Genomic DNA, 70911 nt, shown 5'->3' with positions numbered 1-70911 from the left:
TGTGCTATATGTTATTTGTAATTTCATAAAATGTTGGGATGAGATTGTCCTGGGATCAGCATGTGATTAAACTGATTATATACCTTATATACATGGTATGTTTCTTATTCAGTCATAATCAAAATACAGCCTACTTTTACTAATATAATAATTTAGATGTCATAAATGAAATCTCAGTTAAACATTTTTTAATTTTTATTCATAGCCTTTTATTCACTATTAACAAACTCATTCCTCTCACCTAAAAGAAAGATTCTACTTTCCCCATCACCACGATGCCTGACATCTGCTAGGATGACCCCTTGCCCCTAGCAGCAAAGCACTGCTATGTAGAAATGGACAACAGACAGATGCTCTTCTCCTGATTCTAAAGAACCTTTAAAATATGGATGGGTGCAGAAGAGGGCACCAGATACTAACCATCAAAGCAGACACTGTTTTTCTCTCCTTAACACCCATGCTGAGTATTTTTCTTTTCCTCATTCTCAGCCCCCGTGTATGCATATGTGTCTTCATACTCAAAATAAATCTCATTATTTTATTTTGAATCCAGGAACACATCCAATTTCCTTCAGGCCTGTTGATCTTCCTTTTCTGCTGTGAAAATAAGGGTGTGAGTAGCAGACAAAGAAAGAATATGCTACCTTAACCCATGCTGGCACTCTCTCCTGGCTCCTATCTTTATGGTTTAGCAGCAGAGGTTAAAGTCACTAAGCCCACAAGCCCACATGTCAGCTCCTGCTACACTTGCTGACCCCACCCTGGGTGCTATAAAAAGAGGAATTTAATGCAATGTAAAGATTGTATGGTTAAAGTTACCTCCAGAAATTAACAAATCTGTCACACATGCATTCTGATCCAGTTCTTCAAAGTCAGTTGAAGTCAAAATAGTCAAGGTTTCATCACAGCAGTCCGGGGATAATTGAAGAATTACACACTGATGCTAAGGTGCAAGGAAAGGGCAGAAGACAGAAATAACAACTTTGCCCCATCATGGGAATCCCTGGTGTCCCTGGACCACAGAATCAGACTCCTTCATCATTGTTCTCTTTTCCTGGCCCTGTATATGTTGGTTGCACTTTTTTATACATTGTGGGTGAATATTTACTTATAGCCTGGTGCATACATGACTTCCATGGAAAAAGGAGTTCCAAATTAGAATCCCTTTGAACTTTTGGATTAGTAGAGCACTGAACTATGTGGGAACTGACTGCCTAGCTTGTGATGTAGCAAAGCAAAACTCTTGAGCATGAGCAGAAGAATGCTTTGTTTTGGTGTCTAGGAAACTTCATGGCTGAAAGCAAAGGCGATGGTAGATGCTGGATTTGCGAAGGGCATTTATGCTGTGCTTGTTCAGAGACTCAAGAAACAAGCAGATGTTGGTGTGAAAAAACTGAAAAAGTTATGAATCAGCAAATGAAAAAATGTTATTATGGTAATGCAGGTTACTAACATGGAATATTCTGGACATAAAATATATGTAATGTTTTTTAATATTTTTTCTTTTTGTCTGTCAATCTGTCTGTTTGATAATATATGTCCCCAGAGAGATAAGGAAAAATGTATTCTCACTTTTCTGTACATAGGCTAGGAATCTGTACAATACTCTTTCATCAGATCTGCATGTTGTTATAGGTATGCATAATCATAACTCAAGCTTTGGGAAAGCCTAGGGAACAATATGGGTGCTAGTAGCTCAAAGTCAGAGCCTCTCAAAATCTAGAAAAGGTACATAACATAGACTCCTCTGTAGGTTAATGGTGATGCTCAGAGACCACCAATGCAAAAAAGGTCAATAAGAAGGTATCTGTCTTTGCGTGTTAATTCCAGGTACTTCTCTATCATGTCACTGGGGGATTTCTTAGGATCTCTTCCAGGTTTGATAAGGGAAAGGGTTTTTGGATAATAGTTGTGCAAACATCACGGTCAAATCATGGAAATCTGAGTGCCATTGGAATACATTTTGACTTTTGCTGAAAAAAAAAGAAATTCTTTTAAACTGCAACTTGAATGTATACCTTTGCTTCTCTCTTCTGGTTCTCATCTTGGTTTCTATATTGCAACACATACAAACTGCTTATTTCCATTTTCCTGGATCTTCACTGCTTGTTCCTACTTGACCTATCAGCACTGCCATTATTTTGAGTCTTGCATCTAATTGTCACGAAACCACAGTTACTGCCCACTTATGACTGTTCCAGATACGCACTTTCACCCTTTTGCTCAAGCCTGTGAGAAACTCACAGCAGAGGTCTGTAAAGTTACCTCATTCACTGCTTTGGAAGCATCATGATGCCTGAAACACACACAGCACCAATCAGGCAGCCGGCTCCTGACCGCAATGCTGAACAATATCAGCTCCCTCTTACTTTGTATTTCCCTATCTATGTCTGTGTTCCTACTGATGTCTCTAGTTTCCTGCTTAGACTGTTTCTGTTAGCCAAGAGCATCTTTTGTTATTTGCTGGTGCAGCACCTCATCTAGCAGTACAATGTGGGTTCCATGTGAGAGTATAAGACAACACACCAGGGCTGGATGGTCTTAGGTAATTGCTGTACTCCCCTCTGTGGGAAGACTGCCAATTCCTGTACTGGATCTCCAGGCCGCTGGTAGAGGAGGAGAGGGCTGGTTTGGGTAGCCCTTCTGACCCAAACTGCTGCATGAAGAATTCTCCGGAGCAGATGGGAGTGAAGGCTGAGCAGGGTCAGGTCCCACTTTCTATTATAATGGCCCTTTGGTTTGCAAGAAAAGTTAAAGCTGCCCTCCGCTGCTTTTATTTGGAAGCCGCTGCCTGGCGATCTGCCCCATCTGCTTCATCCAGGCAGTGAATCAAGCCTGTTGTACTTAAACCATTGACCCCTACTCTGAGAAATACCGGAGAAGAATAGACTTCGACTAAATCTGTCAGTAGCACCCTCTCCCCTTATTTTTCCCCCTCCTTCCCATTGTTTTGAAGCCAAGTCACTTTTTGTTTGCTGGAGGAAGATTTAACAAAGGAACCCACCAGCAGCGCCGGGGTTTTCTGATGCACGTGTTGGCTGTATCAGTGGAGCAGCCTTCCAGCAGGTATGCCCCTACAGCTGCAGAGCCATTCACTGCCGAGCCGTAAAACTGCTGGCAGGTCTCACCATCTGTGAGGAAGACTGTGAGAACCTCCCTTTCACTGGATGGCTTTCAAGACAAATGTCACTGCTGACCCCATTAAGATAGCCAATGTTCAAGAAACAGCATCAGGCATTGCAAGGCTGCTCTCTTTTCTGTCCTGCTTGAGTGAATTGCATAGTTTTGTAGATGTTCCTGCACCAAAAATACTTGAATGCCTGTGACATTTTAACATTGTGAAACGCTGATGTGTTTCTCTCTTCACATTGAGTGTCTGAGAGTCTGTGGCAAAGATTAGAGTAGGAAATTGTGGAAGTTTTAAGCTACACAGCTATCATTACAGGAAAGAAAATATAATGGGAGGGGAAGGAAAAGCAAAGCCAACCCAAGAGCTAGCACTGATAATCTTGTTTGGTAGCTTGTCACAGTCTCTGGAGAGATATAACAATGTCCCCTGTACTTACTTCATCACGCATAGATTTTGGTCTTGCTGTTCACAAAATCAAAATGCTTTCTTCCTCAAAGCCCTTGCCAAAAACTCTCACATCCAACAGTGTATGAATTTCATTTGTAGCTGATTCTGAAAGATACTGAATTAAAAATTGTTAAAACAATATCTGAGTGTTGCAATGCAAGCGTCTGTAGCTAAGCCCAGGGCTTCCCTACAAATTATTGTTACAGCTATCTCAATCATATAGAACAAAAAGATGTATTTCTTCTCCATCTGTTCAGTATTCAGGTTACATAGCTCGCCAAATATTGTTATCCAAACATCTTTGCTTTCATGGGAAAAAAGTGCATTTAAGTATGAAAAGCCAAGTCATTTTATCCAAAGAGACAAGTTGTCTTCTCTCTTCTTTTTCTTAACCAGTGTAACTTTCATCTGTGGCCATAACAGATGCAGATAAGAGGAAATAACCACTAGGCCCCTAGTTCAAAGGCCATAGAAAGCAGTGAAACATCTTCCCTTGCCTTCAGTGGATCTTGGATCACATCCCAAAAGCAGACCTCCGACGTGACAAAGATAGTTACTAGCTTTTCGTTCAGTTTAATAATGCTTAATGAACATGTCTAAGGCATGTTTGAGCCATCCTAGGATGGCATGAGCAGGAAATTCACTGAGCAGTAACAGGATTTAAAGAGATAAAAGTTAGCTTGCATTTTTTAAAGATTAGCTCACACCATCCAAACTTTTTAACCCAGACGCAGCTAGCTGTTACGGTTGTGTTAGCCATCTGGTACTATAGTCTTTGGCTGAAAACAGAAGCAGTACATATCACCACTGGCTTTTGTTTCCAGAAAAAAGGAACGCTGTTTTTATGATGATCCATTCATTTGGTATCAAGCACATTTCACACATGAGTTAACTGGAGACCTGCAGTTGATATATTCTGTGGTAAGAAGGGCTTTCTATGGCTGATGGTAGAAGCAGAGATGCAGAGGGAAAAGTTGCATTTTCAATGTGGCTGAATATAATATCATTGGGGTTTTTTTTAGCTTTCCCTTCATAAAAAGAGTCTTTATTTAGTAATGCATTGTCTCATAGAACAAAAGGGTTTGTAGTACTTTCTGGTTTTGCAGTTCAAAGCAGATAACATCTTCAGCCATATTTTGCTAAGCACAAAAACATTTGTAATTGCTTTCCACTAGCCTGCCCAGCAAACTACAAGCATTTTTATATATTTACACACTTGAAAACAACATTTTTTTTTGTTCACGTTACAGATGTATGCAAAAAAATCACCAGCACTAGATAGCAGAAAGGAAACTGTGACGGCAAAGAATGTGGTGGGTGCTTTAAAATGATATTTGTGGTGTGCAACATCACCAAAGCACATCACCAAGGGAACTTCCTGGCTTCTTATTGCAGGAGGCTGAACTAGATGACTTTTAAAGGTCCCTTCCAACCCAAACCATTCTGTGATTCTGTTATTGCCTCCAGGGAGACACAAAGTCTTTTCAAGAAGAAAAGGAATGCTGCTGCCACACCATGCAGTATGGGACACCAAGGTCTCCTGTATACTCAGTGTCCTGGAGATAGGACTAGAGTTTGAGTAAGTTTGTAACCTCAGGTTTCTCTGTGTCTCATGGAAAAAATCTAGCACCCAAAAGAATGGAAGAAGATAACAAATCCTGGGTTCGTAGTTTGGGACTTTGACCAATGCACAGTTAGGAAGTGATACAAGGATGCTCAACTATTGCCTGCCTGGCAGCAGCTGCAACAGCTTTTTGGAGGATAAAGTCCTGCTCCCTCACAGGTTGCCATTAAAAATGCCCCCACCCTCTATTTCAATGAAACAGACCTGAATTTCTGTCCAGCTGGTGTGGGGGTCCCTTCTCTGCTCTCAGTGAAGTTACGTCCAAGCTGACCTGCAGTGCTCTCTGTTGGGAGGCTCACTGCTATGGATCAGCTCCCAGAAAACTGACTAGCATGGAGATTTTCCCTGTGCCATGACTTCTCTATCAGCATAAGAAATGTCATACTCCTGGCTTAAGGGCCCCTGTCAGCACTTACTACCTGACAGTTTTACTCCAGGGATGCTGGTGTCCAGGAGATGCCTAAGAGAGCCACATAGCCTTTTTCCGAGGTCTCACTCAGCTAAGAATGATCCTGCAACCCAAGGTCTTCAAACACCCATTCTTACCTTATGCATGTTATCCAGCAATTGTGGATCTTAGGTACCTGTCACCTTAGTGTCTAAATCCCAAAGAAACAACTTAAGCAACTGAGGGGAAGCTGGAACTGGGGCAGATATCAGTGGAAGCTACTCGTCTAACACACCAAGGAGTCTGAAACACTTCTGCTGAAGTATATAAATCTAAGTAGTTGAACAGCTTAAAGGATCTGGGCTTAAGTGCTGATGTGACTGTTGAAAATGGCTCCTACGTCACTTACTTACGCTGTATTGAAAAAATTAAGTGTTAAATACAGACAAGCTTCAGAAATGCTGAAAATACGTATATAGCTGCACAGGCTTCTCTGAGCAGGTTATACCAGCTAGTAGAGCTGCTCACATGTCTGCAAGAATGAGCAGATCAAGAGACCAAATAATCCAGATTCCAAAAACCCCACTGGAAAAATATTCTAAGTGATAGGAGCTAACATTATGACAATGGGAATTTACTCTTGGGATTAGAAGAGTCCACCATGTTGCAGGTAGATTAGTGGGCAGCTGGACTCACCCTGTCCATTAAGATCTAACAGGACATTTGGTTTTTTAATAGGCCAAACTTGATAATTCTGGTCCTCAGAATGGTCTTGGGAAGTGTTCTGCACAAATAAGCTCTGCTACAGCTGAAATGCAGGGCTGTGCCTGCGCTTCTCAGGGATGGTGAGCTGCAGCACAGAGAAGGGAAATCTCTGCTTTTTCCATTGGCTTGTTGCCCGCTCATGGTCCAGCTGACTGCTGCACAGGCAGGCTCTCCAGCACGCCAGGGCATCCCTGGGAATATGGTTTTCCATACGATCTGAAGCACCAAGTGGCAGCCATGCCTGCAAGCTTGCAGTTGGAGCAGCGGGCAAGGCTGATCTTGAGGGCAGACTTTGACAGGCAGGAGAGACATCCCCTCAAGGGAAACTCCATGTGTTTCATTGAGAAGGGAGCTGGCAAACACGCCTTTTACACGGTCCCGCTATTGCCATCTACAGATTGTGAGCAGTGAGGGTCAGGCTGCCTGCCTGTGGTGTATCTGCTGTTGTAAAACATCAGATCTTCTTTGTTATATTTCTGTCTGTGTCTGTATGCATGTTGTGTGAATCCACTTCATGCCTGAAGAAGAACCCTTGCTAGTGGTATCAGGACTGAAAGGAGTCCCCAGCCTGTCCTCCGTCTTACAGAGCTGAAAACTTCCACTCATAACTGCCTCTGTTTTGCACTGAAGTGAAGCAACAGCTAAATCTTGTGCCTCGTCCTTGGAGTGCTGGCAGTTTTGCTAGCTCTGGAAACGGTGTCACTGATAATTAAAAAAGGGAGAAAGGGGGGAAGAAAAGAATGAGCAAATGAAATGAGCAATGTCCAATGCAAATAAGAAAAGTAATGGTGTAAGGGGAGGCAGCGGGTGAGCTCCCTTGCTCTGCTCTGCTCAGGGCCTCGTCCATCCTCCCACCTCCATGGTGATGTGATGGGGAGAGAGCCACATTTCAGGGCTAATATACATCCTCCATCCTCCCCATCACAGCTGCATCTGGCCCTGCTGTGGGTTATCCTCTCTCTCCAAATGTTCAAGTCATTATCAGTTTGACAAATCCAATATATATAGAAAGATCTCCAGGCAAAATCTGTATTTCCAGAAAACGAGATTCCTATACCATCTGCAGCTAATTGTTTCATACCATATTCGTCTCAGTCCTGCTGAGCCCACTCTAGGCCTGCTGAGCCCATCACTTACCCTGGTTTTACACTGGAGGAGCTCCACTGTCTTCAGCAGATTAATACGATTAAAACTTTTGTGCGCGAGAGCAGAATCCAAGGATGAAGGAGCATCCACTGCTGTCGCTGATCACCCTTGTCATAACCTTAATGCTGATGGGATGCGCTTTGGTGGTGAGCAATGTCTACTTTTTAGGGGAGAGGGAAAGGAGGCTACCAGCCAACACTCAGATTGTGGTGAGGAGGAGAGAGAGGTATCCCTGCCTCTGAAATCAGATACAAACCATGGGACAGAGAGATGCCCACTGCAAAAGGTTGTGGCAGTAGCCCCATGCTTCCCTCTCACCTAGGGTGATTGGCAGCATTTCCCCTCATTCAAAATTAGAGAAAACAACAGAGCTCAGCAGTAATCTTGACTCTAGAGCTTGTTGAAACTCTAGACACACATATCTGACAGATACAACAGAGATTAATGAGCCATGACCAGAAGTTTGATTTTTCTGTCAAGTGCTCCCATCAGTTTTTAATAAACAGGGGAACAACATAAACTCCAGTGCCTGCTCTCCACTGTTTAAACCAGCCAGGTTGCTTTTGGTACCATGTGTGTCTCAGCTCAGTTATGACTCCAAACCACTGAAAAATGCTGGGGTTTTGTTGGGTATTTTTTCCCCTGCTGGCCCTTTTGTGGCTGCTCTTGTGATGAGCTTTGCTTCTTGCATGTTGTTTCTTTTCTCCTCAGCAAGGACTGTCTGGTGTTTTACCACTGGAAACTGTCAAACGTAATACCATGTTTACAGCTAAATGAGTTCAATTTAGTGTCATTGGTGGATTATCTGGAGCACATAAGTGCCTAAAAAACCCACTGCTTTGTTTTAAACAGCACTTTGCTTTATTTTTTTATGGGGTTTTGGAACATGGTTTCCTCATCCCTTCCAAGTACAAAAGGCTGAGCCAGCTAGAGCAGAGCCTGAGGAACGTGTCATAGACTCCTCATGCTTCTGGTTACTTACATTACGATCAGGCATTGCTCTCATGAAAAAATAATCAGTACATAGACATCTGAATGTCAGGGATTCATGGTAAAGCAGTCCCAAAGGATTTTATGCTACAGAAATGTGTTTGAGAATTCCTCTATTTTTATTTCTCACACAGCATAACAGAAGCCACAAACAAAACAAAAGACTATCAGAGGATGGCTTATACCCTGAGGTATTTATGGGAGGGGAAAATAGAGGGAGAGAATGCTGCCATAAATCTAACTGGCCACAGAATGTCACTCTTGCTCCATGCAAATAAAGCTGAAAGGAAATTTACCTGGTAATAGTAAAACCTGAGTCTTAAGGAAGGCAACTTAGGGAAGCTCTTGCCTGTAGAGCGATGAAGAATGGCTATGCAGATATGTACAAGTGGGTACGCACACCTACTCTCACAGGGAACCAAATGACACACTTGAACAAAATACCTTTGCAAACCACTGGAGTTCTGATCAGATGACTCTTCTCCCAAAGGGTCTTGCCAATGGGGGGGGGAGGGGGGGGGGGGGGGGGGCTTTAAGGAGAAAACCCCTGCATCCTAATAAACCTCTCCACACTGACACAGGCATGCACAGCAAGTGCAGCCAGTGCTTAGGGCACTTCAGTCTCCTTGCTTGGAAACACTTCATTTCCAATAGGATTGTGGCTGTGAGTGGGGTCCTTTCTGAGGTGCGGGATCAGGGCCACAGAGAAACTGGCTAGGCTGTATTATTTCAAACTAAAGCTGCTCTTCAACAGAAAGTACTCTCAAGTTTCAAAACATGAAATAAAAGCTGCCCTGAAATTGAAATTGTCCTTGACTTGATGCCGCCTACAACTGAAATTGCCACTAAATTTAACAGACCGATGCTTAGCATTTAATTGCCCCTGAAAAGAAGTCACCGTCAGGAAGGCACAGCATCAAAAACCAGATCTTTTGGGTTTTAGTCAGAGCTTTGTTTTGAGTAGCAGGTACCTGCTTCTCCAAGCTGTGAATTTGACCAGAGGAGGACACAGACGTTGCCCCCCATGCAAGGGAGGGACCCCACCACAGTGCCACCTCTGCGTACAGGGGAAAGGCTAGTGCTGCAGGGCACCTCCACATTGCTCTTTTGGGAAACAAAAGCTTTCCCGGGCCTCCAGAATGAGACTGAGGAAGCAGAGCAGGGATTATCTGCAGGCCACTTCTAGAGAAGATATTAGAGGTTGTGTGGTACATCTCTGGTCTGCTGAAAACATGTTTTTGCAGATCAGCGAAAGTGAAGGAAAATGCTTTTCTGTTCTTAACATATTTTACATAACTGCAGGAACTTTTCTGTCTCAGATTGGTCCCAAAAGTGCAACTTTTTGAAAAAAAAAAAAAAAGAATCTATATAAAGAATACAAAAGTTTAGATTGGATCAAAAATAATTTAGTTCTGAAATGTTGGTCTTTGGTAAACCTTGAAGTGTTCTGACTTTATTTTTTTACCTGTGTTTTTGGTGTATATTTACTTAGATTTCAAAACAGAAGCTTACTCTCAGTCTAAGAATTACATCTTTTATTTGAAAGTATAGAAAAAGGTTATTTTGGTAATTTTAAAAAACACTTTCCAATTGTATTTGAATATGGTGTACTCATTAAAAAAACCCTTCTCCTCCCTAAGGCTTTGATTTTGACAAATCCACATTTTCCAGAAACATTTCCCAGAACACTCCCCAAATTTCTCTGATATTTACATCTGCTCTTCTCTAAGAATGTGTCACAGCTGTAGATCAACAGGAATCACACAGAACGCAGTTGATTTATGGTCAAATATTTCTAAATCAACTTGCATTTAAGAGTAGTGAATAGTACATGTCCATATACCAGCAGTGTATCATAAGGATTTTGTACCTCTTTTACATTTCTCACATTTCTTTTGCATAATTATACACGATTCATGTGTAATTGTAATTTTTACAATTATTTTACATAATTACATGTTATTAGAGCTGAAATTTGGGCAGAGTTAAAGTCTGCGAGCCAGATCCTCAATGTTTCAGGCACCCACCCTAATGGCATCATCTGTCTCCAGAGCTGGGCAAATTGGACCGAAAAGAACTACTGTCCTCAAAATTCAGGACAACCCCATAGCGACACATGGCTGCAAAGTAGCAAGGAAAAGGTAAAACTGTTTGCCTCTGCCACTTTTATCCTTAACTGCAGTTTTGTCCTTGCTAGATATGGAGCTCCCAGCAAGTCAGATGAAATCTGCGGGAAGCTGCATACCACTTGCCTGCGTCTGTCCCCACTCTGCCTTCCTCTCCAGCCCCCAAACCACAGGCACTTGGATGCAAGACAAGCCTACTGAGGGGCTTCCGTTTAGTCCCAGAATATTGATTCCTCTGGCAGAAAAATCAAATTTTCCATGTGCTTGGTAAATAAGGGTAGGAAGGGTCCCACACGCAGCAGCCGTAGGGTGTTTTCTTCACCTTCACTAGGCGGCTCAGGCATACTCTTCATGAGTGGTGGCTTAGTGGGACACACTACCCTCTGTGAAGGTGAATATTAATAACAAACTTAGCTCCTGGGCTTTGCCACTGCCCTGGTTTTGGCAGGCTTTCTGCTCCGGTAAGGCCTTTGTAAGCTGAGGCGTGCAGAGTGTGTGGACGCCTTGCTTCCCTAGCTGGATTATCCCTTGTCCCTTCTGCATTTTAAGAGATTTGGTGGGCCTGTTAACAGCTTCTACCTGTTTTAAGACCTGTGACAGCAGGCTGAATGGCTCGCTTCATGCGGCCCCGTTCACCCGCCACTCCTGCTCGCGGTGTTGACATGATTGATGTAAATCATAAAACGCGGCTGGGTGACCTCACGAGTGTCCAGCTCTCCTCACGCACGTCTCCAGGCAGAAGGGCTCGTATTTATAAACAGTGGTATATTCACGTCTCAGTAACCTGCTTTATTTACACTGCTCGCGCAGGGCCACTACCGCACAAATGAAATATTATTCCCCACCATGTGTGTTTCGGTTCTCTGCTGGCTGTGTGTTTTCTTTCATGCACTGCCCTCACTGTCGGTGAGCTTGTCGGCAGCTCTCCCCAGCATGGGGCTGGGGAATGGGGAGGGGGGTGAATTACCTCCACTGCTGTTTCCAGGGCAAACAAATGTGGGACCCCCCAGCCTGGTTTGGGGCTGCAACCTGCACCCTGGTTTCTGCAGGCTGGAGGGGAGCAAGTCAGTCCCCTCACATTAACACCTGGGAAGGCTGCCATAATACAACCATCATAGTGAAACCCCTGTCCTTGCTCATCACATCCTCCACTTGCTGTGCCATGCTGGTGGGATGCTAGCTCCTGGGAGATGGTGGTTTTGGCTATGCTCTGATGAGGGCAACTGAGAGTTAGTTACGCCATAATCAAGCTTCTCAAGCATCTGGGTATGGCGGAACCAGCTGGTATTCTCTAGCAAAGACATCTTTCCGCAGTCATTTTTAAGATCTTTTTACTACAGCCTCCAAGGAGCTCATTTCTGGCTCATGAATTAAGAGAAAAATGTGTTTTCTCCCAAAATAATCACAGCAATGAACTCAACAATAAAAGTTGGTTATCACCCTTCTGGGCTTTGCTTTGGATTTTTTTAATATTGTCTTTCTACCACTAATTTTAAACAGGGAAGGCAGGTTTAATGCCTTTTAAAAATCTTGTTTAAAAGATATTTTTAAAAGTTGTGTCTGGTTCATTATCTCCCCAGCTTCTGCTTTGAAAATGTCTTTTTTTAATTTTCTCATCAGGATGTTTATGGTAAATATTAACTTATTAACAAGTCAAGAAAGTCAATAGCTGGAACTCCGTCAATCTCGAAAGACTGTGCACGTTTGAAAATGAACTCCACGGCCTGAAGCTCCGGAGGTGAAAGAGCTCTCTATTGCCTTTACTGATGGAAAGAGAAAAGTATCTCATAAAAAAGCTCCGTTTCTGTAAACTGCATATGCATGACTCCTTCAGCAGCACTTCAACAACATCTAAATCATGGGGCCCCAGAGTGCTCACCGGCTTCTGGATCTGGATGCATGCTCTGGACACATCCTGGCAGTGAGCAGGATGGGACCTGTGTTTAAAATGGATCCTCCTTCTCCTGTCCCATACCATGGTTTCCACAGGAAGAAAACAGGGAGCATGAACAGGGAGGGGACAGTCAGTGCTGTGAAATGTGATGGAGACAGGGCGCGTCTCCCTGGTGTTTGTTAGAAACCAGAGCAGGGGCAGAGCTAAGGAAGGATCAGTATTTGGGCAGCCTCTTATTTGCTGAGTACCTCAGGAAAGTTTAGCTGCCAACCTGGGGTCACGGGCTATGGGACGAGGGAGCAGCTCCTCTGGGGCTGGCAGACACATCTGGAAGCAGACATTTGGCTTGCGGCTGCAGCGCATGTGTCGGGTTTGGTGTGTGTCTGGAAAAGTGTGCTGCAAGGACCATCACCCCTGGGACTGGGGCAGGGAGAGCGGGAAGAACCAAATGACTGAAAAAAAACTTGCTCAGGGAAAGTACTTTTCTCTTTGTGTGCTTGTATATCCTTTTACCTGGCCTCACAGGTTCACAGCTGCATTTGCCTTCCCCTCTTGAAGGTTTCCTTTACATTTGCTGTTATTCCCAGAATGCGATGGAGGAATTCCTGTTTGTTAAAGGCATCCGGCAAGGCTATGCTAAACTTCCCTGGTTTGCTTGTTGGGATCACAAGGCGGTTCAGTTATTTGTCAAAGTGCACTTGTTGAAACCTGGGCCCTTTTGCGTTTCCCCATCTTTCAGAAGCTTTTAGGAAGGGTCTGATTCTGCCCACCCTCCCTTATAGCAAATAGCACATTTTTTCCGAGCAGCAGTGGGATTGCCTGTGCACAGCCTATATAAATAGAGGTAGCAGAATCTGGCTTCAGGAAATTTTCAATATTCTTGAAGTATCTAATAAATTATTTCAGAAATCTAAATGACACTGAAATGAAAAACTGCCCCATTGAACCATAGGGAAATTTGGCTGGGGAACCCCCACATTTAGTGTTTGATATTTGTAAATATATCAATATTCTCTTCAGCTTCTAGTTGAGGAACTGAGACCACATTGTAATTCTTACAAGATGGATTTCCTGCTCTCACTCAAGGGGTTTTCCCCACAAAGTTTGGTAGGAAGTGTGTTGAGCCTCATTAACTTTCATCTTGTTGCTGAAACAGTGCTGGAAACTGTTGGAGGCGCATATTAGGCAAATCTAGATTGGCTGTGTGGACAGCAGTGAAGAGCTGCTGCAAGGCAAGGTGAACCAAGGTATGGTCAAAAGCAAAAGCAAATCAAATATGATTGCAGAAGGAAGTTTGTCTCCAGCAACAGTTACTATATCCCACCATTCTTATGTGTCAGTACCTAATACCAGATTTCCTGTCCAAAATCAAGCAGGACTGAGTTAGGAGCTAAGGAGGCCATTTCAGAGCACTACCCTTCAAGACAGCTCCACCTTTATTCCTGTTATATTTAATTGGTTTTCTACAAAATCTCCATAATGTCTCTTTATCTCAGAAAAAAATACTTTGCTTTTGCTCTCTCTGTGATCTGTTTTACCCTGGCACTGTTCTGTCAGCTTCTGTGGAGCTGCTTCTTATTTACAGAGGGGTCCAGAAGAAGAGAGCTAGGGACTTTGCATCTAAACTTTTTACACACTGTTCCTAGTCTTCCTTTACCCCTATCCCAGTCTATCTCTCTGAAAAAAAGTGGAAAGTCGCCTTGAGGATGGCTCTGGAAGCACTTCAACACCTCCTAAATAGAAGACAACAGGAGCCAGCAGTGCTCAGGATACTGAGTCCCACAGGACTAGACTGTGATCTTTGTGCACATTCTGTCTGTTCTACTCTCTGGCTCAGGGCTGGGATAGCCCACGTACATGACTCCAGATGCTAGCAGTATAGAGTACATTAGAAACAGAGTTGAGCCAAAATGCTCTCTTTGGACTTCTTAGGGAGTATGTGGAAGTACAGATTGAGATTTGAGCTGTAAACTCCCCCAAAACAAAGACTGATACAGTCAGTGTGATTTTTGTACGGAGGGAGAAGGCTGGGGAAATCCTGTTCGCCTCCAGCGTATCTGATGTGAACAGCAATGTTTTCCAACGCAGCATCAGAAATTCTGCCTAGGATGCCGGGTACGTTGTATCGCTGAAAAGAGAGTAACACAGTATTGATGTCCTACTATGTGGGCCTTAACCTTTTAGCCCCAAGGGACCTCTGGGAGTTTTGTCTGAAGAGCACCCGAAAGGTCAGGGCACAAATTTGCAGGTGCAAAATAGAGTTTGCAAACACAGATCACAAAGGTGCAAATGTCATGTTCTGGTCTTTTGCTCTGCCATCTGCCAGGCTGTAGGCAGAAAGCTGGATGCTGTGCAGAGCTCCAGGAAAACCCATGATCTTAATTGTTTAATATAGTGTGCCAGTCAAAGGATGAATGTTCTCCTGCTTCTGTGATGTGCTTTTTCATTTTCTATCTCGGCTTGGACACTGCCTCCTTCTGACAGTTTTTCGAGTCATGACCTTCAGAGTCTGCCTGTGGCTTCTCCTTCTTTCTGCACCCAGCCTAGAGATTTTACAAACTTCCCACCAAGAGGGATGGATTATTTTAGATCACATGGACACCTGATTTCTTTTACCTTTCTGTATTCCCAAACAGCTGTAATATTTGCTAACAAGAATCTCTTCTCAACCTAATCCAGTTCACATGAATATCACATGAGGCTACCTCCTGCAAGAGGCAGCCTTAAGATGTAATGCATGTTTTGTGTTCACTGTCTTCCTTCCCTTGTCCTTATTTTGCTTTCAAAGGGTCTGTCTGTGTGAGAAGGGCAAAAAGACATGAGCCTTGAAGTGCATACCTATCTGAATTAACGGTGAGTGCAGCTGAATATTTGCTATCTGGAGAGCATGCAGTACGATGATTGCATTTATTAAACATGTCAGGGTAATTTCCAAACTCCAGCACTGCCACAGTGCTGTGAGAGAAGGCTTGTATTGCTGTTATGAGCCCAGCTTGTCTGCCAACATGTCTACCCGTTCTGCAGGTGTATGAGTTACAGCCCAAGGCAAAAATATCCATGCCTTCCCCAAAGATCTCATGGTGCTTCTGCAGGCCAGATGGTTCCAATTTGAGGCCTACGCTCAGTGATGTAGCTGTATTGAGTTTCTTCCCTGAAACCAACAAAACCTGCTTTAGCATTTTGCTTGGATTAAAATATTTGTCCCTTTTTTCACAGGGCAGAAGAGGGACTCCTGAAGCCACTGAAGGAAGGAAATCATTACAGGGTTCTACAGAAGTAGGTCATGTGCTACAGCTGCTCATAGTTTAAGAGGAAGAAACATGGGACCTCAAACATGGAACATGACTCCTTCAAAATGCTTGAGAGCAACCCAAGAAAAACATCCTCAGAGGCTTATTTAATAAACATTATCTATAATAGTCTCAATGTGTGCTCATGTTTCCTTAGGAGTTTGCACCTACTTTCCAGAGCTAACGAGATTCCAAAATAGAGCGCAGAATAATTTAATGAAAAGGATTTAATAGTTTGTGTTGAAGCTAATACGGTCCATTAGGAGCTGTCATTTTATAAACAATGAAGGTATGTTACCCTCTTTATTGCTGTAAAGCCATTCCAAGCAAGGTTTGTAAACAGTCAGTAATGATCTATAGAACATGCACAAAAGACAATTAGATCCACATTTGAAAAATGTGCTTTCCCTCCCATTTGATTTCTTTTTAAGTAAACCTAAGAAGAACATATATGTATGTCGATGGATAAATGCATAGCATAAATACCACAGATATATATGTGTGTTTATTTATTTATATATGCGTGTGTATGTGGATTTCATTAACAATCATACAATGTTCATTATCTTTAAAGCACTGCTATTTCCACAGCTCAGAAAGTGCCTAAAGTGAACTGTTAAATCAATTGAAAAGTTTTTCATTATAATCAAAGTGTCACTTCACTGTGGCTTTTTTTTTTTCCCAGCAAACTTAACATGTTTGTGAAGACTCAACCTGCTTTCTTTAACAACTGTGAACACAAAAGATTATGAACCAAAATTATGCCAATTTCAATGTGCAGAGTGTTTTTCTTCACAATAAGACTTAGTGTAACCACAAAACATGTCCGTAAGTTTAAAAAGAGAGTCGCCGAGGCTTGGAGCTCCTTATGCTTGGTGCTGTTTTCCCCCCAGTGTGATCCCAGAGGATGGCAACACTATTGTAAATGACGGCTTAAAGCAGCCTGAGAAAAAGACGGACAGAAGAGCTGCCCAGCCCGAGTTCCCCCTTCCCCACACCCCCATTTTTTTGGAAGCCATGCAAAAATGAAGTATGAGAGAAATCAGACCTAATAACTACAAGGGAGTTACTCCTGGTGTACAGTGAGGTAAGTGTTTGGAAAATCAGGTCCATAAAGTGCCTTTATTCCTTATTACTACATGATCTAGAAGCAGATGAAATAGTCAAAAGATGACTAAGTTGGTAAAAGAAAATGGATACAACCTTATATTTATAAAGTGAACTCCTCATTAAAAAGGGGCAGCTTTTTCAAACAGCATTTAGATTCTTACTAAAGAAAACAGGCAAGAAGGAAACTTCAGACTGTTACACGTTTACACTAGAAAGATTTCTCTGAGCTACTCTGTGAGATGTCTTAGGAGTGCCAGGTGCTTGAAAGCCAGGTACATGGAAATCCTACTAAAAAGCTGAGCAGAAACATGTATAACGAAGTAGGATCAAGTCTAGGCAACCAATTGCAGCAAGTGTTAATCTTTTTGGCAGGTTTGGTTATTCAGCATGTTTTGTGCTACCTTTTATAAATGGTCTATCATTATTTGAACATAGGGTTGGGCTGAGCTTGAAGACTGAATGAGATCCTACTTGAAATCCCATAGAAATTGTAACGAGAATGAAGCATGTCTTTTCACATGACAGCAACACCAAAAATTACAGGGAAAAAAATCCTACAGATGTGCTGTTTGGTTATTCCCTTCTTTCCTATAGCATGTTTTATTTCTCAGATGAATAAGAAAGGAAACTATTTTACATCTATATTCTCAGCTACTGTCAATGGATTTCATTGAAATTAGGATTATTGATTTACAGTGCTGCCTTGGCTGACTTCATGATAGCACACGTAAGAGACTCAACACAGTCTCTCTGTTGGTCAATGGACATTTTTAGTCATTTTTATGGGAATGGCACCAAGTCTGATCTAGCATTATATCCATGTCTAAGATCATTCAAACCTGCTAATCAACTGCTAGGGAAAACTGAGAAGACTTCACAAACTCCTCTAAACAGGAGAGGCATTCAGGGCATGGAAGTACTTTGTCAGGTACACTATCATTGTCACAGAGATAAAAGCGCAAATCAGTCATTTTCTATTAGAAGATGTTCAAATAAAACTAATGCAAATGGGCGCAGGTATAGCCTAGCAGAAGAAGCTGAGTGGACATGTGAAGTCTCAGGATGCATATGAGCACCCAGCATTCTGGATTCATCTAACTGAACACAGATTTTCCAGACGAAATACTTACATCACTCAAGGCTCTTTCTGAAGTCAATACAGAGAAATAGGTATTTCTAGGAAGTATCTATTCATTACCTCCTAGGGCTGAAAACTCCATCTGACCAGATGAACTGCGTCTTCAAAACACCTATTTCCCTCTGTTGACGTTGAAGGGATCCAAGGAATCCACCTTGGCTGTCAAGGTATACAAGACAAATGCCTGAAGCCGAGGACTGAGGGAGTCCATCCCACAGTCTGCAGAACTACTTTTGCAATTCAGACAAAAGCTACAGGAGCATATTGAGCCTCTTCACATCCTTTGAGGTGGGGAACATCTGGATTTTACCAGTCCTGAGGTTCTACTGGACCATTGTTACTGGTCTTGACCCAGACAGATAATGGGTATGATGGATTTGTTTTAAGATTGCTAATATTTGCACTATATTTAAAGCATATTGCAGTATTTATGACTTTGACTTGGTGAGCACAGAGCCAGTCTCATAGTTTCAAGTGTAATTAAAAAATTCCTGCTACCTGGTGGTTTTTAAATGAAAATTATTAAGAAAGAGATAATTTTAGGTTTTTACCCAATGGATACGTTTCTAATGTTTGCTTACTTTTGAAAATTTCCCTACGGCTGAAGAGGATCGAAAGAGGGGATGCAGGATGGGAAAAGAGATTCCTGTTCTCATTTACTTTCCTTTCAGGGAAAATTTCAGTACTTTAGATTTCTTCCTTCCCATGTAAAAGAAGAGAAAACAAAATATTGGGGACAGGTGCCTCTAACGTATTCTTGTCAGACATGCTGGGAACAGGAGAGCTCTGTTTCTGAAATACTACTGTTAGCTACATTACGTGGAGGTCTTGTTAGTGGTAAGCAGCAAATTGGTGTTTAGCGATGCAGGTGACAGCACTTATTAATTTGGGGGAAAGGAAAGAAATCTCCAAATTCTCAGGGAGACAGGCATAGTCTTGTATGTCAATATGAGGAATTTATGCAAGCATCCTCTCATTCTAATGAGGTAGAAAAAGCACTACTGCAGAGACAGTAGTAGAATAACAGCTTATGCCCTGATTCGGAAAACATGTGCTTAAGCCATCTTTATGCAGGACAGCACTTAATCCTCTGCTTAACTTTGATTTACACGGGTGCTTATGTGGTATCTCAGGTAGGGATGACTACAGACTGGGACGAGCAGTGCCTCAATTAATAACAAACTCAGCTCTGCATTTATCTAGTAACAATAACAACAATAATAGTAATGACAATAAGTTGTGTTTACGTAGCTACTTTCAATTCAATAGATCAGGTATAAAGCTGTACAAACATTAATGGCTCCCTGCATTCCCAAACTGGGAGGAGGTTTAGTCATTCCTCTATGGTAGGAGAACACCTAAAGGTAGTTGGTGTGAGCCACTGTGGGGTCTCAGATGAAGAGAGCAGTGAGCTGGTCAGCCTGCTTGGACTCCAGCAACTGATTCTTGCTACACTCACTAAGCAGTCCAAACAAAATGCAGAAAGTGCAATCTCCTATACTCAAAGTTAGGCTGTGGCAGAATGCAGCAATACAGGGGTGTCCTGAGCCCACCAGGCCATCACACAGTCACAAGAACATCCTTTCCATTGTCATCACCTAATAACAGACAATGGGAAATTAATTTAATTTACAGACTTCATTTGAAACAAAAGCATTGCAATTTGCATCCCCAGTTCAAACTTTTTATCTCAAAACAAACCGATTTGGAAAGAATAGAAGCATGAGATATGTCTGGTTTCTTGTCTGGGTTACACTCCAAAATTTGATGATCACACCCAGATGACTAAAATAATGAAGGTGATAGATTAGTGTATTGATGCATAATCACTGTCTAGCCTGAAAAACTTATGAGCTGTGTGATTTTGAAAACAATTACTTGTAATTAAAGCAATGCTGCTCCCCTTCTCAAAGAAATATTTTGTGGATAACACCAATTAATTACATTTTTCAATGAGAATAGCACTTAAATGCCTGTGTTGCTATTTATTTCTGACCACATTCAGAATTTTGAAGAGATATGAATTATGTATTGTTTAGCAGTATTATTTTGGGGTTGGGATTTTAAAAAATACTTCCCCCTTTTTTGATAGCATCTCTTGAATGAATTAAAAGCTAACCATTTCCACAGGGTAAGGATATGAACTGACTCTCATAATGATGAAAGGGAGGTTTTCAGCCAAACAAACATTGTCTGATGAAGTCAGCGTATCTATCCAGCTTAACTATCTGCTTATTTGTCTCTGATTTTCCACACCTTTCAAAGATAGATTTGGTGAACTAAAAGGCAACATAATGCCCTGGAAAGCAGAAATCTACCATTGTGCTAATTAAATGCTAACTACATTTGCTTTTAAAAAGTCAGAACATGTATTTTTTTCTGACTAAAACATGGTGTAGGCTTTCCTTCCAATGAAGTTGCAGTACAGGGTTATAACCTATCTCAGTATTAGAATGTTGCTGTGAAAACTGTTCTTGCAGTAGTCTAGCTCTACATGTTTCAGCTATTCATCTAAACATGAATTAAAAACTGAGTTTAACATCTGAATCCTAGCTTAGTATTTGAAACCTCACATAGATTTGAAAGAGCTGTATGGAAAAAAAAGAGGATAGGAACCATCCGTGGTTTGTTTTTTCTAAAACTGCAGCTTTACCTCACTGATTCCACAAAACCAAACTCTACAGTCCATCTTTTAAGTGAAACAAAACACGAAGCCTGGGCTTTATGTATTTGCATATGCAATTAACATTAAATCTTTTCCACCCCTTCTCCCCTTCTGAAGCTACCACAAAGCCTCTAAAAAAACTGTGTTTGCTAACAGCATCTATCTGACACCTTTCCTCTGGCAGCTGTGGTTCCTTGAAGAGACAGATAGGTCTCACTCCCTTTTCTGCCTCGAAACAGTGAGTTCTCACTTCCTAAAAACGGCCAAGCTTCTCCTGATAAATCTCTTCCCAGGTCTGTATCACTGGCAGCCACATGAAGTGGTGTTTTCTCCCCAGAACCTATCTTCCATGTGAATTGCCATCCTCATCTTGGTAAATGCTCTGCAGAACACAGTCGCAGTGGCTGCCAAGAAAGGAGGACTGGACTCCTCCTGCCTTCCCAGCTCACTCCTGCTACCCTGAAATTCTGGCTCCATCAACATATGGGAAAGAGAAGCATCCTCTGAAAATGCCTGTACACACAATAGGCATATGAGCAGCTGTATCCAGAGAAAAAGTGTTTAATACATCATATATGTCGCACGTGCCCGGGAACAAAAAGCAAGACAACATTTCCTTTAAAATCAGTCTGCACTCTCAGTAGAAAGTGTGTCCATGTAACCACACACTCACTTGTGAGTGGGAAAGACTGAGATCATGGCCTCGATTTGTTTGTGTTTTCCTGATGTGTCACAGTGAGGTCTCTGCAGCAGCTCAGCCATCCAAGGGACAGCATGCTTCAAGCTCAGACTTTTCCATGACCCACAGAAACATTCTCCATGTCTGTTTTGGCAGCTGGGCATAACTCAATCTGCTATGGTATCCATGCTTAGACAATTCTACGAGTAAGCAAAACAGCTACTGTTTTCATCCTACCATGCTTTCCGTAGTATCTGGATGTTGAAATAACACTGACAAAAAATTGACATCTCATGCTTTGACAATGGTTGCTCCTGATCGTACACAGCAATACATGATCTCAGGCACAGCAAGGAGCCCAATCCTCGGCTTTCTGACATGTCAGTCACTCCTCAGCACCTATCAGGCACACATACACGCTGCCAATAGCCAGCAAGTTCAAGCACCTCCGCTTGAAAATAGCTGCAGCAACGTTGGAAAAGGAGGCATGTTTTTCAGAATATTGCGAACTTGTGAAAACAATTCTGCAGCTGAAACTGAGAATAGCCTTTGCAATCGCTACTCCTCTCAGGCAGCCAGCTCACTCTTGGGTGCTATAAATACACAGTAATAAACCGTACCCAGAAACCATGGTACAGTAATGTTACAGTAAATTCTGGTAGAATTGCTTTTGAGGTGCACCAGCCTGTGAAAGAGGAAGAGAAATGGGAGACACTCGCATGTTCAGGGGAATGAAGAGGAAATACCTTCACAACCTCATTTCCCTACCTCTGAACACAGCTCTCCTGTGCCTTGTCTGTAGCCTATGGTGCCCTGGCAGCCCATTCATGCATAGAAAGACTTGGCAGAACACATGGTTACCCTTACACTGAATTCTTTTGCCATGTGTGTTTAATATATCTCTGTGATCTGATTCAAGTAGAGCAGATTTGAATACCTCATTATACGGAGACCAATATGTCTTCATACACACAGTAATTATATTGTTCATTCTGATGTTAGAACACTGGATCTCTTGCTGAAAGTCAGAGGACTCACATACATTTTCAGTCACTTAGACATAAGTGACTACGCTGACATTCAAATTCTAAACAAATTACTAATGAGCTTCCCCACTTTTTTATCTTCTCCCGAAAAGCAGATTTCTCAGTCTCTGAGAGAAACAGAATGGAAGAGCTTAAATGAGAAGACACACTCACATGACTGCAGTCTAAGGAATAGAAGCCCATTTCTCAGCCAGTGTGAACTGCCAGAGCTGTATTGGCTCCCTGGGGAGAGGAGAAAAGACAGGAGAAGCAAGGGGATGGAAATACTTTAACCACACTTCAGATGTCTACCTTTGTGTTTGGATTTTGTAACAAAGATTTATCCAATTTTTAGCAAGTGAGCATTTTCCCCTAATGGAAACATGAGCTGCGGACAGTAGTTTCTTTCCTTTCTCTACTATTTTTTTATCCTCTAGTAGCCTTTTTGGGTATAAAACACAAATTGTACTTGTATTACAATTTGTATTATAAATTGTACTTGCATTTCTAGTCATTGGAGTCCCAAACAATGTCTGGGTGTGCTGCAGGACTGCAGGGTACACTCTGGTTGGACACAGGAATACATAGGACAGACTGTCAAGATAGACAATGCCTTATGCGACCACAAGTGAGTTTTGGAGTTTAAAGGACATGCCTGTGACCATCACAGTGACTAGTATGGAAACACCCTTTGAGCAATGTCTCTTGGATGTGACCTATGATGCTTTGGGCAGACTGCAGGTATTCAAAGCACTCAGTGCCCAGACTTCACTCCCTTCATCACCACCTACGGGTATAACTGTTTTAGCACTACCCTATAAAGATATGTAGTCTTTGGGTCTTAATTGCTTCACAGTCATCTTTTCTTTCCTTACAGTACCTTGATACTTGAGGTCAGGTGTTGAAATGCCACTTGGGTGTGTGGGACCAGAGTGTTAGCAGCTGGCTTTCACTCCAGTTCCCAAACCATTTACTGTGGGGGTCTGTATTCACTCAGAGTTCACTGTGACATTCATACCCTTATTATTATCCTGTGTTAATTAAATTTCATATTGTTCTTAATTGTGTAGGTGGCCCCTGAGACAATGTGAAGGATTCATTATTAGAAAGACAGAGTTTTATTTAGTGCAGAATTCAGCACTGAGAGAGACCTCATTTCACCTACCCAGGGAAAAAGCAGCTGTAGAAGAGAAATAGATGCTGGCATATTGGTCAAGAGCAAAACTAGCAAGCAAGGCTTAAAGAGGCAAGACCAGAAGGGTGAGATTAAGAAAATTTAGGTGCATGTGTTTAAATTTCACCTTAGACTAAAATGCACTAATAATATTATGTGGCATCCACTTGTCTTCTGTCAATGCCGTGTCTTATTGACAAAGTTTTTAATGCAGAATTTATTCCATTTTCAGTAACAAAGTGATTCAGCTGTGGGAAGGAAAGGTGTGTAACAGGATGACTGACTGCACCCATGTGGCTTGGAGCATGTGTATGGAGCCAGGCAGCAATAATGTGCCCCCTTTTACTCATGCCCCTCAGGGGCTGCAGGGGCCATGTGTGGGCATAAATCCAGGCCCCTTACTTGCTGATCTGCTCCTCCCCTATACCGAATTTCTTTCCACTTTCTGTGGAAAAATAATGATACCTCTGTGCAACAAAGCACGTGACTTCTTCAAGGGGTGATGAACATTTGGTAATAAAATTCCTTGCCAATCTCTGTGGTTCACTCTGTGTATTCAGACTAACAGTTAGCTGATCTCCCTGGTGAAAACTGGAAGTCCATGTGCTTTCTCTGCAGTAATACAATATGATGCCCCAATGATACAGTCCTAGATAAAACATGGTTTTCACAGACTACATCCTCTTGTCTATCTCCCTGTTTGTGGGAAAATAAATGAACACACAGTGTGTGTGCTTGTTCTCAGAAACTTCCAGATGTGTTTTCTGGTTTCCATGTTTTTTGTCAAACCACTGTGGATGCTCTTTCATTGCTTCCCATACAAAAAGCAGTCCTGGTTGAACACAGTGCATACCAGCTGGCAAAGGGACGGGTTCCCAGCAGGCTTTTGGCATTTGATACGCTAATGTGTACAAACAGGTTGATATGATTAAGGTTAAAGAATAAGAGACAATTCCAGACTTTTCTAATTATTGTATAGCTTTAAATATTTGCTGGCGCTTTTTATTTTGAAGAAGTCGGGAAGCCATTTGGTCATAATGGCAGCCTGATGGTTAATAGATAAGAGACATTATATCCTTCTTCTACCATTTCTGTGACCATAAACCACACTTACAAGCAGAAAAGAATACAGCACAAAATAGAACTGTATTTCTGGATGTCCAAGTTTTAAAAGCTTCACTATCAACAAGAGAAAAACTGCATGGGCTTCATTTTCATAGCATTCACTATAGAGTTATTAGGAAGTGATTTGGAGAACTCTACAGCTGTAAAACCAAGGGGACCTAGAGAACAGAAATCAGTGTAGCCAGCACACTGCAGTTTGCTGGTTGGCTTGGGTCTCCTTCCAGCCCCGCAGTATTCCCAGTTCTCTTTGTGCTGAACTCAGGAAAGGCACAAAGCTGTTTTCTTTCCAGACAATTTTACCGATGGGCCTGACTGCTTAATTGGTTTGGCATAGGATACCAGTGCTCCTCCATTTGTCTGCCCTTCCTGTTTGCTTCTATAATTCAGGCTGTAGAACTGCTCTTCAGAGTTTTGTGTGGTAAGGTGTATCAGATTGTGTGGCTTCATTTTTGGTGACAAATTTGGTGTTATTTAAATGGCCTTAGGTAGCTCTTTACTTCAAACCCCTTGTCTATTTATTTCCAGCTCCACGTCAGCGTGATGCTTTGCTTAGCCAGGTGTTTATGTGCCCATGAATTTCAGCAGCTCAGGGAATTGATCTGGTGGGAAAAGCAGATCTTGCTTCCTTTTCCTTGTTCGCTGTTTGGCCTGCAGGAAGCTGTGTCAGCCCTGCCCAGTGCACCAGCCCCGGCACTGAAGGACCACTTGAGGAACTGCAGTCTGCATCAGGCATCACCCCATGGAAGCATGAGTATCTGCAGAGCACTCACTGCATCAGCCCCGAGTGTGCACTGCTTTTTCTGCAGCAGATCAAGGTAAGGGATACTGCCCCTCTACTCTTCTCTGGTGAGACCCACCATGGAGTACTGCATCCGGCTCTGGGCTTCTCAGCACAGGAAAGACATGGACCTGTTGCAGCGGGTCCAGAGGAGGGCCATGAAAATCATCAGAGGGCTTTAACACTTCTCCTATGGAGAACTGTTCAGCCTGGAGAAGTCTCCTGAGAGACCTTATTGTGGTCTTTCAGCACTTAAAGTGCGCTTATCCAAAAGATGGGGACAGAAATTCTAATAGGGCCTGTTGTGACAGGACATGGGGTAATGGTTTTAAACTTGAGGATAGTTTCAGACTAGATATAAGAAAGAATTGTATTTGTTTTTTTACAATGAGGGTGATGAAACACTGGCATAGGTTGCCCAGAGAGGTGGTGGCTGTCCCATCCCTGGAAACATTCAGGGCGAGGTTGGACAGGGCTCTGAGCAAGCTAGTCTAGTTGAAGATGTCCCTGCTCATTGCAGGGAAGGCTTAGACTAGATGAGCTTTAAAGATCTCTTCCAACCTAAAGCATTCTATGATGTTATTACATGATTCTATGTTAACTGAAAAATTATATTTGGGGGAAAAAAATCACAAAGCAATTGAGGGTCAGATTCTCATCTAACCTATCTTAGTAGAGCCCATTGAAATCAGTAGAGCTTTGCTGATTTATGTCAGCTGAAGATCTAGTCATGACTTCTTATAACGTAAACTAATTCCTGCAGTAGGTTTATTGAAGGCAGGATTTGCAGATCAGGATTGATTTGCTCTTTTTTTCTGAATTATTAAAGCATCTTTAGTTTTATTTTAAATTTGCTTTTACTATTGATGGTAGCTTTTGTCTCTTGTCCTCATAATTTATCTGTTAAAAGTTCTTCTGAGTGTCAAATACTTAGAGTATCTTTCAGATTCTCAGGTGACTAAGATAGGATTCTTTCTGTAATTAAAAAGAAGAAGATTGAGTTTCAGGGCAATCATGTTTTGATATTCCCATATGTATCTAAAGTCACTCAGATTAGGAGAACTCGGCTTCAGTTTTTGAAATTAGACTTTGTTAAATTGGACTCTGAGAATGCATTTCCCTATCTGACTAAAATACCAGTGGTTTTAAATATTACAAGGTAAGCCCTCATCAACTCTGATAGATGCTAAATGGCATCTTTCTTTACGACTCAATTCTGAGCTTGTTTCTTACCCTGTAAATCTGGTATAACTCTTTCAAACTCAGTAGAATTACTCTTGGTTTATACTGCCATAATGAAGGTTAAAGTCTTTCTCTAGACTTCTACTTCCCCAAAGAAAAATGGTTTGCCATGGTAACCAGTGTAACCCAAACCAGTATGTCAGATAATAGAAATTAATACACCAATATTGAAGGGTTCAGAGGTAGGCTAATTTATACCACATAAAATGTGACTTTCTGTTTTCCTGAATTAAAATACCATCTTCAGGGTATTTTACTGAACTTGACTAATTATTACAACTAATTGGAATTCAGAAGTCCACCTCTGAGACACCATATCAATAGCACTAGTGAATAGTTCAGGGCCTCCTTGGTTGAGTGAAAGGGAGGGTTTATCAGCCAAGTGTGATGGGTCAGTGTCACAACATTCAATGTGATTTCCTCTTCAGACTAAAGGTGTTCAGAGCACATGGTCAGCATCACTTCTGAAGTTCACCCTGTGCACGCAGACCCTGGGTGCCTGCATTGTTTCTGGGCCACCTCTGCTCCTCTCTCCTTGATCATTTCCCCAACCCTGTCAGAGAAGTCCTGTTCCTCTCCTTTCTAGCCTCAGTAGTCTGCGTGTCATCAGCTGGCAGACACCTCTATCTTGCCAGGCAAATGTGTGCAAAGCAAACCAGATGGAGGAAGAAGCGAAAACAGAGGTAGTGTGGGTCAGCAGCAGAGTCCAACTGTGTCAAACACCACAGTTAGACTCTGAGATCCTCTCTCCTGTTACCCAGCAGCAAAGGCCTTGTGCACATCTCTTCCTTCCAATGAAGGAAGCATTTCAGAGCTCACCAGAAGAGTTTGCTGTCGAGATTCAAGTCCTTACAATGACCCTGGTTTTTAATAACACACATATATCCACCTCTGTGGCTTCAAACCTCCACACAGTCACACTGACAAATGATTCAGCCTAATCAATCCCTTTAAAGAGATTCTTACCTTGCCTGGCCTGGCCTGGCCCTCCATTCCTTTCCTTTCCCTTTCTTTTTTTTGTACAGATTACTTCTCACAGCAAAGCCCAACAATTTTCCTTCTTCAGCATTTCTTCTCCCAGTGCTTTCCTAGGATAATAGCATAGTGATGGCTGCTTGATGCAGGTACAGGTGAGGGGGAGCCAGCAAGGGCAAGGACAAGCTAAAAAAACTAGACACTGGGATCAAGACTTGCATATAATGAGGGTTTATGACTTTCAAAACAACAGGCATACAGCACCACAGCATCTCCAGCTGTGGTCAGGCCCTCTACACAGAATGGGTGGGCAAAACACCCATCACAATTTAACTCATTTGGCTCTGATGGGTAAATGAATGTGATTGCATGATGTGTGATGCCACCTCAGTCACCTCCTGCAAACTTCTCCCATCTATTCCCCCTTGGTCCTGCTGGCATCATACAGAATATGGTCTCAAGCCTGACAGAGAAAGTCTACCATCATGCTCTTAAAAAAACAGGGGGAAAGGATTTTACTTGTTTTTTAAAAAGAACCATTTTACTTCCACTCCACGTTTTTTTCCTGGTGAAAAGTTCAGTGCTTTACATGGTAGCTGAAATTGGCAGTGATGTGTCACTAAAATAAGATGGATAGTGAACAGCATGATGGTTCTGTTGACCTAGATTTGTTTAACTGGCAGGGCAAACTGAGATACCTGCAGAGCCTTGGACAAGCAAGGACTGTGGAAAAACCTGTCATGGTATGTCCTGTTATATGGTGGCAATGGCAGTGAAACAGTGCAGTGAACAGCAACAGCTAAAAGCACAGCGGAAAAAATATGTCTTTCAACTGATGTGTAACCAAAAGGTCAAGCATACATAAAAAATGGTGATATAGGTCTTCTAATGGCCTGGACAGGCGCCAAGCTTTGTGCATCAATACTACAGGTAGCACAGCACAGAATTCTTCCAAATGGCACATACCACCTTGTGAGCAGTCTTTCTGCTTTTCATCATTCCCACTTCAAATTGCCTAGAAAATGTAATTTAGGTTGTCAGTTTCCAAATAACCTTTACAACCCTTCCCTCAGTACTTTGTGAGAATCACGACAGTCACCTTCCCCACCAGCTCAGATTTTCACAAACGCTATCTTTCTTCTTTCTATAGCTGATCATCTTTCACTTACAACATGCTCCTCTATTGCCATCATGGGTCCTTAACAGCCCAGAAATAGTCCATACCTGTCCCGCTACCAGGTAAAATGGATGTCTGCCACTCCTTGTGACAAGCAACGTGTGCGACTGTAAATTCTAACTCTTCTTGGAGCCTAGGTCACAGAGCAGCATGCAGTGGGAACCTGCATGCCTCCACATTGACACTTGTAGGATGGCTGCCATGACCAAGAACATTCTACTTTTCACCGCTGCTTGCAAAAGGCAAGGAAGCAGTAGTGAAATACGCTGGTATCCTACTGCTAGATAGCATCCTAGGTGTAGTGTAAGCTTCTTTACATTGAAAAAAGGCGAACCATCCCTCCCCAAGGAGCTCAGAACTAATTCAGTGGGGCTGGACTCCTACTGTCTTGATGAGCCAAGGCCAAGCAAAATGCAGTGAGACAGCAGGCAGTGGGGCAGCAGCATACAAGTATCACATGGGGAGTTCAACTAAAACATTCATGTGCCACATACGAAGGGGGCAAAATGAACTATTCTGATGAATAATGCATAACCCAGCACTAATGAATGCAGAACAGGTGTTACAGATAGGTTGAAAACACTTCTACAGACACGTCACAGACTGCTGTACAACTTCACAGATGCAGTACTCATCTTTCATGTAGAAGAGCTTTGGCCACATCCCTGCTTTTGATTAGGAAGAAGGTGGAACTGAACACTACTTTCTTGCATGAACATCCCAAATAGACCAGTAGTCGATCCTACCCAGGCTGCTGATTTTGCCTGTAGTCCCACACAGAGATAGTGGAGTCTGTGCACAGGCTGCGGAGAAGCTGTTCGCACCCAGCTAGAGCTGTGAAAAGCAGCAGGTATCCAAGGCAAGGAAACCATCAGCAGAAACCATCAGCAAGGAGGTGTTCTGTATTGTTCAGTTTGTGATTTACACTGGACCTGTATTTAAATATACCAAAGACAACCTGGGGTAGGGGTGTCATTTCAGCTTTTAGGAAACTTCATACCTCTCTCCTGCTCAGCGCTGCACAATACTTTTGCTTACATCCTCTGACTGATCTCATATGATTTAAAGTGGCTGAAATAGGTAGATAGTAGCTGTTATTGTGTCATGTTTACATGCATTGATGTGCAGTAGAAACAGAGGGAAAAGAAGTGATTGTGGTCAAGTGAACTACTGTAGGATAAAGAGAGATAAATAATTCAGATTCTCATTATAACAGAAGAGTACAGCTCCCATAGAGAGAAGGAAACTGTCTTTGTGTGAATTGGTATGCTGTGGCTGTTTAGTAGCCATAGCATGTAATCTAGCATTAGTATTAACATAAATCAGTGGCAGGAATTAACAATATTTCTAAAGTCTTATATGATAACTGGATCCACACTATATTGTTTAGTCCTCCCGGGCATTTTAATAATCACGTAATAGAAATGTTGGAGTAGCTGAGATATTCTTTATATTGCTCTATGAAAGGTCTTTAACACAATGTCTTTAGCAGACAGTTTTGATAGAACATGTTGTACAAAAAGAAATATGCCTATTTTGGTAATATGGGTATGTTTCATTAGCTCAGCCCGCAGCAATATGACATTACATTTAAAAAGGAATACAATTAATAACAATGAGAGGGGATTTTTTTAGCTCTCAGAGTATAGCTGGAGGAACTGAGCAAGGTGTCAGGGCAATTAAATAGAGGCACTGTATTACCTCTGTCTGAACACTCATAACATCTTCCCACCTCAATACACTGAATAGGGGATTTCTTTGCAGTAGGATCCCTAATTTATTTTGATGTTTCCTATAACTCAGATAATAATAAGATGGACTTTTTTATTAATCTTTTAAAAAGTACAAATCTTGGGAATTAGCATGGCTGTGGATCCATATATTTCCCATTTTTACATCGAGTGTGGAATGATTATATTAGAGATACACACAATAGCTTCTCAGCACTGAATTTAATGGAACGACCATATCAGCACCGTGGAAAAGTGAAAAATACTGCCAGTGCATGTACAGCACATGGATTAGATAACTGAAGTCCAGGGGAAAAGTTATACTTTGAGACTATTAAAATAATCAACATGGGTATTATTTTATTCAGCATTAACCTTTACGTTCTATGTTAAATGACAATGAAACTGGTGGAACACAATCCTTCCCTAGAGTAACAGTATCCGGCATTTCTTTCATCTCTAAAGAGGCTTCTTAATATCCTGCAATCCTAAAAATGCTATTTTTCCCCTACTGCAGGTCAGATTTAATAACAGTAACAGGAGATAAATGGATTGGGTTCAGCTGAGCCTTCAGCAGTCCTGTGGATGGGAGGCAGGGATCTCTGCCCTCCCGGGAGAAGCAGCAGCAAAAGGCAGCAGGGACACCGCAAGGACAGCCTCAGGGGACCGAGTCCTTATTCCCACTTCAAATGCAGTCCTTCCGGTTGTGCCCACTTCTCTGCCAGAGGCTATTCAGCTTGTCCCAGTCTGGCCTGCACATCTGTGTGGGAAGATTGGGAGCATGCTTTGGCCCTGGGGATGAGGGCGGCAAGGACTTAACTTCTCTGCAACCAACACCCAAACACATGCGGATGCTTCGAGAAAGAAAGGGTGAAAGTGTCCCTTTTGCAGGGCAGCTCACTCATACCACTCACACTGTCTCAACAGTGACAGCTCTGTGAGAAAAAGCCTTAGGCAGGTACCAAAGCAGAAGTGACCTTCCCATCTCTCCACACCTCCACATGCCCTGGGTGCTCCAGTGCCATTTACGGGTGCCTGGCAGCAGTGCACCAGAGGCTGCAAGAAAACACCGAGCCAAGGGATTAATGAACAACTCCACAGCCGTTCATGAGTAACATATTACAGCCCAGCGGAGAACAGTTTCCTAACCCACGGAGCTCCGGATTACTCCTCCCGCAACAGCACCTGGGTTAATGGCACACGGCGCCAGCCGCCCCAGCCCGTCCCCAGGCAGCAGCTGCCCCTGGCCCTGTTTAGCCTCACACGTATGCGGCGGCACACGGCGCCTCGAGCCATTAAATCCCCCCAGCGCGGCGGGAAGGGCTCCCCTCCCCTGCTAAGTGTTATTGACAGACCCATCACAGGCAGTGATGCATCAGTGCCCGCCTCAGCCCCAGCAGGCCGGGCTGTGGGGTGACATGCAGTCGCCGTGGTAACGGCGGGGCGCGGGGCCTGCCGGGAGGGGTGTGGTGGCTGCCCGGCGGCCATGTTGGTGGGGCCCAGCGGAGAGGTTTCACGCCCTCCCATCGATCCGGCGCTATCGACCGCTCCAATTTGCAGGAATTTATGGTATCGATGTGGGGCTGATTAACATTTTGTGCCAGAGCGGTTCAATACGGGCTGGTAACAGCTTTTAATGATTAATTGACTTTTACGATTCCATCTCCGTGCTGCCAGTGAGCTGTGAGCGGCGGGCACGCTGCTCCCTGAGACACTCTCCAGTGGCATGGGGCAGTGATTGAGTACCTGGGAAATTAGTGTCCTTGCTGTCTCGTTCTATGAAAGATAAATGCTATGACATTTAATGCAGACCTTAATTTAGATGAGAAGACAGCAGATCATTTTGCAGTTTAATCATAAACAGGTAAATATCAAAACTGGTTTACCATTTTGCTAGTTAGGTGGACAGATAGCAGGGGTAAAGCTCAGCAGGCAGCGGGGGGAATGGCAGAGGTAAGGTAAGGTGATGAGACTTGGAGCCAGCAATAGTTTAGTGATAACGATAATATAAGTATAGACAGTGTATCACACCCAGAATCCAGGTATGGTGTTCCCACATGGCCATCCGCTCTCGCTTTCCTCCTGTAATCTCATTCACTGCGCTCATTCACCATGCGAGCTGTAAAACGAGGGCTTCCAACCCATTATATGGGGAAAAAAAAAAACACCTACAGTTAATCTGTTATCTAAAACAAACATAAACATTATGGAAAAATTGCAAAGCAAAACAAAATTTTATTATACTCCATAACAACTGAAAAAAGATTGTCTGGGAAGCTGTGTGCTGTCAACTCCTACCTTCCTGTGTTCATATTTATAGCCTATTCCTTTGCATTCATTTTAATTAAAAAGATTGTAAGTTTCTTTTTAAATAACTGTCTAAACAAAATGTCAGATTATGCATGTTTATCCATATTTTCCTCTTGGAAATTTTATTCTCTGCTTTCTCACCACTCCATCATCCCCTGTATTTGAGCTGATTTACAGATGAAATGAGGCTGCAATGGGCCAGCTTCTTAAATCATTTTGACCCACTTTGGAGGAGCTGGAGAGCTGCCGGATCTCCCCATTCGAGGATTCCCTTGGCACAAGGGAGTTCCTAGCTCGTACAAAGCTGACGGAGCCAATTCCTATGCCATCTGTTCCCGCAGGACCCGTTTAGGGGAGCCTAGTGGGGGCAGAGTAGGAGTGCAGTTGAGGTATTTTTGCATTTTCCCTCCTCTTTCCCAAGACCTTCATGGGGCCAATGGCTAACCTGTTAAAGTGCAGCATGAATCCCAGAAGCATAAAGGTACAATGGGCTCCCTTTCAGCTCTTCTGAGCTGAACCCAGTACTTCTTTTTACAAATTGGCTGGGATACTCTAAGAAGCTGTGCAGATGAGGCGAGCTCCAAAGGCTCTTTTCATTCAAGCTGAATCACCTTATAGAAATCATTGTCAAGGAGCAATCAGACAAAGCATTAAATTGCAAAACTGATTGGGCAGTAACCTCTGGGGAAAGGGGACAAACTTCTGGACACAGCTGAGTACATCCACATCTTAACCCTGATCAGCAGAAGTCAGAAGAGCTCACCTAATAGCAGCCCTTGGTGTTGTCATGCCAGCTATGTGATACCTGGAAGGGGGTGCTTAGCTCTTGAATCAAAATTCACAGTGCTGAGCAAGTCACCTAAAGCTCTGTCTACACTAGATGTTTGTCTATGGATTTGTTGTGATGAGCTTTGTGACCTCCCTTTTGCTGTGATCAAAATGGCATCTACTCTGGCAGGTATCTCTGCTCGAAAGCACCAACTACTAGCTGAGAGGTAGTAAAGGATGGCTTTTTAAACCACTTCTCAACTGGTGCCGCTTGTTACACTGCAACTCAATAGTAGGAGCACATCCCCTTCTTAGCACGCAGGCAGGCTGGTGGGTAAGTGGGGTGCATGCTTCCCTGGAGTTAAGCAGGGACAGAGTCCACACAGGCAACCTACCTCAGCAATGAAGTGGCAACTATGTGTTGAGGGTGAGCCTTGATGTGCTATTTCTTTGTATTTTTACCACCACCATTCAAGGGTTTGCTACTGTCTCTCAGCCTGAGCTCCTCTGCAACTGGCACATTTGGAATGTGGCAGCGTACCACACTGTGCATGGGACAGACCAAGAGGTTCCTGGCAACATCCCAGAATCCAGCTTTGATGCCTTAAGGGAGAGAGAACAGAGCAGGTCCCCAGGGCTACTCCAGCTCTAAGAGGGGAGGGGAAACAGTGTAACATGTCTGAGAGCCATTCTTGGCTGTGGTCACTGGGTAACTGAGGGAATGACTGCTGATCCTAGGAGAAGCAGCAGGTTCTTTGATGCATACTCTGACCTCTCATTCCATGTCATCAGACAGCCTGGCTTTCAAGGATGCAGGACACTAGTTAAATGGCTATTATAACAGCCCATTATAACCAAGGCAAAGGTCAGCCTAAGCCACTGCTCTCACTGTGCTTGTGCTAACAGCTGGCTCTCGATAGAGCTTGAATGTGTCCCCACAGACTGCCTCTCCACTGACCCAGAAGTTTGAAGATTCAGGCTAGTCAGTGTGCATTCCAGCTTTAGAGATCAGCAGTGAGTAAATTCCTGGGTTAGGTCACAAGTTTGGGCTAAGGCATAGGCAAGACATGTAGATAGATATAAAGCTTAAATTTCCCGTACATCAGCTGAGGAAAGCTAGCACTGAGAAAGAAACTATGCAAAGATGGGCACAGTGAGACATATGCCTGCTCCTGCCATGTGTGGTGATCCAACCCTAATCCCGCAGCTGTGTGTATCCATGTAACTACAGCACTGGACCTAAAACTTGTAACTGGACCTAAAACTTGTATCTCCTGGAACAGAATGTCATATAACCATTTGGCCTGGATCACAGATGGAGCAGGTATGTCTGTCTGTACTCATTGATGTAAAACATACCTTAAGAATGTGCATGGCAAGCTAAATGTGTCACCGAATCTCCCAGTGAGTGGACTTTTGCTCCCTATCAGAGCTGCAGTTGTATCTTTGAATGTCAATGCCTGAACTGGGCTGTCCTGTGTTCAGCTACCTTAGTCACACATGTGGGGACAGGTGGCTTATCTCTGTTCTTCCTTTGGTGTGGGACTTGTGGTGATACTTTTAGCTAGCAGCCTGTTGAATATGTGCTGCAGAAGTGGGACTCCAGCTATATATCAGCAGACTCTACAATAATATAGAAAAGGGAGTCTCATCAGAATAATTTAGGTGAGAGTGGGAATAGTGATGAGAGTACTTGTATTTTTTCTGTATTGGCTGGGTCACTCTGCAGCCCAGAAGGCAGAGCTCATAAAGCCAGAGCGAGTAGAAAGGAGTGATATGAGAGGTGCAGGTAATGAGTATTCCCACTGTGAATGGAAAGCTCTGAACCCTGGTTTTTGGTCCATGCCTGTCTACACACACTGCAAAAGCAGTGCCTCATCTTTGCTCTATTTAGCTCTACAGCTCTTGACTTCCCAGCTGCACTGTGGCTCACTTCAGTGTGTAGTGTGATGCGTTTCTGGCCCCTGCTACCTCTCATTTCTCAATGAGAGTCTTCTTAAGAGACCTTCAAATGCATAGCTTAACTTAAAGAGAACTGAAAACTTTTATTTCTCAAAGTGTTGCAGCTGCCAGACAATTGCACAAAAGGTAGACAGCAATTGTCACATTTGAAAGGAAGTGGCTGCAAATGCTGGAGACCAGGAGACTATGCTGACATGGTCTTTTGCAGGCAGAGGTGAGCCTGTTTCTTCTGTTTTGCAAGCCAGCTGGGGAGCCGCTTTACTGTAAGTTGATCCTAAGCTAATGAAACTACACAGCTTCATGTTCAAAAGCTTCTAGTTAGCAACATGTGCCCCAGAAAATAAGCTGAGGAGGGGGGGGTCTCAGTTGCCATTAAAAGTCCTACGTTCTGGTCCTGTGCACCTTTAGGGCAAACCTCTTGGTTCTGACCCAAAAGAGTCTGAGGTAAGGAGGGCCCAGCTTGTGAAAGGAAACAGGAATGGCTCAGCTATGCAGCCCTGCAGCAGGGCCAGTTCAAGATGTCAGGCAAGCAGGCTGTTGCTTTTTCTGCTGCCTGTTGCAAAAAGACAAACCCAAATCAAACCAGACAAAAAAGCAATAGCACTGCTTTGCTTCACACAGAGCCCAGGAAAATGAGGCAGAAGTCTGCATCTTGGGACAGTAATTGGTGCCTCTGCTTCTTTATTTCTGTGACGGGACCAAGAGCCTTGCTCCCCTGAGCCCTACTTTTCTTCCCCAGGTTCTTTCCTAGCTTTCACTACATCTCAGCACTTTCTGCCGCAGGGGGAAACACACGCCAGCTCCTTCCCTTGCAGGAAGGCTCCTTTTCACTTGATTGAGCTGACTGTGGGTAGGAGTGGCTGAACACATGCAGTAGGTCTATACTGGGTACCTAAGGAAGTCCCACTCAGCAACATACATGCCTGGGAGACACCTAATCAAGATTGGCAGGATTTTGTGTGACCCCCAGTATGACCTACATTCTGCCTAAATTGCATTTTAGGCTCATAAAAGACAGTTTGGGATCATGCCCAGGTTCATCTCATCGTGCCTTGAAGAAATTCTGCTTGCTTACCTGCAAAAATGAGACTTTATGCTTCCTGCTCCCACTGTGGGGGAGCCAAGGAATCAGGAAGCATCTTGTGTTGTCTAAATAGCACAGCAGAACAAGAGTCAGCTAAAGAGAAGGCAAACTGTATGGGTAAATCTCAGCCCCACTGAAGTCCCTGGCAAAAAATCCACTGACTTCAACAGCTTACTATTCTCTGGCTGACGTGTCCTCATGCCTGACCGCAGACCCATTTCAGTGGCAGTATTGTGTGACTACTACAAAGGGCAGAATGCAACCTTCTCCATTTTTTATTATGACACAGTACACACACTCTGAGTGACGAGTAGCATCTCTTTACATCAGGCCTTGTGCCGATCAGGTAACACAGAAAGAGTATTATATTATTAAGAAAGTGTTTCTCTCACAGTGTATAGTGATCGGCACTGAATCTTTTCCCTCTCTATTCTATCATGTTTCTCTCCATTCTATGACTATGCATATGCTGCATTCACTGAATATTCCCATACTCAGCCTCACTGACTTTTGTTCAGGTGCATGGTTAGGGATACTGGGGGAGGAGTGTGGTAGACTGTACTTATAATTACATCTCTGATATTTATCCATTCAAAAATAGCACAATAAATTTTTGAGCAAACAGAATATTCAGAACTTTGCCAAGAAAGACCATTGTTTTTCTGCAGCCACATGCCAGCCATTCCTCAACAAAATCCCCCACATTATCTTTTTCACAGGTTCAGAGGGCAGTTACCAAGAGGAATTTCCACCTGTAGGCACTGATTTAGTTTTCTTTTTATGATTCCTCCTCCAGATTTATAACAGAATTTAATTAGGCTTCTTATAGATTTCTTTGTCAATTTTTGAATATATATATATATTTCTTCTTCTTGATTATGATCCCCTTTAACTCACTGGATGTCCCAAATTACAAGCTTTGCATGGAATCAGTTGCCTTTGGCTATGTTTGGTATTATGTTACCTTCTGTTCAGTTAACGGTGTGGAGATAGGCCATAAGCACTGGAAAAACCTCAAAGCTCTTTTCTGCTGTTTTGAAATTGAGAAAGCAGAAACATAATTGCTTTTGTTGGATCACAATCCTGAATAGCAAAAGACTTTTTAAACATCTGCCCTTCCTTTGATTGGCTTTACATCTTCTCTCTTTTTTGTCTACTGTTCATTATTCTGCATTTTATTCACTAATGAAAAATTCTATCCATGACAATATTTTCATATGCTGTAAGATGACTGGGATTCAATGCATTTAATCTGATCTAGCCCTACAGAAAACCTTAATAGGATGTGACAATATATGTTAATTCTGTGAGGTTTGTATTTCCTTCTTGCTCATGCAATATCTGATCTGTCCTGCCTACAATCTCAGCACAATCTCCCACAACCCTGACTTTTAACAGAGCCAGACTCTAACTCCCAGCATGTATTTGCAACACCTATTGAAGTCACACAACACTGCATAGCTATATGGGAAATAAATTTTGCTTTCTTTGTCATTGGGCCCTGCTCCCATTCGGATCTGTGGCAAATCAGCACAGACTTAAATTTTGCCTAGATCAGGCATCAGAATTGTTCCATTTTGCACAGGATTCTCTCTGATGGGAGAACTCACATGTGTCTTTGTGTGCTGATCTCCTGCTCCCTCTTTATCAGTAATCAAATGACTTGATACGTCTCTCTTCTTTTTTTAATACCGGTGTCAAATACTTGTCATGATATTAGCATTCATTCCCAAGGAAATGTAGCAGCCAGAAATAATGCTGATCCCCGAGTGGACTGGAATAATCTGTTCATTCTGCAGGGAATAGCTATCCCTATTCAATAGTAATATTGAAATTAAGAAATAACATTCTTTCTTTTAACATGGGAAGACAACACAAATAATTGGGGAATTTCCTAATAAGTCTATTATTAAAACAGTATCTAGAGGAAACCTGAGCATTCAACCAACTGAAATGTGTCCTTTTTTTTTTTCCGCTGGTTCGAGCATAATGCTTGACATCAATACCACAAGTATTTTCAGTGCTACCTGAGAATAAGGGGGAATGAAGGCAGGAGGCTTTTGAAAAGTCACTTCTGATTTTGCTCATTTAAGAGCTAAGTATTTCAAAAAGCAAAGAGGGCCAAATTTTGAAGTGCCGATAGTCCCCAGTTGGATCCAGATTTTCAGAAAGATTCCATTCTCATTTACACTTCTCAATAGAGCACTTTTCCACAAGTGCTCAGCAGCCAGCAATTCTTTCTGGCCAGGAAGCCATTGAGAAAGCTGGCCTCTTTTTTTTCTCTTGGGTTTTTATTTTTTTTTTTTTTCAGAGCATAAAAGAGAATGGGGAGTTATTTTATGAATCAGGTTCTTCAGACAAGTTATGCCTGATGAGCATGGCACTGAGGAAAAAAAGTGAAATATAACTTTCCTTGCTGAAACCTCTGGAGGCAGTGGGTGCTAGAAAGAACCAGTGCATTGCTGGGCAGAGATAGCTCCGAGAGAGCTAGCTTGGAGACTGGAAGCAATGCAGAAACACCCATAATTCCTCCTGAAGATTTGCAGTTTATGAAGGAACAAGTATTTCCATGAATACCAGAATTATTCCGGAAGCCTAGTTTCCAATGGAGTTAGTGTTTCATGCCTGACTGACATTTTAAATGAATTATACTATGGCTGCGGTGTGAATTCTGCCCTTATCAGACACTGGAGAATCCATAAGGGAGAGAAGCCTTGGCTACGGTGTGGATTCCCTTATATCTAATAAGGTATAAGCTCTGACTGAAGCGTTCCTTCACATACATCCAGTCTCTCTCCCCAGTGGATACTGTCCATGTCAAATGAGAACTGAGCATGGGCTACAGCCTTTCCATCAGTAGGAAAACTCCTCAGCTTTGTATTTTCACAAAAAGTTAGGAACTTGATTATCTCTGAAACCTCCACCTTTTGTCCAGGTTCAGCTGCAAGTGGCCAGTGGGTTCAAAAGTTATTAGACAGCCATGTGCACAAGCACACACACACTGCAATTATATGAGCTGTGCTTCCTCATGGAGCTGGGCTAAAAACACCCCTGCTAAAATCTAAATGACTGCAGCCTGCTGTGTCTGTGAGCAAGTTGGGGAGGTTGTAATAAAGGACTGAGTGGAAAGAGAATAAGTAATTATGTACCTCCTGACCCATACAACTATCAGTTGCATGTCTCCCTCCATCCCTAGCCATAGGGTCTGCCCATCAGATGCAACCGCTACAGAGCCCCTTTGGCATGGAGCACTCCTAGGGGGGGGGCGGTCAGGGGAGCTGGAAGTGTTCCTGGCTGCTCTGCCAGTGTGAAGGATTGGCAGCGCTTCTTGCAATTTCCTTTCCCATGAGCAACTAGCAGCAATCAAATACAATCTAGCCCTCATTATTTGCCGTTAGTTTCTTTGATTCTGATTTGGAAATACGTTGCTAAGGAAAGCAAAAACCGTGGTTAACTGATTGATAGAAAATAAGAGTCATAGAAAACATCTGGAGAGCCAGATGAGTACAAGCCATTGTTTAGTTTAATACCCTTATAATATTTGCTGCAAACAGCCAAGCTGGAGGGTGGATTCTTCATCATTTTTTTATTGCGTGCTTATTCCAAAATATTACTGAATGGACTTCGATAGCAAAGTTTGATCCATGTCCTTTTGCCCAGACATTACCATGTCCCAGCTTTCTGAGGGTGTGTAAGGCCAAATTATCAAAACATAATATCAAAATGTAAGAATGGTCATACTGGATCATACCAAGGTCCCTCTAGACTCTTGCCTCTGATGGTGACTAATAGCAGATGTTCAGGGAAAATACAAAGCCAAAAAATGCAGCCGCTTTTCTCTGATACACCCTCCTAGCTTCGAGTGATTTACAGCGAGAGAACAAGCTGAGCCAGAGGTATTATCTTTGTATTTAATATGGCTAGATGGATTTTTTTTTCTTCTCGGAATCTCCCCTTCAACCTTTAAAGGTAAAAATAGTGAAGAGCTTCTGTTTTATCTAGAGAAAAATGCTGAAGAGGGAAGTACTACAGCTGGAAACTTTGTGAATCATCCCTATGAAATGGGGTCCATTGAGCTGCATGGATATATCTAACCAAAAATTAAAGAAGAAGAGGCTCAGCTTCTGATTTGAACAGTTACTGTTCACTCTTCAGCTAACCATACAGCTGTTGAGCAGTAGAAAGCAGGGGAGGGAATGGGGTGGAAGCAGACTACAGCTGGCCAGAGCCTCCCTTCAGGTGGGCAGGAGGAGAGAAGACCAGCACATCACGTGGCTGATCATACAGCCCAAAAGCTGCAGCCCTGGGAGCCAGCACCCTGAGCAGGGTGGTCTCTGGGTACATACAGAGAGTTGACAGAACTGCAGTTAATGGCCAACTTTCTTCAAGTCTTTCCAGGTCCATTCCTATGCTGATCATAGTTATTCAACAACTGTGCTCTACAGCTACATCAATGTGTTGCAGATTTGTTAACGAATCCTCTGTGGGCCCAGAAGGACAGATAAATGTTAGCATATTTCTGATTTCTGCAGATACTGAAAATGAGACAAAGAGTTGAAATCACTTGCCTGAAGCCCACAGAGAGAACTGGGAACAGAACCAGGTGTAGGAACAACACAACCCTAATTTTCTGTTTTCAATGGCTAGCCAGCACTTCCTTTCACCTAATTTACTGTTAAATCTACAGGCGTAAATCCAGAGATAGATATACCAAGGGGGCTGTTTCCTTACAGAACTTTATTCAATATTTATAATATGTGCTTATGTTGGTGGTCATCTATGAAATTACATTGTTCTGACTCCATAAGTGATATTTTAACAAGAACTGTTGCATAAAAAAATTATGCACTGGCATTTCCAAAAATACCATGTTTTTTTCTTAATTCACACATCAGTTCTGAATTTATTACAACACAAAGCTGTTTGTAGTGCAAATGCATTTTTGCACTTCATTCAGTCAAATTCTACTGTGAGTTTATATCATGTCTGAGATCGGCAAGCAGAGGGAAGGGAAGGGAAGGGAAGGGAAGGGAAGGGAAGGGAAGGGAAGGGAAGGGAAGGGAAGGGAAGGGAAGGGAAGGGAAGGGAAGGGAAGGGAAGGGAAGGGAAGGGAAGGGAAGGGAAGGGAAGGGAAGGGAAGGGAAGGGAAGGGAAGGGAAACTTGCACACATTTTTTCTGCCCCTAGTCAAGTGGCTACCTTACTTCTTCAGGTTCTCTTACAGTTAAGTCTGTTGTTTTCTTACATATTTGCCATTGTTATGAAGTCACTTGTATTCTAAGTAGTTTTTTACAGCTTAACATGGTCAAAATGTTAGTTTGCCAGAAGTGGCTGCTGAGCTGGTGTTGAGCCCACAGCTCGGAAGGTGACTCCTGAGGAAGTTCTGTGAGTGGAGGACACTCCTGAGGGCATTCACTATAGTTTTAAATTCTACAAAGGCTGTTCCTGCCCTTTCTCACATTGCACTTATTTCTGCCCAAAACTGATGTGGTCCTAAAGCCATCCCCACTGAATCACCCTCCAAAGCATAACGGACATGGTATAGTCCCTGCTATTCCTACTATTCCATTAGACCTTGTTCGCTACATGTGAAAGGGTTTGCCAGCGTAGCTACACTAATATAACACCAACAGAGCCACCTCAGTGGAACTGTTTTGATGAACCAGCAAAAAGACTTTTTTTTTTTTTTTTCCTCCCTGATATTTCTCTGTCTACCTCAGGCAATTGTTTTCATGCTTCTGACTGACACAGCAAGGATAGCAAAATTCTCTGCATAGACAAGAAATCCTGAGGCGAGGAACAGAATATTCACTGCTGGTTCTGGTTGCATCTCAGTTGTCTTTCTGGGCTGGCTGCTTGCATGAGGGAGTTTGCTTTTAGAACTGTATTACAGGAGATTTGGGGCAGATGCCATTATTATTTGTTAATTTTCCATTCTTAATATATTGTTTATTTTAAAAGAGCACTAGGGTCTAGCATTTTCTGATGCTATAAGATATGAAAACTAAGCAAAAAAAAAAAAGAGTGCTTTGAGGAAGACCAATAGATAACAAAAGGACTGGCAATGTTTGACCACTGGGATCTATTTACTGAAAGAAGACCCTTTTTGAAGGACAGACTCAGTCTGAGCAACTGTGGAAATAACCTTCTGGAAGCGAGTCTGGCTGAACTGATAAGCAGAGCTTTGAACTGAGAAATGAAGGCTACAGAGTCAAAGACTTGATAATCTCCACATGCCCTTAGACCACCAGAGGAGAAAGCCTAGGTACATGAGGGTATGCCAAAGCATAAAGAAATTTCAGTGATCAGAATAGCAGGGAATAAGCAGAAAGAAAGTGCGAACTGTGATGAGAATTGCTTCCAAGTTGGCAATACAGTGAGTGTCAGGAGCAGGTCTTAGCAAAGCTGTGGTGTGGGGTACAGAAATATTTAACAACAGTGTATGTACCAGAAAAGGCAAGAGCATAAACTAAGCTGGCAGGGCATTAGGCAGGACAAGTATACACTGGTAACACAACAGAATAGCAATCACTGCTGGAACACTGGTCTCGAAGCCTATGCATTATTCAGAAAGGCAGAGATAAAGGTGAAGGTGGTGGCAGAGAACTGCACATTAATGATACGAAACACTGCAAAGAAGGATGTGCAGAAGGGATAGCATGGAAAAGCAGAACTTGTTCCAGTTAAAATCACTTTGGGGAAAGCTGGTAAAAGAGAGTACTTGGAAAGTGCGATGCCACTGATTTGGCTCTGGTTATGAGTAAAGTCAGCAGTAATGCTATCGGAGAGATGCATTCTGTTGGGTTTGTATTGTGTAGGGAAATTTTTACCTTCCCAAATAGGGATCAAAGAACAAATGCCACTAATGATGACAAAATCCAGATACTTCCAGATGTAGTAGCCAACAAATTTCCTAATGAAATTCTCACAGAACTAGTATGAAGTGATGCTGATTGAAACTTGGTTTTGGTAACTGATGACTGCAGCAAAAAATGACCTTGGATCAAGTGGTCAGGGACTGACACTTCCTAATTAAATGGAACAGATAAATGAGTCTGTTAATAAGGTTTCGCATTTCAAAAGGGCAAAGTTTGGTAAAGTCATGGAATTGATTAGTAAAGGCAGATGGATTGCAGAGTCCGGGCATTAAAACGTGAAAGAGACCTGGAGAGTCACTCAGACTTTCTATGGGTTTGAGTGACTAAACATTTGGGGAATCTTTGTAACAGGCAAAAGAGAAAGCATATAAAGACTGAACACGTGTAAAGATTAAAAAAGATAATTTCAATGTTAGGACTAATAGTACAATTTCCCCTGCTTGCTCTAAGCTTGTAAGTGAACAGAAGTACATGGCAATGCTATCCAAGGTGACTCTTATGCTACAGTATGACCCAGCCTTCAAAAGAGGTAACTAAAATCCAGTGAGACAGTGATTGGAAAGTATTAATGCTTTAGCATAAAACTTTGACGAAACCCTGCGGGCAGCTATGAGCATCCCATGGGCAGGAAAGCTGGATAACAACTGGAAGCACTGAGCATAAACACGGCCAACTTGACCAAGAAGAAACAAGAAGAGGCCTGAATTACCTGGCTAGATACAAGCTGGCCACAAGAAATCAGCAAAATGAGAAAATACTTCCTTGCTGTTAACAGTCTTGCTGGGGGAAGAGTGAGCACCAAGAATCTAATGGTATTTAAGACTGAACGTGACACATCGTTGAAAGTAAATCTATGTGTTTGTGATAAGAGGAGCTCTTACTAGTCCGAGAAGCCTCTTCTAGTCTGATAGGCCTAACTGCGGCTGAATACCTGAGGGAGAGATTAAAAGGAGAGATTTGTGTGATGAGAGAAGACTGCAGGTCTCCTTTGGTGTTTGGTAAATCTTTCAGCCGCTTCTCAATTCTAAACTTTTGCTAGTTTGCTATACATGAACTGAAACTGAAGGACACAAATCTTGCAAAAAACTCCTCAAGTTTGAGCAACACTCAATAGTTTGAATGGTGAAAGGGGAAGAACTTGGATTTTCATGTAAACTTCAAACCATTTATCACAGACTTGTCTGACTACTCAGCTGAACTTTACCATCTGAAATAGATGGCTGGCTATATCTTATGCAGAGAACAAACCTCATTCACTACCTGCCTGCCAGCCAAGCATCCAAAGTAAAATAAAGTGGCCTAGGACATTTGTTTAATGCCATCTCATATGTATGCAGCATTGCTGTTTGCCAGTTGAAGCTAAACAGACCTGCAAGAGCTAAGAGCTTTTTGCAAGGTGCCATAGGAAATTATCCATTGACTTCACTGGGTTAATATATATGGAGTTTCTATAGCTGAGTAGGTGGATATTTTCTCCTCTGTCCCCAGGGTACATCTGCTCCTGCTGCTTCTCCAGAGAGGTCCTTCGAGTGAAATTTTCAATAAAGGTGACAGGGTCCCCTGAGATATGTTCTTCTGAAGAAACTGGTGCTTGGTTATTCTTCTGTTTCTGTCACAGCTCATCAGCCATTCTCTGTGTCATGCTCTACTCTTGAGACTCACTGGTCCAGCCCCTGTCGTGCACCATAGCTCTGGCAACTTGCTTCTTTGCAGCCCAGTGCTGCTGGCTGTCCCAGGCTGCTGACAGCCCAGGCAAGGTGTGATTGATCCCATCACCACCTGGTTCCAGCTGACACATGAAAGCTTGAAGCAAAACAAACAAAAAGGTTTGGGGATACATATGTCTCTTCCACTGTAGGCCAGCACAGCGGCTTCCTTGCCTTCATACCTCTCAGTTCCTGTGGTCTCATTATCTAGGTAATGAGATAAAAGTTTGAGTTTATCATGCTGTAGATTTAACTCTATACAAGCTGAGTGTGCTAGCCCTGAGTAAAGGGGTGTATTTCATCCCAGCACAACCACATGAAAAGGTATTCTATATTTATTTCTGCCAGGTTTTAGTTTGGGTTTTGGAGTCTTTGTTTCATTTAACACCTGCCTGGCTCCTGGACTCACATGGTTGTGCAGAAAATAAACAAAAGGGAGAGTCCAACTCACTCTGTCATGAAAAAAAACGTAGAAGACTTCATGACACAGAGAAGCACTACAGCCTGGATGGCAAACAAAGGGCTACCAAAGTAAAACTGCATTTCAGCAGGCATCACTGTAAATTGATCAAATGAGCTGCAGGCAGGGGTCATTTTGCCTGAGTGTTTTGTCATGGACTACAGCATAAGTCAGGCCCCTTTTTTAAAACTGAGCCCACCCAAGAGATGTTTGTTATGGGCAAAACACATTTGTGCTCAGTAATAATAGCTCATCTTGACTAGTCCTGAGTCCCAAGGCGGTACTGAATACAGCCTGTCCTTGTCTGCACTGCCTGCAGAGAGGTAGGACAGGATCCATCTACCCTAACTTCAGCCATCTGGTCAGGTACTCTAGAACTAAGCTAGCTGTCTGGCCTCCTGCTGCAATCTGAGTGATGCAGGCAACTTCAAAAGGTGAGTCATCCCTCCCTTTAATAGGTGCCTAAGCTAGCTGGCATGAATAGGCCTCCATCTATCTCCACTGAATAGAGAGGGAGCCCAGACTTGGCCTACGCATTAGCCAGTGTATGGCTAAAGTTAGTGAAGATAAATCCCATCTGCAGTCAGTGCTGTATCTGATAACTCAACTGCTAAAGCCACATTTGAAATGCAGGCATTGCTTTTAGAAATAGGTATCATAAACTTATTGGTATCAGATGTTCTCCTTAAATGGGCAGCTCTAAAGGGGAGACAGGACGGGGGAGGGATAGTAACCCCTTGATTGTGAAATTACATGATTACTAAATGAATATGATTCTTCAGCAGGCTGTTTTTAATGTCTAGGTTGTGTTTCTAATGAAGGAAAACATGTTGTATCACTGATCCATATCACAGTGCTCATGCTGTCTGCTATCAAGAGAAGGCAAGTTCTAAACACAGGATCTCTCAGATTTTTATTCATACCTGCAGAAGTAAAACCAGAAGGTTGTTCTTTTTTAAAATCAAAATAGTCTCTGTGCAGTGTATCTGATTCAAAACATATTGCTAGCAAGGTGGAACCTTGAAAACATTAAGATTTTTCTATGGTCAAAGTTAAAGATTAGAGGGCCCTGAGGAAACAGAACATATGGGCCAAAACTTTTAAGCCCAAATATTAAAGGTAGTCAGCCAAGTCAAACATTGGCATCTACATGAAGGGCTCATGAATTACAGAGGGACCGAGCACCCACTGAGTCTACTTATTCCCTAGCACTTCTGAAACCTACTCCAGTTTTAATTAAATACCTTCCTGTGGATGAAGCTGCTTCAATTTTGTACAAAGGAATTAATGTGCTCCTTGCTTTACTAGAAAAACCTCATAGGGTTTGGTCCCTTGTCTTTCTACGCTGGAAAGGGAAGAACTGTAAGAGAAGCCTTTGGGGCAGACAGAGGGGTTTTCAGTTGAATCATAGCTAACCCCCCAGAAAAAAAAAAAAAGGTGCCCATCACATAATTCACCAATGGCTCAGCAAAAGGACTTTGGAGGAACAAAAACCTCCCATACAACTTCAGCAAGTTCAGAATCAAAAGTTTAGGATGGTGTAATCACTATGCATTGCACAGCAAAACATACCTTTGACTTGCCATAGCTGATCCTGCCTTGGGCTCTCCTTGGACTGACCTGGGAAATGCATTGCTTAGAATTAGCTCAAGGAGCTGTTCTCATCTTTTGAGTATGAGAAAACTCACAACACTGAAATAATTTCAAAGCCAGAGCTTAACTTCTTTGAGTGATAGAGAAAACCCCAAGCTACTCTAAGATTATATAGTCAAAGAAAATAGGTGTCATATTTTAGGTTGAATGACAATCTTTACGTCCTACCTGATAGAAAAGAATTAATATCTGCTACTGTAGAACTAAAAGTAGGTCTTCCTCACCAGGGTCAAGAGGACCTTTCCTAAGCTGGAGGTTGTGATAGCAAAATGTGCCAGCTGCCATCCTTCTGAACTCGTGCTGCTTGTGGGATGACTGAAGAACAATCATGGAGAATCCTCCACCTGAAAGACATTGGGCAGCTGTGCTTCCATCACTCTTCACATAAAAGTGGAAGAAAACCTTTCCCTTTTGTTGTGATTTAAACTCAGTCAGTAACTCAGAACCATGCAGTCTCTCTCTCACTCCCCCCCCCCCCCACCTTCCTCCCCCTTCCTCCCCCCACTCTGAGGGATGGGGAGAAGAATCGAAAGAATGTAACTCCCGCGGGCTGAGATAAGAACAGTTCAGTAACTAAGGTATAACACAAATCACTACTGCTACCACCAATGATAATAATGATAAGGGAAATAACAAGGGAAGAGAATACAACCGCTCACCACCCACCGACCGATACCCAGCACGACCAAGCAGTGATCTAGCCCTTCTGGGTACCTGCCCCCAGTTCTACATCCAGGGTATGACGGGCTGTGGTATGGAATACCTCTTTGGCTAGTTTGGGTCAGGTGTCCTGTCTTTGCTTCCTCCCGGCTTCCCCTGCTCCCTGGTAGAGCATGAGACTCAGAAAGTCCTTGGTCAGACTAAACATTACTGAGCAGCAACTACAAACATTGGTGTTATCAGCGCTGTTCCCAGACTGAAAGTCAAAAACACAGCACTGTACCAGCTACTAAGAAGGAGAAAAATGACTGCTACTGCTGAACCCAGGACACCTTTCTTAGTTTAAAAGATTCAGTTGAAGCCACTGATTCCTATTTCCTGATATAACCACAAGCCCAGGCCTCTCTGCTGTTCCTGTCCTTTCTGGACAGTATGGCTTTGGACAAGGTACAAAAGATTTGGCTGTACGCACCTTCTCCATTCACAGTGTAGTAAGCCCAGATGCCAAACATAACACCAGGCATGCCAGCCTCGGGGCATGGCACTTGAAAGTTAAGTACTGAGACAACTAACTCTTAAAACATGTAAATCCTTCACTGGATCTAGTCATAAACCTCTCTAGCCTAACTCTTCATAGGTAGCTAATGAACTGGGGTGTGCCTGATTTTTCATGCCTGCTCTGAGACATCCTAGCCTGACTATCAGAATTTGTCTGGTTTTCATACACCCGAAAATACATTCTTAATTCAGCATAGACAGAAATAGCCTTTCCTCCCAATCATTGAACAAGATGAGCGTCTGCAGACTCAAGAATGAAAATCTGTTCTTGTCTGTGGATACACACATTAAAATTTCTTGTCTATAAAACCAGTTGAGTGACAGTATTTCATTTTCGTCATGCAAAGTTCAGTTTGTATTTACAAGCTTTATTTTGATACTGGAATAAATGTGTGTTATTTTTCATTATTAGTGCTCCTAAGGTGTCAGGAGATTACATGGGAGAGGGGTTACGAATCACACTTTCACCTCTGAAAATGCAAAACACAGTGAAAATTTGACCAAGCAGCAGAGAATTGATCAGGCAGCAGTTACTGATGCTTAATTGTCTGGTTTAGGTAGTGCCTGTGGTGCAGCACAGTCCAAAAGGATAATGTCCTGGTCACCTTTCACTTCAGATTCCTTATGGAGTGTATGAAGTTTTCACTCCTTATTCTAAAGCAATAAAGAGCACCTAAAAAGTCTGATTCTGTCTGTCAGAGGGCCTCAGAATTGAGTTTCAGGGTGAAGGCTTTTCAGCATAGTTGTTCCTCTGTTCAGAAGGCACAGGCAACCTGGGTGGATGAGCCCCATTTCCAAATGGTACAAGTCCTGTCAAAGATGCTTTAGATGTTACATCAAAATAAAGAGGGATTTAGAACCTAAATATTTCAGCATGGGCTTTAAGACTGAGGTCCACATACAGAAAAGGATTTAGACTCATAACTCTTGTTTAGGCTTTTCTTTCCCTGCTGGTGCCTAGAGGAAGTCAGGACCTCCCACAGGAATTTGTAGCCTAAACCCTCTGTTTGGGCTGGGTCTTAAATGCCTTAGCAGTAGTAAACTTCTGAGCCAAGGGATGTCAGTGGCTCTCAGGTACCTAACCTGACAAAATCACTGGCAAATTTAACCTGGCCATCTAAGTCACATAGGATTTGCCACAGGCAGAAGTGATATACAAGGGATTGGACAACCTGGGCTGAAAAAATAAATACTGTTTGAGTGGCTGATGCAAATACAGTTGGTGCTAGACAAAGGCTATTCTACCATTTTGTGGCTTTAGGCAGGAACAGAAAGATTTCTGTGCTTCACTGCCAACATGCGTGTGCAGAAGAGCTAGGTAAACACAGCAAAAGCGGTATGTGTAATTGAAGATGTAGGTTGTATTCTTTATCTGTAACAGAAATACAGAAACTGAATAAAGGTAAGCTTCAAACCTGAAGGAAAACTTCTGTCCTGGATCAGTAGCAATGCCTGTATTCTCCAATTCTAACTTGTGCCCTTAGATGTAGCAAGAGCTGTAGAGAGGCAGACATTTGTAGAGGCTGGTAGTGATCTTACATGAGCCCAAACATGTCCCAGAGGGTCTCTGCTTCTGTTTGCTACACATGCCATGGGCCTGGAGTGAGCAGGCTCCTAATCTGGGCAACTTACTTTATGCCTTAGATCAACTGGGGTGGCTGGGTCAGGTGCATCCTGAAATAAGTGTCACTCTTAACTGTGAACACAGGCAGGGCTGCAGGGCCCCTGCAAAAGGGCAACGTCATCATTTAACCTTAACAATTAACATAGGTTCAGACATTTTGGTAACAGAGAGCTTCCTGAGCTACCAAAGAAGCAGCAGAAATGGGGGTCCTATTCACTTGCAAGATGTGGCAGATGGCTGGGGCCCTGCCTGACTTCCCACCCTCAACTCTGGCTGTCTTTGCTGGGATGTATTCATCCCCACATCAAAATGAAATAAAGAATTAATAACTAATGATGATGATTACAATAATAATGATGATGATGCAGCTCTACCAGTTCTTCACAGCTACAACCGCATAATAAATAAAACTAAAAATAAACACGCAAAGGCTCTGGAGCAGGTTTTGTACAGAGGATCACCACCTTTCCCCTTGCAAAGGGCACCACCTCTCTCCCAGGAGTGGTGCCCACCCCAACCCTGCTCCGGGGGGCCGGGGCCACTGAACCCACGGGGTGTCTATCGGTCGGAGCAGCCGGAACGTGCCTTGAAAGAAATCAGCATGACATGCGGTCGGTGCCTGCTTTGCCCGGGACAGAGGGGCTTAAATAAAAAAAATAAAAAGAATATAAAAAATAAAGAAAAATAAGAAAAAAATAAGGCGCAAATAGAAAGAGGGGAGGAAAAGGAGCAAATAACTCCTCCGCCCCGAGTCCCCGGCGTTCCAGAGGAGGAAGGGCGCCAGGAGGCACGGGGAGAGACGGGCGGCGGGACCGGCGCCCGCTGCCCCCGGCAGTGCGAGCGGCGGGGCCTCCGCCTCCCGTTAGGTGGCGCTACAGACCTTGCAACCACGTGCGCGGAGGAGAAAAGGGATCATCATCATAACGATAATCATTAAAACCCACAAACTCACAGTGTCCGAAGCGCGGAGAGCCCGCCCCGCGGAGAGTTGCGAGTGGGGGGACACCTGCGGCAGGATGCTCCTTCCCCGCCCGCACCCCAGCGGCCCGGTCCCCGGGGGCCCCAGGACAAGTTGTCAGGGGTGCAAGCGGTCGACCATGTCCTGGGGAGCCGTGCTCCTCCACGGGGAAGGGCCTGGAGAGACGAAGGGACCCACGAGCGGTGTCTCAGAGGGGTCCCAACCGGCGGAACCCGGATCCCCATCCCTCCCCGCCTTCCTGTTCTGCTCAAAAAAAGCTGCTCCGGCAATGTGCGCAGTCGGGCTGGGACCTGCTGGCTGAGGGTTTCATCCATATCCCCCACACACTCCCCGGGTTTTGATTTCTTGGAGTCCCGTGTTTCCCCTCTTTAGGACCCCTCACGTTTCCGATCAGCCGGCCGGTGGCCCGGGTAGGGGACCCGCCAGAGTGAGGCTGCCCTCGGTGGGCGGCTCTACCCCGGACCCACTCCGGCCATGGCGGGAACGGACCGGGGCAGCGCTGAGAGGTGACAACGCTGGTCCGCTCAAACACCGGGCACCCAGCCAGTGGCCGGCTGGGCTTTACTCCTCTGCCTAGTCACCAGCAGAAAGGCGGCCGCGTCCAGCTCGGTTGCTGAGCGTGGAGGCAAACATCCCGGGAAGGGGTCAGGGCTCTCGGGACAAAAAGGCCATGCCCCCCCGCATTCCGTCCCTGCCGTCGGGCATTGAACTTCCCAGCAGGGTGAGTTCTCCTTTAAGAAAGGGAACGGTTCCTTATGCATATTTAAGAATGTTTGTCTGCAGCAGTGCCCAGCTGACGCGGGGCCGGAGGCTCACACGCGGGACCCGAATTCTCGGGGAGTAAATCATCCGCGCTTTACACGCACCCTCTGCCAGGGCTCCAGTGGGGAGCCCCTTGCTATTGCGCTAAACACATGTAAGTCAGAACCGAGGCGGGGGACTGGGGAGGAGGAGGAAGAGGCTGAGTCTAGTTAGGAAGATGAGTGGGCTATCTTGTTCATTCCCATCACCTAAATCCAATTAAAAAAAAAAAGTCAAGGAAAAGCAAAACCCTCCATCAGAGTTTAGGGCAAGAAATCTTGTCCTTGGACTTTCTTTTTAGCTTTTTCTTTTGTTCTTTCCTGTTATTTCCCGCCCAGCCCAGGGGCTCCTGACCCCCTCAGCATCCTCTACGGTACCCAAGTAGTGGGGTTTGGAAATTCCCCCCCCCTTCGCTCTCCACGGGAGCGCTTTGCTGGTTGCGCAGGTGGCCGTGTGAGGAGCGGAGGGGAGCGTCAGGAGGGTGAGTAAACCCCTCGGTGCAGCCGAGGAGGGGGGGCGGGAGGAGCCCTCTCTTCTCACCATCATTCATCACAGGGCTCTACCGCCGTAACGGGGGGGGGGGATCCCGAGCCATCCCGGGGCCGCGAGCGCCTTGGAAAAGACCCCTTCGCGGCCAGGCACCCCTCCACCCATACGTATACATATACTTCTATAAGCTTAGGAAACGATAGGGTGTACGTGAAGGTCAGTGAAGCTCCAGCGGGAAGGAGCAACTTTCAGAGCTGTGCTCTTAGCGGTTTCCTGCCTTTTAAAGTGAACTTGTTCGAGTGTGTTATTCGAAATGTGTGGTTCAGTAGTTATGCCTTCAAATTAAGTTGCTTCTCGGTTCTCATTGGGAAAAGCAGACATGTGTCCTCAATTGTATAGTAAAAAAAAAAATAAATAAAAAGAAAGAAATCTACTAGGTACTTTATGATTCCATCTGGAGAAATTAAAAGCCCAGAGCTGTAATGTTTATTCTTACATAGTTTACAAAAAAAAAGGGGGAAATGTGTGAGACACATGTCTCCAAATATAACCAAAGTGCTTTCCCTTCTGGTTAAAAAGTTGCATGCAAATGTTTTCATTTTAATACTCCCTGCCACCTGTACTTAGCAGGGAAACTTTTCTTGGCTTTAGTGATGAAGCACCAATAGTACTTATTAATGAATTAATTATTATTATGGCTGCTGAATTGACTTAAAGTGCTTTGGAGGCCAAACTAATCCATGTTAATCAGTTACAATTGATGGTGTTTCAGCTGCTGTTTTAAGCACAGTTTCACGGACAGCGTTGAGGAGGCTATGCAAGGGGTATAGGGGATGAGGGGTGCTCCGGGTACACCCCCTGGCCCTCAGCCCGACCCCCGTGCCCTGAGGGTTCCTTTTGGGTTGCCGGAACTGGCGCAACGTTGTCTTGGTGCCTGCCTCATGTCACGCAAAGGTGCCTGAGGTGACCAACTCCTCTTTCTCCTGCCGAAAGCTCCAAAGACTAAGGGACTCCCGGGCTTAGGAGCGGAGGCCAGGGGGGAGATTTCCCTCTGGAGTTCGCGTTGTGGAGAGGGCAGCGGGCGGGGACTTTGCTCGGCCGCTTCGGTCCGGGGCTTTTGTGTTGCGAACGGAGGCAAGGAGGCAGCGGCGGGCAGGGAGCTTGTGGGGCGCTGAGCCACCCCAGAGGGCCGGGCTGCGGCCCCCGACCGGGAGGGACAGGGAAAAGGGAAGGTAGAGCAAGAAAAAGAAAAGCCCCCCAAGGGGACAAGCGGCAGCTGGGCCAGGCTCTGCGCACCCGGTAGGACGAAGGGGCGGCCGCAGGGCCGGGGACAGGAAAAGCCGGGACGTGCAGCCGCGACACCGAGGGGATGGTCATACCTGCCCTGCTCCTCCCCGGCTACCGGCGGTTCTTGGGTGCTGGAATGCCGGGCTCATCGGGGGGAGCTGAGGAAGGACAAGGCCTGGGAACGAAGTTAGAGAGTTGGGCACAGCCTGGGAGAGCCCCCCGTGGCGGTGGGCCGGGAGGGGAGGAGTTGTGGGCAGCTGGTCGCAGGGCGGCCCATTTGTGCCCGGCAAGACGGCTACGGCGAAGCGTCCCAGCCCCGAGGGGTGAAACGCGGAAACAGAGCGGGCCCTGGCTCGGGTGGAGCGGGAGAAGACTGGGGTCAGGCCGGGAGCCACGCACCGACTGCCCGCAGCCACGGGGGAGCTGGCGGCGGGGCGGGGGGAAGGTGACTTGAATGACCAGCTGCCGCTGGTTTTCCGGGCAAAAGGGCTTTTCCAAAGGAATAAAGTGTTCCCCTCCCAAAGTTCGGGGTGGGAGAAAGGGAGAGCAGACTGTCGTCGTCCGTCCCCCCCCCCGGCTGGGCTCAGCATCCTCCTAGGAATCGGGAGAACTAGCGGGAAGAACAGGAGGAGGGGCTGTCTTCCAGGGGGTCACCAGGTGTCCTGAAGGATTGCTGGTCGGCAGAGACTCCCAATTCCCGAATGTAACCCCCCGCCTCAGCCTCCAATCCCATCCTCTCTGGAACTGTATTGCTGGGGTTATTTTTTGCGGATTGATGTTCCTTCTTCCCCCACTCCGGCTCTTTCTCAAAGATTCACCCTCTTTTATTTATTTATTTTTCCCTTTATCCCATTGATTCTGCTCTTAAGCTTTAACGTAAGATGGGCAAGCAAAACACCAAACATCCCTTCCCCTATACGTGCAAACAGAACAGGGGAAGGTGTCTTGGAGAGCAGTAAACCAACTAAACAGAAAAACTTTTACTTGCCAGAGAAGACACTGCACAAAATCACACCCCACCACCCTCCATCCCATATCCAATGCAGCTGTAACTCAATGAAAATTGAGGGGAAAGATGCGTTTTCCACGTGGGCACGGGACAAATAAGGCAGCAGCGGGAGGCCGCGTGGGTAGGACACCTCGGTCCTGCTCGTCACGCGTGGAATCGTTTTCTCCAGCTGGGGCGGGTGGCGATGCTCTCGCAGAGGTGCGGGAAACAAATCCTTGGCTTCCGTATATCACAAAAGCAGGCTGCCTTTGATGAAACATGCGTATTAACCAAATTCTTACTCCCCCTCCTCCTTCCCTTCCTATTTTTGTTTCCCTAGGTTGAGGTACCTAGGTGGTCAAGAATAAAAAAAAAGGGGGGGGGGGGGAAGGGAAAACTAGCACTCGCGTTTGTGGCGGCACTTTGTCGTCGGGCCAGCACACCCGCCTGAGATTATTGCCGGGGATTTATTTGCATGCAGCTGCAAACCCACCCCCCGGTGCTGACCGCAGCTCATAAAGGGCTGCCGGGGCCGGCCCCTGCCCGGCCGCCGCAGCTCCCAGCGGGGGCACGGCCCAGGAGAGGAGGGAGTTTGATTTGGGAGCAGGTTTGCTCCCGACAAAGCTTGGGGGGGGAGGGATGTTACTGAGACGGCAGCAGCAGCAGGGTCCCCAGCTCAGCCAGAGGCTGCAGGTGCGGGGGGTGGGATGGGGGGTGGCAGCCGTCGCTCCCGCTGGCCTTGCTCACAGGAACCTCCGGGAAAAGCTTCCCCTAATGCACATGTCCCGGGAAAAAAGAACCGGTGGTGGGTGCATCATCGGGATTTCTTAGAGCTATTTTCAGTGCTTTGAAATTTGCACTAATGTTGACGCTCCCTCCTTTCCCCCTTTCAGCCCAGCAGCGTTTGACGAGGGAGATCTTGACCTTTGAAGCAAGGGCTTTAGGTTCAGACTACCTCCTTCGCTCCCCCTGTACCCCCACGCACCCTCTCACGTTGTGAGGACGGATTTGGCTACCTCTGGGATCGGTGCATCTGGCTCTCAAGACCTCCCTCTACCTCAGGCTAAGCCACCAGGTCTCCTTCCTCTTTTCCTGGAGAGTCAGGCGAAGGCGCAGGGCTCCCGGGGCTTGAACTTTTTCCCCTCCGAGGGTAGCGGGAACAAAAGCTCACCCCGGGGTGGGAGGGAGCCCCTGGGAGTGCTACTGTGGCCTGGCCCTGCTCCATCTCTCTGCAGAGAAGGACGGGGTTACAGCAGCCCCCCTCAAACTTTGCGGGGGCTCCTATCCATCCTTCTGCCCTGACGGCCAGCATGGAGCTCTAGGAGAAGGGGAAAGCAAAACTGGATGCGAGGAGCTCAGTTATTTTGGCAGAGGAAAGAGACGTTCCTGCTCCAGGCAGGCTTCTTCCTCCGGCCGGGCAGGAGCGGGGAGGGAAGAGGAAGGGGGAGGGAGGCCTGCACCGGGCGTTTCTCCCAAATCCGGGGGCTGAGGAGCGCGGTCTGCCAGGAGGGGGGGACGAGGGGGGCGCAGCGCCGGGTGGGTCCCTCCAAGGGGAAAACCGTCCAGAGAGGGAGAAGCTGGAAGGACAATGGAGATACACACACAGAGACGCTCGCCCCCCCGCCCCCCCACGGCAGTGCGTGGGTATGTCGCGCTGCCCCTCTTATCAGGCCACGCCGCGGTGGTGGTGGAATGAATCCCGTTTCCCTGTGACACACACACACGACACACCGGCTTGAAGGCACTCATCCCATGCCGCCGGGCCTCCCAGTCCACCACGGACACCCCCCGGCGCGGCCCGGCTGGGCTGCGGAACACAGGAACGCACAGCCTCCTCGCTGCCCCTCGTCCTCCCCAGAGCACGGGGGTGGGGGGGTGTCCTCCAAGCCATTAAGCCATTTGCTCATGGAAACTGGGGAATAGGGGGCTTGAAGAGCTTGGGCGAAGCGGGAGGCGCCCTTGGGCAGAGATCAGGGGAGCGGGTTAGTGGTGAGAGTGGCCGAGAGAAGTCCGGGGAAAGGCATGAGGGGATGGAACCATTCGCAGGCTCCGTGCGGAGCGGGGAGGGGTGGGGGTGGGGGCTGTCATCTTTGTTTTGGTTGTGTTGTTTTGTTTTCCAGGGGACTGGGACAATAGCTGGAGTGGATTATTCATTCCCGTAGGCAATACTTCCCTGTATGGGCGTCGGGATGCAGTTGGAGGCTCGGGAACAAAGCGGGCATCTAATGTCAAGGTAACTGGTCCCCTTCCTTTGTTTATGCTATTGTTAATGACGGGGCTCGCTCAGCCCTGGCCTCAGCCCTGCTGTATGGCTTTAATACTGACTTGAGAGAATAGGCAGGACAATTAAAAACCCAACCCAAACCCCAGAGCAGCAGCAGCAGCAGCACCCAGCCCAGTTCTCCAGGTAAAATACGCCTCTTCTGGGCTACTGAAAATGACATTGTCATGTCGCCTGGTATTCACAGAAACACACGTACCATTCGTGAGATTAAACACGTCCGTATCCGTCATTAACACTAAGGGGACACACCGTAACCCCGTCCTTCAGCCCCACATCAGAAAAGAAAAGTGTTATTTTCAAATGCCCATTATTACAGCATGAGGGAATTCTCACCACGCTAAGCAAAAGAAAAAAATATCACAAAATAATTCTTTTAATTACGATAATCTAAAAGTAGCAGAAACCTGAGCATTTATTGACTCATTTTCTTCTTCTCCAGGTAGTGGATGGTATTTAAAGTTCAACATTTCACACAGCTCCTTGTTTAGTTTAATTTCCTCGACAATCTAGGTGATTTCAGTAAATTGAGTTAAGAATTTTGGTACACATTTGAGTGTGGATCTGCATAAAATAGAGAAGGTGGCAGAACTGGGGAGAGGATGTTCTATTATTTTTGGAAGAGAAGGGAGTGTGTGTTTGCGTGTGTGTGGATGTGTGTGTGAGAGAGAGAAACAAATGGAGAACTTTGCACCTTGCATTTGGTCTATGGCTTTACTGTGGACTCTAGAATAAATATCTATTAGGTTTCTCTGAGAAATGTCCTACTTGAGCAGATGAACCCCTGTTTTGAATGAGAGCTCCAGAAGATGAATGAAATGTATGTGACTCCAGCACAATTCTTCACCAACACACACCTCCTTTTTCTTTCCCCCCTTTCAGAAAGATTAGTTTCAGCTCTGCTATCTTGGGCCCACTTTCTGTCGAGGAAGGGATATAATAATGATCAATGCCCAGCAGTCCTCATGCCTGTCATACTCAGTAAATATTCACAATATCTTCAACTTGAAGGGGAGGTGGAGAGATGAGCCCAGACTCAGCTCCAGAGGATGTCCCCATCCTCTGGCTCTCACAAGCGCTCACACAGAGAGGGGGAAAAATCCAAACAACAAAACCAACCCATTCAGAAGACCCTCCAGCCCACACCTCCCCTTCAGCCACATGCTTGTTTTTTGTACTTCAGCTGCCTGCTTGGTGAAGTGGTCTACATACGCAGGACTACCTGGCTTTGTGTGACTAGCTCAGGGTGTACGTTAGTGCTCCAATTGGAAATGGAGCCTAGAGTTGTTGAGCAAACAGTTCCCACTCGCCTGTAGCATGCATTGAATGACATATAGTCAGCTCTACGGAGCGGTGGCAGGGAAGTAGCACCAAGCATTTCCAAAACTAATAACACAAAGGTTACTATATATATAACATTTATACAGCCCACGCTGCCTCAAGTTGTTTAAATTTTGGTTTGATGCACATAAATATAGCAGCCATGCGGTTCCCCATTAGCCAGTCCCTCCTTTTTTAAATCAATTCATTTCAAATTGAAAGAATGGCCCCAGACACAAGGCAGTCAACAACTCTGACTTTCTCCAATCAGCGTGGACCTCAGGAAGAAATAGTACCTGTCAGTGTCATTTCACACATGTATCACGCCACCTTGATGTTGTGTTTAAAAGCAGGCCTACTACCAGTGCAGGTAGCAGCCCCTAGCTGTTTACCCCCTTCTAATCCATTTTTTCCCTAGGAAGAAATAATTCTGCTGAGACCCCTTGCCTAGGCTTTGGAAAGCATGCAGAGCAGCATGACAGGAAAGCACCATCCCTGTGGATAGAAACTCTCCTCTCTGTCATGTGCCTTGCAAGGAAGGCAGCAAGGGGACACTTGGAGTGACCTGGTATCCAGGAGCAGCAATCCACTTCATTCTACTGCAGAAGAAAGTTTGTTTCCAAACCAAATATGTTATGGTGCTCAGTACTGGTGTCAAGTCAGTTTGAACCACCCCAGGTCTTAAAATAAAGATCTCCATTTGTGGTATGCCTGTGAGCTTGTCTTGATAAACTTTCCCTGTTTGCGTTGAAGGTATCGAGCTAATGTAACACCATCTTTTCACCCTACTGATGTGCTCAATAGGAACAATTCAGAAAAGTTCTGTTTAGCTCCCTCCCCCCCCCCCCCCTCACCTTTTAGCTGAAGAAATGCAAGCTATCAGCAACAAGCCTATGTTTGAAGGTACAGTTTTCAACATGTGAGTGGGAAACATATGTACTGGCACCATTCAACCACTCTTTCAGGGCTGCGCTTGGATTTTGGCTTTTAATCTCAACTCTGCTAGAGAGAGAGAGATGTAAAATGGAAGGCAATGTGATTATTTATGCTGTAGCCTTGTGATACTCATCCTATAACCGTTGGGGAGAGAAGCAAAACACTCTGCTGTAGCTTTGGGTGAGCCTGAGTTTCAGGGGGACTCTTGTCTTCACAGGTTCTCACTTCACTGCCTTTTCTTCCCTTGGTATTTGTTACATGGGATTTTTTCTTTCCTTTTTGGTCTGCTGTTCTACGGTTTAAAGCGAGGAGAGACTAAACCCTGCTGGGAGAGAGAGCTCCCTCGATCACAAACTCATGTTTGGAAAATGCCTAACCCCCTCGACCATCCACCCCCCTTCAAGCCATCCTCCTCCTTTCAGGGGAAAAATGAAAACCTTAAAAGCAAAAGAAAGAAGGGGGGTGGAGGGAGGAGGAGGGAGCACCCCCTGATTCCTCAGTGACCTGCACAGCTTGGACAGAACCCCAAGTTCTTCCTGCAGATACACCCTGTTGGAAAAATACAAATAACAATAATAAACCACCCTACATGCCTGAGCTTTTAATGTGGCTTGGGTTTTGTGCAATACAGGCTCGATTTTAGCACTTTCAAGAGGAAAAATAAAGGGGCAGGGGAAAGACAGGAGAAAAGAAAGTTTGTGTTTAACTCTGTTGCTAAAAAAGCACCACTACCCCCCTCCCCCCCCCCCCCCCCCCCCCAGATGTCAGTGAAAGCAGCCAGCGGCCCCTGCAGCCACTGCCCCCCGTCCCAAATGCAGGCAGCCCTTCCCACAGGCTGGCGGGGAAGTTCTTTGGTGCTGCTGAAGCCACACATACATATATATATCTCTATCTCATACACACACATCTTTATATATAGCTTTATATGTAGGTGTCTAGTCTATGTTTAAATAATCCTATCTATACCCACAGTCCTCCTCTGATGAGGTCATTCTCCCACATATACGAGATTGGGTGTGCAATGCCAGAATTGAACGCCAAGAGCTTATCTCCACTGCTCGAAGAGTAATGTAAAGTCAATGTTGGCAGAAAGGGGAAACACATTTTTGGAGAGAAACATTCAACAAGGTCTCCCTGAAGGTGTTTCTTCTGCCCTCCCCAGCAGAAGTAGCCAGGCACCTTATGCCAAACAGAACCACTCTGGAGTAAGGGACTGACTCCTGCTCCAGAACCAGAACAGGCAGCACCCCACATGTAAGTCTGTGCCAGACTGGGGCTGCTTCTCGACATTTTTACCTCCCCCTTTCTCTTCCCTGAGTGATGCTTGCCTCTCCAACCAGCCAGTCGGCTGCAGCTTATTTATTTTTATTATTATTTTCTTTCTTTCCTTCTTCCCCTATGGTTGCCAACGTCTTAATGTTTTTTTGATTTCAGAAAACTCAGAACGAAAGGGGGGATGCTGCTTGAAAGTGTGACTCAAAAAAAAAAAAAAACCCAAGAAGAAAGGTTTCGCTTTACAGCCATCAGTAGCACCAGGAGACAGCTCCATTAAAAAAGTAGTTTTCCACTGCTCTTGAAAAGCCGTTATTTTTTACATCGCTTTTAGGAAGATAGATTAACAAAACATCACATTTCAAGCCACTCTGATCTGTAATTAAATGGAGGAGCCGGTTTGTATTCTCCCATGGCTTTTACAGAAGTTGCAGTGATCCAAAGTCAGGTTGCTGTGTCAGAGTGGCATTTTTATTAATGAGAATACAAAAAGCTTGCATATTCTTAGCCCGGCTTGAATTTAGTTGCTAAGCAACCGCTGTATGGTAATTCATCCGCGAAATTTAAATCTTAGAGAAAGGAGTCTGCGTTTTCCTCAATGGTCGCCACGAGGAATACAACTTGTGGGACCCGCAGCAGCTGCCGCCGCGGCACCGCGCGGCCCGCCCGCCGGCTCCCCCCGGGGCTGCCCTGCTCCGCCGGGAGCTCCGGCCCGCCCGCCCCTCCCATGCCGCCGCGCCCCGCCGCCCGGGCCGCCCCACCGGGGAGGGAGCGCGGCCGGGCACCGCAGGACGCCCCGTCGGCGCTGCCCCAGGACGGCCTTCCACGAGTGGGGGCCCGAGCGCCGTTCTCCCTGGGCGAGGTGCTACCCTCAGGGAGAAAGAGGAAGGAAGGGGGGGTCTGGTCCCGGTGCAGCCCCGACAGCGCGGCCCCGTGGGCGCCCCCGAGACCCCGCTGCTCCTTTGACGGCGGGGAGAACAGGGTAGACGGCTAGCCTAACCCCTCTCGGCCTTCGCCCCTTAGCTTTTTGTACGGCCAAAGCCTCTCAGCCCAAAAAATAAGCACCCGAGTGCAGTGTCACCGGTCCCGCGGGGCCGTCCGCCTCCTCTCTCTTTCCCCTCTCCCGCCGGCCATTGCAGGCGCAGCCCGCTCCGTTATTCCAAACTTCAACTCAGAATACCGGTGGGGTAACCACCTCTCTGCATCGCCCTCCCTCGCTCCATTTATCTGTCCGTTCGTCCGTCTGTCTGGACACAGGCCACCACGCTCCTCGCCATCCCTGGTTCAAGCAAACCCGGTCCCTGCCCTAAAGCGCTCTCTTCACGCCTGCCTCCGAGGCCGGAACTTGTTGCATCCCTTTCCGAGTTTGATTAATTACCCGGGAACTCCAGCAAAGTAAAGTACATGTGGCGAAGAAGCTCTCGCCTAGAGTTTGGTCCTGCAACCTGCCAGGTACAGGGGTGATCCTTCCACCCCGGGCAAACCCGAACAAGTCTCTCTGCGCCTCAGACATACATCCCTGGATAAATGTATAGAAGTATTGATTTTGCTGTAGCTGGAAGATGTTGATCATTTATTACAAAAATAAACGAATAAATACAACAATATATTGTTGCTTTACGACAGGATAAATATTTTACAAATATATAATTTAAAAAGCAGATTAAATTCTTAAAATTATTTAAAATATTACAATTTACGGATAAAATTATCAACAGTATATACTGCATTTGATAGTAGAACCGATTATTCTCTAAGCGTTCAATTGAAAACCAGTCATACAAAACAAGTTCTGAGCATCGTCATGTGCAAACACGAGCCACTACATTAAAGCATAAGGATTCTGGAAAGATCACTTTCCTAGTGGAACCGCTGTGTTTTTAAATCAAGGTAGAGCTCTCTGCTAAATTCCAACAGATACGCAGACCAACGGCAGTGAGATGGCTGTTTTCAATACACCTGAAAATGATTTCTTGTGTAAAGGCTCGAAGGGGGAAGGATGGGATGGGAGGGAGTGAGGATACTGAGGACCACAGGATATGAAAACATAAACTATAAATAAGCACATGTCGGGATTACCCAGACTGATCAAACACAACTTCGTAAAACATTTGGCTTTCCTTTAGGCAGAACAGCAGGAAAAAAAAAAAAAAAAGGGGGGGGGGGGAAAGAAGGAAAACGATGCCGACTCAATTACCAAGCACAGAACACTGATATTAGAAATGAACATAATTACTAAATTCATTAAGAGATCTGGCGATATATAACAATATTTTCATTATTTACACGTGTAACCATATAACCCTTAGCGCAAACCCTCTCAGTGATTATCTACCTCTCGTTATCTCACAGCTTCACAACCCTGAAATTCCTAAATACATTCAAAGAGTTCCGTTTCTCGGGGAGTGGAGGGGGCTGGGGGTGGGGGTAGAGCCTGTGGCCTCACTTTTTGTACGTGACAACTCCACGGAACGGGCATGTTTTGCCGTCCCACGGACCAAAGGTTGACCCCTATCCCCCCGCCCGCACCCCGGCTTTTCTGAGGCATCCTCCCCCCCAGGGTTGCCTTATAATAGAAACCAGTGCGAAGCTTCACGTTGGCTCTTTGTTGCCAACCGAATCGAGGAACCAAATAGCGCTCCGAAATTTAAACAGCCCTTCTCCCCGCCTAATAAACCGCTCCCCTTCACGGGTGGAAAAGAGGATCCCACCTCCTGCCTTAACGGGGCCCGGCGCTCCCCCCTCCCGCCCCAGCCGCGAAATGAGCCGGCAGCTTTTGCTAAATGAACAAAAGAAAGACCGTCCTTTACCCTTTCGTGTTTCTTTCCCTTTGTTGGTTTGTTTTTTTTTTCCCCTTTCCCCCCCCCTCCCCTTTTTTCCCTCCGTGTCAGTGGGGCCTTTCGGATTTCACAAATCAAACCGACGGTGATATTTTACTATGAGCTGGTGGTAAAATAACGCATCCCGGCGCCCGGCTCTCAGAATGCCTTTGATTTATGGACTGACACAAGGCCTAATCTGAAAGGAAGAAATGTTTGTTGTTCCTACAGCAGTTTTCGGGGGGTTTAACCCCCTGCCTCAACAGCACATGGAGTAAATGGGGAGGGGGGTGGAGAGAACGAAGAGAGGGAGAGGAAGGTGAGGAAGGAGCCACGGATGAGATGGACCATAAAAGAAAACCTTATTCTGTGGTAGATTATCTGTGGGGGTGGGTGGAGGCGGGAGGTGCAGCTCTGTGGTTCCCACAACCTCCCTGCTTGAGAATGAAGAATGCAGAGAAGGTGGTTCACTTGTCCCTATATCACAATAAATTATAGCAGATAAATCTGACAGGCAGGTTTAGCGCATCAACCGGCATCTCCAACATTACCAGCACACGCGTGTGTTTGTGTGGGACAAAATTAGACTACAACACTTCACATCCCATAGAAAAACCCTAAACCAACAACAGCAACAACACCAACAGCAACAACAGAAATGGTGAACCAGGCGGACCACACGTAGGATGGGCTAAAGTATTATTCTAGTGGAAGAAAAAAAAAATAGCTGCTTAAATTATAAATACAAATATTTACACAGACATAAAATGCATCAAAATAATTTACAGTTTACAACCCCCCTCCCCTCTCCCTCCACCTCAGATTGAACAGAGGGCAACCAAGAACGAACTTCTGGAGCCAACCTTGCTCCGGGCACTGGCCCTACCCAGGCCCTGCCGGGCCAGCCTAACCCGCCCCGCACGGCCCTCCCTGCGGGAAGGGGGGCTTTCAGCATCCCTGATCTCGCCTTCCCTCCCCACGGCGGGGGGGCCCTACTTTGATGGTCGAGACCACGGAGATGTGCCAGCCGGGCAGGGGGGTATGAAGGGGGAATAGCCCCGGGGATACAGGAGGGAAGGCGACACTGCCCGGCTGAGCGGCTCGGACCCCCCCATCTTCCTCTCACTTCATCATTTGCAGTATTACCCTTCAGAGAACTTTGGGTTTTTTTTCGACACAGTGTTTATGCATCAGACACAGACTATTTCATTCTAACAAATTTATTTTCTCAATCAGCTCTTACGGAATCACTACTCAAATTAAATTACAATCAAATTATCACATCAAAAGATACCCTTATTACCTAACAACTGTCCATATTTTCATTTCATTTTGATTTGTGCTCGTCTGAAAAAAACACGTAATACAAGATCTGGGGAAAAAATAAATTACCGTTTTGCAGCAGTTCATAGGTATTCTGAATAAAATATTAAAAGAAGTCATTTAATGAAAATATAAAGCAAATTTTTTTTTTTTTTTTTTTTTAGATCAACAACGGATCTAACAATTCTATATTGCCGTCTTTTTGAAAAGTCTGTTTATTAAAACCTACCAAAAACACTGCTTGGAAATGGCAGTATTATATAATCACATCCACAGCACCCATTCAATCAAAGTTGGCAACGGATTTAGGAGAGGAGAAGTTCAGATAAGTGCAGCTGCAGATGCTCAGTCCTTCTAAATCCCTTTATCTGAATCAGTCCAGAAATAAAAAATAAAAATATTAATAAAAAAAATATTAGCAGTGGATTTTTATTTTTTTTTTTATGACTCTTCCATGATGATTGGCAGCCGTCAGGAGCAGGACTTTGACAGCCCTAAATTATTTCCCTTTCTCTCGCTGGTTCCCTTAATTCATGCAAAGTCCTTCTACAGAGCTAGAACTTTAGGGACCAACAACCTCTCCTTTCCCCCCCCTCCCCCCGGGATCTCTCCCTCCCCCCCTCCCCCCTTTTCTCCTCAGGGTCAGTTTTTCGGCATGAGGGCTTTTATTTCCATATTTTTTGTTCTATAGCTATACCTATATATATAGATAAATATATATATGTATTTGCTTCCCTATGCAGTCTGCTTGTTTTTAGTGCTGTGTGCATATTTTCTTTTCCTTTTTTTTTTTTCTTTTTTTTCCTGGAAAAAAGTGGCCCCTTTCATTTTGCAGAATATATAGATAGATATATATATGTTTTCAGAGTGGATGTCTGCCTTGCACCAAAATCCGATGGTTTGGCCAAGAAAAACAGGGTGCTGGAATGCAGCAGGCACCCTCTGATTAACCAGATTATTTTGCTTCTGCTTCCCTAATTTTTTTTTTTTCTGATTGCTCCCATTCAAAAAAAAAAAAAAAAAAAGAGGGGAAAAAAAAGGAACGAAAGAGAAAGGAGAAAAAAAGTTTCTGTGATTCATAGAAGAGAGCCCTTTTGGGGATAGGGGGAAGAGTGCGGGGAGGAGGGGGAGGAGAGGAGAGAAGAGGTGCAGACATCAGTGGTGCTCCTCGCTGCGAGAAGGGGATAATTTGGAGAGTGAAAATACAAATAAAAATAATAATAATTAAAAAAATAAAATTAAAAAAGAAGCTCGAGCCCACCTGCCCAAGCCCTCTCCCCACAGCCACCTCCCCGGCACAGCTGCAGTTTTGGTGCATTACGCATCTCCACCCCGCTTTCCCAGCGCGGACTGAACGCTCTCGCTCGGATCGACCCTTCTCCACCGCTCCCTATCGGTATCGATCTTATATATATATATAGATATAGATGCACGCGTCTATCCATATATATATAAACACAAGCAGTCTGAACGAGCCTGGATCATGTGTGTGTGTGTGTGTGTGTGTGTGCGCGTGTGAGTATGTCCGGGTGAGCGGGCGGCTGTGCGCGCCGGTGGCGGTGCTCGTCCCGGCCCCCTCGCCTCCCGGCCCGCCCGCCGGTGCCCCTCACTGCACGCTGGCCTGCAGTCCGTGGTGAGGAGGCGGCGTGTCGGAGTTGACGGTGCCGACCTGGGAGTAGACATCGTCGGGGGTCTGCTGCTGGATCCCCGGGGGGGTCATCCGTTTCTCTTTCTGCCTCCGATTGCAAAACCAAACCCTGACCACCTCCTTCTCCAGCTGCAGGCTGTCCGCTAGGTTCGTAATCTCCTGGGCGGAGGGCTTGGGGCATTTCAGAAAGTGGCTCTCCAAGGCCCCCTTGACACTCACCTCGATGGATGTCCGCTTCTTCCTCTTCCTGCCCTGGGCGGCGATCTTGTCGATGCTGGTGGGGCTGCCCGTGGAGGAGTCGGCTTCCTCCAGCCACTTGTTCAACAAAGGCTTCAGCTTGCACATGTTCTTGAAGCTGAGCTGCAGGGCCTCGAAGCGGCAGATGGTGGTCTGCGAGAAGACGTTGCCGTAGAGGGTGCCCAGCGCCAGCCCCACGTCGGCCTGGGTGAAGCCCAGCTTAATCCGCCGCTGTTTGAACTGCTTGGCGAACTGCTCCAGGTCGTCCGAGGTCGGCGTGTCCTCGTCCGAGTGCGGGTCGTGGCTGTTGACGCCGCCGTGGTGCGGCGGGTGGTGGCCGGGGTGCTGGTGGTGATGGTGGTGGTGGTGCCCGGGGTGCTCTCCCAGCTCCGGCGTCTCGCCGCGCACCAGCCCCGGGTGCACCAGGCTCTGCCCGCCGGGGGGGGGGCTCAGCATGCCGTTCACCGTGAAGCCCCCGGGCTGCGAGTAGAGGAGCGACTGCTGCTGCTGCTGCCCGCCGGCCATGGAGGGCAGGTGGGCGGCCGCCGCAGCGCCCCAGGCCGCCGGGTGCCCCTGGTGCGGGGGGCCCAGGTGTGGCGGCCGGTGGTGCAGCGCCGCGCCCGAGTGCAGGTCGTCGCGCCCGCCGCTGCCCTTGACGTCGGGCGGCGGCGGCGGCTGCTGGGGGCTGCCTGTCATGCCCACGGGGCTGCCGGACCAGGGCGAACCCGCTTCGGCGGCGGCGGCGGCAGCGGCGGCGGCGGCGGCGGCGGCGTGGGGCAGGGCTGTCACCCACTGGTGGGCATGGCTCAGCATATGGCCGCCGTTGCTGGCGGCCATGGCGCCCGGCATGAAGTCGCTCTGGACCATCTTGGCCGCCGGGTCGCCGCGGTACCCGCCCGCCACCGAGGTGACGGCCACGCTGCCCGGCTGCATGCCACCGCCGCCGCCGCCGCCGCCGCCGCCCGAGTCCGCGTGAACGATGGAGCCGGCCGCCAGGATGCCGTTGCCGGGGAGGTAGGGGTTAGAGGTGGCCGCGGCCATCCCGCGCCCGCCGCCCGCCGCTCGCCCCCGCCGCGCCGCCGCCGCGCTGCCGCCGGCGGCTGCCGGGCGCCCGCCGCGAGCGCCCTTGCCCGGCGCTGCCGGGGCCGCTGCCGGGGCCGCCGCCCGCGCCGCCGCCGCCGCCGCCGCCTTCCCAGCCTCACCGGGGCGCCGGGGCGCGGGGTTCACCTGCTAGCGCTCCGCGGCGCGCGGTCCTCCGCCCGTCCGCCCGCCGTCCTGGCTCCGCTCCGCGGCTCCGCGGCCCTTGCAGCTGCCGGCTCTCGCTTCGCCTCGATTTCCTTCTCCTTTTTGTTGTGTGGTTTTTTTTTTTCTTTAAATCGCTTTCCTCGTCTTCTTTTTTTTTTTCTCTTTTGCCAAAAACAAGGAGAAATATTTAGCTGTACATCTATTTTTCCTCCGCCGCCCTCTCGCCCGAGTTTGCTGCTCGCAGGGAGGAAACCAAACAAAGGCTAAAAAGCGAAAAAGAAGGGGGGGGGGGGATCAAAAAGCCCCCGTGCCTTCTCCCCTCGGCTCCCCTAGGAGTACATCTCCACCTCTCAGCCTTCCCCTCTCAGGGCGAAACTTTTCCTTTTCTTCTTCCTTTAAGGCTTTGTGAGGGGGTATATTTTCCTTTTTTTTTTTTCCTTTCCTTTCCCCTCTGTCTCTTTCTCTTTCCGCGTCTTTCTCGCTCTCCTCAGCTCCCCGATCTCCTTTTGCTCTTTTATTCGCAAGTTTTGTTGTTGGTGTCCTAAGAAAACTTCCTGTGATGATGATGGTGGTGATGGTGGTGATGATGCATTTCTCAAAGTTGTGCTGGTGCTGGAGCACTTTGTCCCCTTTGAAACAAGAGTCCCGCCGGAGCTTTCTTGCGCGAGTCACGCTCTGGATAAGACATTTTTTTTTCCCTCTCTCTACCTTTCCTTTAGGCGGTTGGAAAAAAAAAAAAAAAGTAAAAAAAAAAAAGAAGAGAGAAAAAAGTTGAAATTTCTCGTTACCTCGCGAACTGTTTCTCTCCCTCTCGCGCTCTCTCGCTCTCTCGCTCGGTTTGTTGTTTTGGTTGTTGGTTTGTTGGTTGGTTGATTGTTGGATTTTTTTTTTTTTTTTTGGTGTTTGTTTTGCTTTTTATTTTAATTCCAGCAGTTGGTCGAGGGAGGAGGCGGAGGAGGAGCGCCTTGCTGGAGAGGTGTGGGTATGTGTGTGTGCATATATGGTATCCTTTATACACTAACTCCAGCCGGGAAGTTGGCTGCCGGGCTGGCAGCGCGCACTGGCGGTGCCGGGAGTCCCGCCGCTCGCCTCTCCCCGCCTCCCTCTCCCGGGCCGTGCCCGCGCCCTCCCTCCCTCCTCTTTCCCCTCCTTCCCTCCCCTCTTTTCCCTCCCTCCTTTCCCTCCCGCAGCCCGCAACCCCCCTCCGCCCCGCGCCGCCGCCGCCCGCGCCGCCACCACCCGACCCCGCCGCGAGGAAGCCGGTGGCCGCCGATTGGCTGCCAGCGCCGTGACGGACAGCCCGCCGCCGGCCGCGCGGCCCCCCTTCCGGCCGTTCCGATTGGCTGCCTTTTAATTTAGGCAAAGTGGCGTCGGAGCTGGAAGTTGTGTGTGTGTGTGTGTGTGTGTGTGTGTGTCGTGTCCCCCCACCTTCCCTTCATCCCTCCCTCCTCCCTCCATCCACCCCTCTCTGCCCTCCTCCCTCCGCCCCTTAACTCTTCCTGCCCGGCGGACACACGCACCTCAGGGCTCTCCCGCCGCTCTGGCAGCGGCGAGCGTGAAGGGAGTGGGAGGGGGCGGAACGCCGCTTATAATTAATAGTAATAATGACTACAACAACAACAACAATAATAATAACAACGGGGCTGGCCACGGGTAGGAACAGTGTTTGGGGGGCACTGCTGTGCACACGCCGCCCACGCCCCCCCCGGCAATGTCGGCACTGACTCCTAAAGCTCCCCTCCCGCCTGCCCTCCACCAGCCTTTGTCTACCCCGCACCCCAGGATGAGTCCGCCCGGCCGCCCCGTCGGCGGAGGGAGGCGGTGGGCCTGCCCTGCGAGCCGCGGTCACTCGCAGGGAGCTAGCTCCGCGGCGTGAACCGCTACGTTATTTCTCGTCCGGCGGAAAGAGTTAAGGGGGGCGGGGGAAAGCGGTGGAAAGGGGGGGAAGGAGGGGGACGGGGGAAGCGGGGGGGTGTGCGGGAGGGGGAGAGATGCGACCGAGCGGAAGCGCTGCGCGGCGGCAACCTCAGTGAACCGCGGAGAAAAAGAAAGTGGCAACAAAAACAAGGGCAAATTGAGCACTCCCGGGGGCCCGCCGCTGCGGGGACACCGCTCGGACGTCTAGGGGACACGGTGCAGCTGGGGGTACCCCCGCCTCTCCGCACACGCGTGGGGGAAACCGCGCGGAGTGGGTATTGCTGCCATGGGGAGCGTGGCCCCCGCTTGGCTCCTTTATCCCCCGCCCCGTTCCCCGCCGTGTAACTCGGCCCCGAGAGGCGGCAAGCCCGGCTCCCCCCGGCTCTCCCCGGCCCCCCCGACCCCGCCGGCCCCCGGTGTTCGGAGCTCCCACCGGCCCTCGGCTGGCGCTGCCAAAAGTACCGTGGTAGGTAGGTTTAGGAAAGCCATTAAAGTGAAGAGTACGGATCTGAAGGGCACTGGTAACCAAACCCCAAACATAACGATTATGTATTTATATATATATAAAATATTTTTTTTTTGTTCCCATGCGTCCTCCAAAGGTTTCTTTTTTATATCTAAAAGATCCAACACAGATTTCATTGAATAAATCTGAGATCTCCAGGTGCAGACGTTTGAATAGTCAGTGCCAGAACCCCATGTTTTCCTTTCCAGCCGATTTTGCTTGGATCAGGCTCAAAAACCGAGTGAGTCTCGTGGTTTTGTTTACACTGAATGGGGAGGATAGGAACGGTGCCATGGGGCCGTCTTTCATTAATATACAGTGAGGATTTTGTCTAAATTACTGCTATGAATTTCACAGTACACGCTTTCAAAAGCCGTCTCAGGTGGCCTGATGAAACGTGATAGCGCCTCTGCAAACAGATCTTTCTTAATAAAAAAGGGGGGGGGGGAGGGAGAGAGAAATCCCCCCCCCAATTAAAAAATAAATAAATAAATGTAAACCCTCATAACGGAGACAACAAAAATAAAGCTCGAGCTGGAGTAATGCTTTTTATTAAAAAAATAATAATAAATTAAACCCCCCCA

General features: G+C 45.9%; 1 protein-coding gene and 2 long non-coding RNA genes across 5 annotated transcripts; 1 reads left to right on the top strand and 2 right to left on the bottom strand.

Moving 5' to 3' along the window:
• Positions 1 to 28267: 28267 nt before the first annotated feature.
• LOC133279193 (uncharacterized) lies at positions 28268 to 32678 on the bottom strand. The gene is made up of 3 exons (XR_009746804.1): positions 31974 to 32678; positions 29889 to 29959; positions 28268 to 28726 (listed from the first exon to the last, which is right to left on the bottom strand). It is a non-coding gene; the product is annotated as an uncharacterized LOC133279193 (long non-coding RNA).
• A 19309-nt stretch (positions 32679 to 51987) lies between these two features.
• Positions 51988 to 61462, top strand: LOC133279192 (uncharacterized). 3 transcript variants are annotated; one of them, XR_009746802.1, is made up of 3 exons: positions 51988 to 52175; positions 56945 to 57057; positions 60796 to 61462. It is a non-coding gene; the product is annotated as an uncharacterized LOC133279192 (long non-coding RNA). The 3 variants fall into 3 exon arrangements; XR_009746803.1 differs by lacking the exon at positions 60796 to 61462 and adding an exon at positions 58289 to 58835; XR_009746801.1 differs by lacking the exon at positions 60796 to 61462 and adding an exon at positions 57988 to 58282.
• A 3194-nt stretch (positions 61463 to 64656) lies between these two features.
• POU3F3 (POU class 3 homeobox 3) lies at positions 64657 to 67736 on the bottom strand. Its single transcript, XM_061472622.1, has one exon. It carries the CDS (start codon positions 67699 to 67701, stop codon positions 66382 to 66384), a length of 1320 nt encoding a protein of 439 aa, XP_061328606.1. The 5' UTR covers positions 67702 to 67736; the 3' UTR covers positions 64657 to 66381.
• Between the last annotated feature and the right edge of the window lie 3175 nt (positions 67737 to 70911).

The sequence above is a fragment of the Pezoporus flaviventris genome, unplaced genomic scaffold (assembly GCF_033815535.1).
Source record: "Pezoporus flaviventris isolate CSIRO_AGI_PZ_B2104156 unplaced genomic scaffold, CSIRO_AGI_Pfla_v1 ptg000072l, whole genome shotgun sequence".
In the NCBI taxonomy this organism is placed as follows: domain Eukaryota; kingdom Metazoa; phylum Chordata; class Aves; order Psittaciformes; family Psittacidae; genus Pezoporus; species Pezoporus flaviventris.
This window is presented reverse-complemented; position numbering and strand designations above follow the sequence as displayed.

Coding starts and splice junctions, on each gene's coding strand:
- POU3F3 (XM_061472622.1), bottom strand. CDS start 67,701: ATGGCCGCGGCCACCTCTAACCCCTACCTCCCCGGCAACGGCATCCTG.